The 72,089-nt window shown below is 44.8% G+C and overlaps 1 protein-coding gene across 1 annotated transcript; it reads left to right on the plus strand.

Annotated features, from left to right (window-relative positions):
* Nucleotides 1-17,552: 17,552 nt before the first annotated feature.
* Nucleotides 17,553-24,045, plus strand: CBLN4 (cerebellin 4 precursor). Its single transcript, XM_066387446.1, has 3 exons — nt 17,553-18,043; nt 21,037-21,153; nt 22,801-24,045. The coding sequence occupies exons 1-3, from the start codon at nt 17,753-17,755 to the stop codon at nt 22,996-22,998; spliced, it is 606 nt and encodes a 201-aa protein (XP_066243543.1). The 5' UTR covers nt 17,553-17,752; the 3' UTR covers nt 22,999-24,045.
* The last annotated feature ends 48,044 nt before the right edge of the window (nt 24,046-72,089 follow it).

Raw genomic sequence — 72,089 nt, forward strand, 5'->3', positions numbered from 1 at the left:
ATACATCAAGCTGTGGAGAATTAATATCTTAACAACATGGAATCTTTCAATTCATAAGCATGAAATAATGTCTCCATTTACTTAGCTTTTCTTTAATTTCTTTCATCAGAATTTTGTAGTTTTTTTTTTTTTGGCAGCTAGATCCTGTTTATATGCATATTTGATTACATTTATCTCTAAGGATTTATTTTGGGTGCTATTGTAACTGGTATAGTTTTTGTAATTTTAAATTCCAGTTGTTCATTGCTGGTATATAAGAAAGAAATTGACCTTTGGATATTAACCTTGTATCAGAAATCTTTCTATTTCTATTTCTGTATTTGCTTATTTGTTCCAGGATGGCTTTTCTTTTTGTAATTTTAGTCAATTCTTTCAGATTTTCTACATAAACAAGTCATGTCATTTATGAATAAAGACAGTTTTATTATTTCTCTGTAACCTGTATGCCTTTTATGTCCTTTTCTTGTCTTATTGCACAAGCTAGGACTTCCAGTATGATGTTGAATTGAGAAATTGACTAATTTACCCTCTATCCCTAGTTTACTGAGAGTTTTTTTTTATTACTACAAATGGGTATTATTGTCAGGTGCTTTGTCTGCATAAATTTATATGATTATATAACTTTTCTTCTTTATTCTGTTGATGTTGTAGATTATTATGATTGATTTTCAAATCTTAAACCAGATTTTATATATCTAGAATAAATCCCACTTAGTTGTGGGATTTTTTTATACATTGTTAAAACATGATTTGCTGATATTTGTTAAAGATTTTTGCATATGTTCATGAGATATATTGGTCTACAGTTCTCCTTTCTTATAACTTTATCATCCAGTTATTAGGGTAATTCATTCTCAAAGGATGAGGTAAGAAATGTTTTCTTTGCTTCTCTTTTTTGAAAATAGATTGTAGAAAGCTGATTTCATTTCTTCCTTTAATGTTTGGTGGAATTCACCAATGAGACCATCTGTGCCTGGTGTTGTCTTTTTTAGAAGGTTATTTGTTTTTGATTCAACTATTAGATGAAGACCTATTCAGTTTATCATTTTCTCCTTGTGTAAAGTTGGGTGGTTTCTCCCTTTCAAGGGTATGTTGTTAGCTTCATCTAAGTTATCAAATTTGTGGGAAACTAGTTATTCATAATAGGAAATCAGATTCTTAGCACATTTGATTTTAGATTGATGTTCAAATGGGTTTTGTAGCCTACATGCACACCTTTAAATGTTTACTTCAACTAGTCATCCTGAAAAAGAAAAGGACTTGAATAAATGCTGGTGCAATGATGGAGAATAAAGAAACTACTCAGCAAAGATATCCCAAGTCCAAAGTGGTGTGACTTTGATGAAAGAAATCTCTATGAGGATAAAATTCTATATTGGGAAATTAGTCAGTTTTTGCCCCTCATCTTCTCCGACTCTGTTGTTATCAATTAAGATAAAAGAATTTCCCTTTACTTAGAATAATTTTGAAAGAAAAAGCCACAGGAAAAGTGCCCAGTTAATAACCTCGTTGTTATACAAGCTGTAAATTTAGATTAGCTACTGGTCTGCACTAATACAGAATACCAATGAAAAATGCAAATAGAGCCAAATGCAAAAGCAGAGCATTTAATTTCAAACCCAGCCAGCTTTTGTTTTTTGACATCTTTGTTAGCTGCACTTTGAACTCTGTCTTGTCCATCTTGGGTAACCATTTGTGAAGTTTTCATTTTGGCATAAAATAACTTAGGAAATTATCTACTCACCAAGAAATAGTATGTACCAGGCATTGTAATGTGCACTTTATGTGGGGCCTCATTTAATACACCAACGCTGAGATAGGTTTTATAGTATTATCTATTTTATAAACTGAGAAAATGAGGACCAGGCAGGGTAATTCAATTATTCATGGTCACACAGCTAGCAAACGGTTGAATAGAATAAATTTTAGCCTTCATAGTTGAGACTGCTTACAAAAAGGATTCCAAACAGTCTCCTTTCTGTATCCGCGCTCCTTGAACTGTGACTTTGACATTCCTCTTGTCATGGAGAATCGTCTGTTCTCATGCTGAATCAGGGTTGCTCTGTGACCTGTTTGGCTGATAGACTGTGATGGATGTGACTATCTGCCAGTCAAGCTTCTTCGTCTTCGGATGAGTGGCCCATTTGCCACCGTTCTTGGTGACTCACCTGGAAATCTCTAGTTCCACCCCAGCTACTTCGGGTTCTCCTTGGGAGCAAGAACCTCCTTGAATTTTGCATCCTGGCAGTTTATTTGCCTCATGTTAGCCCCAGCACCAGTCTACAATAATACTTAGCTCATGTTTTTTTTTTTTTTTTTTTTTTTTTTTTTTTTTTTTTTTTTTTTTTTTTTACTATTAACTGACTCAGTCTGTTTCTCAATTCTAAATTTCTAAAACAGAAGAATGGAGGGAGTACAGTGTAGCAGCGACCAGCAGCTAGACACCTGGGTGTCAATCTCAGCTTGCCCACACGCAGATGTTCTGATCTTGGACTTATTCCTTAGCTCTCTGGACCATAGTTAATTTTCTCTAACATGACAGAAATTATCATTCTAATCTTATGGGTTTGCTAAGGAGGGTTAAACAAGGTGATACATGTAACAGGTGTATCACAGAGCCAGACATTGTTAGGTGTTATTTTTATTGTTAATATAACAACAATTACTACTACTATCACTAGTAAATGATTGTTAAATTGTGGGAGGATTTAATGAGATTATGTTAGCCTGGTATTCAGTGGGTACTTGATAAGTGGTCGTTATTATATTAAACATAAAGCCCAACAGAAAGGGTGGCACATTAAGCTTATTGACAACGTTCTCTATTGTACAAGGTCACTGAGTACAGGACATCCACACAGATCTGTGGTATTTCTGCTTCTCTTTCTCTGTCATCATCCCATAGTTGATATTCTCTGACACATTGCTAACATGTCAAACCCTTCACATGTATTACGTCATTTAATCCTCACGCCAATTCTGGAGGTAAGTGCTATGATCATCCCCGTTTTACAGCAGAGGAAACTAAGGTCAAGTTTAAAACACAAATGGTCTTTCTCCAGCGTAATTTCACCTTTACGCTATGCTGCCTTTTTTGTTACCATTGTAAGCTCATCACCGTGGATCCTTTGCTAAGCACTTACCAGAGACAAAGAGAAAAGGAGGCCTTAGCATCATGAAGGCAAGGTGGAAAGAGGTAGGTCCAGAGGGTGACTATGATTTATCCAAATTCTGAATCTCAACAATGGGCAATAAGCCAGTATGGATACAAGACCCTTTCCAAGTTCAAATTTGTTACGAACACTTCAATCTCAGTGCAAACACTCTGTCATTAAGCTTTTTATGTGAATTATTTGACAGTGTGGCCAAGAGAACCCTTGTCCCCTGTCGGTGTGGTTTGCTTTGTTCTGAAGGAACAGTGTGTGATGAGAAAGCCACAGAACTTATTACCAAAAGTAATGAGAAGTAAAAGATAATTATTGATATTAAATCTCTCTGATCCATATTTTATTAGTTGCTAGGTTGTATAAATCAGAGGTGATGTCGCTCATATTTTCAGACCCCAGATTTTGACTTTCAGCCTGAAGAGCTTTCGAATCCTGGCAAAATAGGCACAGTCACTCCATGAGTTGTCTCCATGGTCATGTGTGGATTGCATAGCTTGTTGTGTCTTAATGAAGGGGCAGAAATGTGCTCTGTTAAAATCTCATAGCATATTTGATCTTTGAACTATAAATTGCTGTCATTTCCTAAAATGACTTAGGGAAAGTCACTGTGGGGACAAGATGGCCTCAAGTAACATCTCCAACATTTTTCACCTACCACCACATTTCTGTAATATCCTATTCAGAAGTGAAATCTACCCAATACTTAGGTGTGAAGGGACCCATAGCCTTTAGAGTTGAGTAAATCGAGGCTTAGAAGCGTACAGTGATTTTTTCTGATGTCATACAGTCAGAGAACCTCTGGCATTCATTGATTCATTCACTCATTTACAAATATTATTGTCTTACTGCATATCAGGAACTTGTACTGCGCTTTAGGGGTCAATATGGAACAAAACGGACCCGACCTCTGACTTCATGGAAATTGCTGACTAGTGGAGAAAAATAAAAATAAACAAATAATTGTACTGACATTTCTAACATTTCTGTGATAAATCCTGTGATTACAAAGTACAGTTAACATATATCTTCCTAGAAGTGAAGGGTAAAAAAAGGCATTTGAACTGGATTCTAGAGCTACCCTGCCCAATATGGTAGCCCCTAGTCACATGTGGTCATTTCAATTTAAATTAATTTCAGTTAAATAAACTTTAAAATTCGGTTCCTCAGTTACATTAGCCATATTTCAGGAGCTTCATAGCTACCTGTGGCTACCGGCTACCGTACTGGACAGTGCAGATCTAGAACATTCCTATTGTAATGGAAAGTTCTGTTGGACAGTGGCTCTTGGAAAAATGACTATGATTTAACCAAGTGATGAGGGAGATGATCATTCTAGGATTAGGGATTATTTCATGTGAGGTTCCTTTGGTGAGAAAAGGGGTGTGGTCACTTGGGGACCTGGGAGAAGCTGTTGGATGTCAGCGTGAGGGTGGAGAGGCAGGTGAGAGCCAGAACCCTACAAAGCCTTGCAGGGTAGGGCCGAGCCTTGCTGTTCCTTCTGCGGCTCTAAGCCGAGAAGGTGCATGGAGGTTGTTTCAGTCTTCGGAGGAAGAGAAATGAAGGAGAGACCATAGGAAGTGAAGTCCAGCCCAACATGGCCCCTCTCAGTCAGCACTGACATTCCTGAAGCATGTTCTAGAAGCTAAGTGAACACTCTGGCCCAGTTTGAATCCACTCCATTCCTGGATCCAGTTCTGAATAGTCTGTCATAAAGCTCTTCTCTGCTCATTAATGGGCTGAGTATGCTGCCCACTCTTCTGTTACATCCCTGGCCTTGTATAGAGTTGTGCCCTATGATCCTTCTGCAATGACCTTGACCAGCTTTGCTAACATCAAGTGTACTTTCTAACCCTGGCACGATTCTTCAGAAAACATCTGCCCTGATGTGGCTCGTGGAATCTTCCACTCTCAGTTCTTAAGTCCCTCTCCAAAGATGACTTTTCCTCCTTGCTTATTACCTGTGCATCCCTATCCTGCCTTCATCTTGAGAGTAGAGGTCTGGGCAATATTTAGGTTGGGACTTAACAGACACTTACATTTGGGTAAGAAGAGATCTGGCTTGGGACACTGCTGTCATGCAGAATTATACTTGTGCGCCATGCCATACAACACAACAGGCTAAAGACCAAGACATCAGGGATTTATGGCCAACGTGCCAATTTCCAGAATCTATCTATTCACCTATTCACTCAACAAAAAAAATTATTGAATTCCTACTGTGTGCCAGGTGCTGTGGGGGGTCTAGGAATGATAAATCTGAGCAAGACCCAGATGGTCACAGCTCTCATGGTGTTTGTAAACTATTAGAAAATGACCTCACTGGTTAATGGTAATTGTGACAATTAGCAAGAAAAGCAAACCTAGTAGGTCTGGGAGGTTAGGGCACTCAGGGATGAGGGAGGGGCTCCATGAGGAGGTGGCATTTAAGCGGTCCTGAAGAAGCATGTGAGTGACCCAGAGAAGGGGCGAGGTGGTGGGGAGGAATCTTTTCAGGTGGAGGGAACTGTGTGCACATAGGTCCAAATGGGCACGGTCAAGGTTGGATGTGAAAGGTTGCATAGACTCAGCTGTGTGTCTTGGACGATGTGGAGTGTGCCCTTTCCTGAGGCTGGGGACGGTGAGTGGACATTGCAGGACAGAGGAGGACTTTGGGTTATACCTACCAGCAATGGGAAACTGATGAAACACTTTCATCAGAGGAACGATACAGTCAAACATGAATGTTTAAAAGCCTTCTGGCATCAGTGTGGAGAATGGAAGAGGGGGTACCCTGGATTCAGGGTGACCAGTTAGAAAGCCATCCGTCCCCAGGTGGGCGGCAGAGCTGGTTCCACCTGAGAGATGGTGGTGAATGTGTAGCAGAAGTGGAGGCCCATCTTCTAGAAGAAATTCTAGGGAACCATTAGAGAGGTGCCCACTCCCACTTCCAGACAAAGCAGATGTTCCCTGTTTCTTCCGACTTGTCGTCATAGAATTAGATATGGTGTTGTGGGACTGCAATAGCGATGCTTTATTTATTCCCAAGAGAGTGACAATTTCTGCACTTTCTGACTGAAAGAGAAATAAAGAAAGCGGGGCAGGGGAGTGTTCAAGGTGGCGAAGTGAGTGTTGAAAACTCAGGAAGGGGAATTGGAAAGAGCTTTATGACACTTTCCTCTTCCATGTTTCATCCATCAGACAGGACCCTTCACCCTGAGACCAAAGCAGAAAGACTTCTGAAGCAGATCCTCTTTGTGAAGATATTTTCAACCATTTCCCTTTGGAAAAGCCTCATGTCAGTCTGAAGTTCAGAGGAGGAGGATAGCAGTGGGCTTCGTCCAGGGTGTGTGTGTATGCTTGCATGTGAGCACACGTCTGCACGCTCACACACACACACAGGCTCAACAGTTTATATAGAACCTGGGAATAACTCCTGTGTGTTTATTCTTTTCTGTTTGACATGACAGCGTTTCCATAGCAATGTGAACTTGAGTTTTCGAGAGGCTATTTGGATGGGGCTTTGGCAAACCACGTGGGATCATTACTTGCACACGAGTCTGGCTTTGTCGGCACTGGTTTGTTACAAAGGAAGCTGCAGGGAGTCTGAGGGTTGGTGCACTTTGCAATGATACCTTTCAGCCCCATGTGCGTCTGTGGTGGAAACCACGTTCTCTCTTCCCTTTAGTACTATGGCTCGGCTTCCTCTCCGCGTGGCCCACACTGCCCACGGAACAATCGGAGGTACAGGCAGCAAGGATTTGCTGCTTTGGTCAAAGATTTGGGAACTAAACGTTCTCGCTAGACTTGTCATTGATTACATTTCATCATTTTAATTGTCTTTGGCAAGGGCATTCTTTCCCCCCAGCTCACCTGGGCTGCACTCCTCACCGAGCTGCCCTGAAAAGATCGCTTTGCACCCCCACTCAGCCCTTTCTTGTCACTGCATCGAGTCAGGTTGGCTTCTTTATTAACATATTCTTGTAGACTTAACCAAGACATCTTCTTGGTGAGAACTGGGAATACTAAAAAAAATCAGTAGGCAAACGTTCATGCCATGTTGATTACTAACAGTGCAGAACATTTATTTGGCCCTGTGTCCCTTTACTGTTTTCTACTCAATGCAGAACACAACCCATTGCTCTAGAGAGTTTGGTTGCCAGGGGCAGAAATCCAACTTGATCCACTTTGAATGTGAAAAAGATGTGTGGGCTCTTTTGAGCAAGCGGCGCCCGTGGCCTGTCACCAGGAGCCCAAGTCCCGATGCTTCTGCTCACTATTCCTTGTTATCAGAGTCAAGGCGCTGGGTGGAGCAAGCTTACCTCACGTAGAGAAGAGACATTAGCTTCAGTAGCGGGTGTTCATTCCCACGGCCATCGGCTCCCTCCCAGCAGCCTACGCAGGGGCAATGGCTTCATGCACCCATCTTCTGCTGACATTACTAGGTTCACCTTGTGCAAGGTTGACTAGCAGCTGCTAGAGATAAGGCGTTGGGGGCTCCACCTTTCCACATTTATGGTCCCCGATTGGCCTCAGTATCCATCTGGACTCTTATCAGCATGCCACCAATGCTGACTCTGACTGATTTCAATAGAAAAAGAAGTTATTAAAGTATATTCAGTGGTTCACAGAATATCTTAGAAGGTTGGAGAACTGGGTTAGACGTGATGCTGGCAGGAATGACACCTGGGTTTGGATGGTTCTACAGAACTGGGACCCCCGAGATGGCTGTGGCTTCGAGCACACGCCCCCCAGCCTGGGGTGTGCTGGTTACTGTCCCAGAACCACTGCACCTGGTGCCACTTTTCCAAAAAGGGTCTTCGAGGTTCCTACTCCCTCCCACACACTTCTAATTCAGCATCTGGAGTGGGCGTGTCTGTTTGCAGAGCTTGGTTCACATGCTTGCACCCTAGCTGCAAAGGAAGCTGAAAAATGAGTATCTGGCATTTTCAGCATCTGTGGTCAGAGGCAGTTCTGCTTCATAAGAAAGAAGAGTCCCCAGACATAGGAAGGGATTTCTGATATTGACCAACCAAGAACAACAGCCGGTGTCCACCTCAGCCCCCAAAGGCACTTGAGTCTGCTCTCCTCACCTAGGATACACTAAGACCTAACTAAACATTGGTTCCATGTAGTGTAAGACTAGAAAGTTTTGGAAAAATTATAGGCAGTGGTCTCGAAAAGAAGCAAAGTGGAGGAAACATGAAAGGCAAAAGCGAGAGTGAAACAGCCACAAAAGGGAAAAATTCAAAGTCACTCATGCCTTAAAGAGCTTTGCTCTAAAGCACAGCCCATCTATTTGCTCTTTCATTTGGCTTTTCTTATCTGCTCTGCTTTATAGAGATGCTACAAAGCCCATGCAAAGCCCTGTGAAAAATTTCTTCTTCTTCTTCTTCTTTTTCTGGTCAGGAAATACTGGACCCAGCCCAGAAGTTGTTCAGCTCAGTCAATTGCCAAAGTACCAGCTGCCTAAGCGATGAGTTGGTCTATCCAAGAAGTAGTTATTTAGCCAACAGACAGATGGCCAAGAAAGTCAAGTTAGCTGGTGTATTGTTTTGTCACACGGGAGGCTCAGGGCCAGCTGCAGTAGCCAGAAGCCAGCACTCAGGAGTCCATCCCTTTGGATTTGTTCCTAGAATCCTACAGGTACCCAGTTGGTAAGTAAAGGGCAGAGCCAGGCAGGTTTTGTTTCACTGAGCTCACAACCTCGTGAGGAAGAGGCGTTCTCCTAACCCCAGCGGTAGATAAAGAAGCGGCAGAGCTGGTGGTGTGGCTAAAAGCAAGACACTCGGAACCCAGAGCGCAGAGGGCGAAAACAAGGAACAGCTGTGAGGATGGGTGTCCAGGAAAAGGAAGGGCCACTTATAGCTCTTCTCCCACCAATGTATTAAATTTCTGAGTATAGAAGGCTGGCTTATTACACATCGTAAATAATTAGTGAGCATTAGAGAACATGGAAGTTAATGTTTGAAACAATCCAGCATCGTAATTGGAAATACACTCAGAGGGGGGACCCGAAGCGATAGCCTGTGCCACCCCACTGTATGTGTTACTTCAGCAAACATCTAGCAGGCCTGGACTGTGTGCCAGGAGCCATTCTGGGGAGTGGGCTGTGCTTAGCACAGACCAGCCCACTCCGCCTTCACAGACTCAGAGCACAAGAGGAAAGACACTCTACCAAATGACAAGACCAATGAACGTCAGACTGCCAATTTGGTCAGCACAATAAATGAAAAGCACGTTATGGGAAGGCCATAAAATGACTTAACCGCTTACTTAATTATAAATGTAATATATTTAATATATATTTTGTGTGGACACAGGTAGGTGTTCAGTTGTTCATACGGAAAAAGACATGCAAAAATAAACAAGAATGATACAAGAATAAAGTCTGTTTCCCGTATTCACAAGTCTGAACCTACTTTAGCCCAACCTTGTCCATGTGTATATACACACATATACAACTTTTACATTTTAATATATACAAATATATATTTTAATATATACATATGGGTATATATTTATGTGTATAAATATTTCTATATATACAAATATATGCGTATTTTAATATATTGATATTTACATGTGTGTATATGCACATATATAAAGCTATTTCTGGTCAATAGCTTTTTAAAACATTCTGTGATTTAAAGCCCATCTCTTTCCTCTGCTGTAAGTCTCATCTCCACTTGCCATGTACTGATGTTAGTAATTCCAGGAAAACAGTCAGTTTCTGCTCTGAATTTGCTGTCATCGACTCACAGATTATAGTTCTGAACACACTAGAAGGCCCTTGCGTGCTGTTCTGACCTTTCTCGGGTGGCTTAGGGCAAAGACCTTTGGACACGAAGACATGTCCAGCCAGCATATCAGCCTCGTCACTGGTCAGCAGAGTGCCCTTGGGCAGCAGACTCTCAGACCCTCAACCTTCTCATCTGTGATGTGGGCCTGCCTACACGACTCTCTCTCAGGAGAGTGGGGCCAATGAAATGGGAGATGTGAGCAGCCATCGAGGTGTCCTGAAACAAAAAGAAAAAAACCCAGTGGAGTTGGACTTTATGGAAGGTTAGGGTCTAAAGTTGGTGCACAGGTGCTCCGAGTTGGACTCACCCTGGAAAACCCTCTCAACATTCTCTCTGTGGCATTGACACACGGCCCACGGGGAGCCCACCCCAGCCAGTCCTTCTTTCCCCATAGAAACAGACTGCTGCTGTCTCTTCAGCTGAACATGAGAGGAACTGGCTGGCTGGCGTTTAGTGGCCATGCTGTAGAAAAATCCTTCTCTTTAAACACTAGACTCACACTCCATGATGCAAGATACTTCTCTCTACGAGGGCGCTGTTGCTTTGCACTTTCTGTCTCCCATGTGCCTCAGGCATGCTCATGGCACACGGTGGCCAGGACAGTGACCTTTTGGATTGAAGATGACTCTCTATTTTCCTCCCAAATTGCACACAGAGAAACTCAGGAAAGTCAAAAGTCTCTAAGACCCTCCAGCTGCCAAATAAATAGTGGGACAGTTACCAGCTCCTTAAGAGACCTTTGTCTGCTCTAAGCACCCTCAAGGCTCTAACACCCGTGATATTTTCCTTCCATCCCCACGAGGCTTTCTGGTTAGTCTGTTGCTGTGATGACTGTTTCTGACCAACTGTTCTTGACTTTCTGTATAATTTTCACTTTGAAGAATCTATTTCTGCTAAGTGCTTCTTTCAGACACTCGGGAGTGATGATATCCACTGGTTAAGACAATGGGGAAGAAAGAATTGAAAAGGAAATGAAACTCTTTGTCCGTTCCTTGCAGGAAGCTTACACACCTGCCTGGTGCCACAGCATCATTTAAGAGCGGTAGCCCTGTGGAGTTATCGGGGATGAACTTCCCTTGCCTCATCATTCTAGGACTCATGCAGCGGCGATGGCTTTGCCTTGCAACCTTGGCTCTGATTCTTGTCGCTGCACTAGGTGTCAGGAGCTTGATTCTTTCTCACCCTTGGGCATGCCACGTCCTTCGCCATTATACTGTCTGTGAGGTTAGGTTGTAGCCAGTGTTTGCCAACAGCTGATGGTCCTGCCAGCACCATTCCCCTTTGGGGATAAATCCTGAAAGTTCATGGGAATAATCGCTACCTTTAACTAACGCCTTCTGTGTGCCCCAAACTGTGTGGAGTGTCCTGCTGTCAAACCCCACAGTGAACTATGGGCTGGATAGTGCGGATATTATTTTTATGACTGCAGTTTTCCTGGTCGAAGGAAGGTCTGTCACTTTCCCCATGGTCATAAAGTAGGAGATGGAGCTGATTCTAAATACTCTGTTCATTTATCAGGTCCAGTAGTTTTTTGACTGAGACTTTAGGATTTTCTATATATAATATCATATCATCTGCAAATAATAATAGCTTTACTTCTTCTTTTCCAACTTGAATGCCTTTTATTTCTTCTTCTTGTCTGATTGCTGCGGCTAGGACTTCCAGGACTATGTTGAATAAGAGTGTCCATCAGAGGACGAGTGGATTAAAAAGCTTTGGTACATATATACTATGGAATACTACTCAGCCATAAGAAATGATGACATCGGATCATTTACAATAACATGGATGGACCTTGATAACATTATACGGAGTGAAATAAGTAAATCAGAAAAAACTAAGAACTATATGAACCTATGCATAGATGGGACATAAAAATGAGACTCAGAGACATGGACAAGAATGTGATGGTAACAGGGAGTGGGGTGGAGGGATGGGGAAGGGGCGAGGAAGGAGAGGGAAAGAGTGGGGGGAGGGTAGGGGCACAAAGAAAACCAGATGGAAGGTGACAGAGGACGATTTGACTTTGAGTGAGGGGTATGCAGCACAATCAAAGGTCAAAATGATCTGGAGATGTTTTCTTGGAACATATGTACCCTGATTTATCAATGTCACTGCATTAAAATTAAAAACAAAACAAAACAAAACTTAGTTTTCATAAATAGAAAAAAAGCCAGAAAACAAATGATATCTTGGGGTTTTCGTTGTAGTGGAGGAAACATACAACAAATAAATAAATATATAATATCATTAAAAAAAAATACTCTGTTTTTAACCAAAGGGCTAATCAGCCTGACTGCAGATGGACCCTTGGTGGTTGTGGCCTGCCAGTGGCATTTCCGAAGAACGGTCTGCTTCCGACTCATCTGGGTGCTTGTTAATACAGATTGCTGGATCATGGGCAGAACCATCACCTCAGAGTCTGCACTGATAGTAACCTTCCCAGCATCCTGGCCGGTTGGCTCAGTGGTAGAGCGTCGGCCTGGCGTGCAGAAGTCCCGGGTTCGATTCCCGGCCAGGGCACACAGGAGAAGCGCCCGTTTGCTTCTCCACCCCTCCCCCTCTCCTTCCTCTCTGTCTCTCTCTTCCCCTCCCGCAGCCGAGGCTCCATTGGAGCAAAGATGGCCCGGGCGCTGGGGATGGCTCCTTGGCCTCTGCCCCAGGCGCTAGAGTGGCTCTGGTCGCAACAGAGCGACGCCCTGGAGGGGCAGAGCATCACCCCCTGGTGGGCAGAGCGTCGCCCCCTGGTGGGCGTGCCGGGTGGATCCCGGTCGGGCGCATGTGGGAGTCTGTCTGACTGTCTCTCCCCGTTTCTAGCTTCGGAAAAATACAAAAAAAAAAAAAAAAAAGAAACCTTCCCAGCAGATTCTTACAAGTAGGAGCCACTGGTGAGGACTCTACATGCAGACTGACCCTACCTCCGCAACAGAAACTAACAGCGGCCGGTCACTTACCACGTACCCGAACCGGAGCTAAGGTTTTCTTGGGTGCTCACACGAGCCAAGTTGAATCTAAAATGTAATCAGAAATTTTGATATTACTCACTAGCTTTACCAGTTGCAATGTAATTTTTTCCCCCTTAAATGTACTGTGAGGCTTTGTACGCCCGGGCATCTTTCTAGACTTTGAGTGAATGAGTTTTTAGACTTGGATCAATATAACAAAAGAAAGAAAATTGCTCTTCAACCAATGCCGCTTATGAGAAAGAATGTTAGTTCCTTTTCTCTCCAAACTTTAATTAAGCCTAAATTATAAAAAGACAGTTCAGTGTAGTAGATTCCTACTGAACAGTCTACCCAGTACCTCTTTCCTTTAAAATTTTTTAAAAATGTGAATCACAATGCAATATATAATCGCTGTGACCATTCAAATAGTAAACATCTGAAGCCAAATTGATAGGATTTTCTTTTCCTCTATTCTGTTTCTCTAAAATTGACAATTTGCTGTCTAGCTTTTTATATTTTTTCCTCTGCTAATTCAGACATTTCCATACCTGTACAGACTTCGTTACATACTGTTACAAAACAAATTAACCTGCGTCTTTCCATTTTTTACCTCAGCTCATATTGCTGGTACCACTTTTCTAGGAATTTTCCTCTCCCCAAGGCCTGCTCCTACAACACATCTGATTGCTGGGACTCAGTTGTGTGTGCACTGTGATATTCTTCTCTGGCCGATGGGTAGTCATATCATCATCTCATCCAAGATGGAGCAATGAGCTTCCTCCTTGGGGTGCTGGGGCGTTCTTTGGGTGGATAGATCTAATATGCAAAATTTGGGAGTGTGAGTTGCCATTGTCTAGCTTGTAGGTGTCAGAGAAAGTTAGATTGCGGTAAGCAAAACAATGCGAATGTACCAAGAAGAGAGAGAAAGATCGAGATGGAGAGAAATAGTGATGGAGATGGAGGTGAAGATGGAGATAAATAGATAAACAGATGCTAGATAGAGGAGAAGCAATATCTCCACGAAACTTCATTCCATTTCCAAGGCTGAGTTCTGCTCTTGAACTTCCAATAAATCCCTACACGCCTTCTTGGCCTCCTAATCTTTGTAACTAAGGGTGGACTAAACATTTTAAGCCTACAAATGTTTTCTTGTAAGAATTTTCTCCTATCATACTTACAGTGAGTCAATGGTATATTATTTCCCCTATGAGAAATAAGGGTAAGGCTGTTACTTTCTTCAGTAAACTTTTATTAAAATTTAATTATTTTTATTATTATTATTTTTTTTGTGGATCAACTCTCTACTACATTCTGTTGCTCTCCAAAAGTTGATAACTTACGGAGAATACAATAATAAATCAACAATTTTAGAAAATTGTGTTATATGTTATATAATGACTGGGATAAACACAGGTATTCTGGGAAGGCCCAAAAGAGGCATCAAAATACATCTCCCACTTTAACCCAGGAAGTCCAACTTCTCCCTGTCACCTTATTGGTGATTGAAGGAGATTGTAGATGAACTCTCTCAAATAATTCCTAAATGATAAAATGAATTAAAAGTGATTTTCAAATCACTCCTCTGCTTTTTCTCACAAATACCACCTCCGTGCAAAGCAAGTCAGCCCTCAGCTGTCTCCAGAGGGAATCCCGAGGACTTACTCCACTTTAAGCTGGAACTTCCAGACTCAGATATTGGTTGTGCACAGAGCCCTTTTCTCCTCAAGCTGCTAATCCTCCCTCAAAGAATAGCGTTTGCTAGGGTTGATAATCATCACTCTAGACAGCAGGGGTAATTCAGTGACCCAGTGGACCTTTGTGTGTCTACATGGGAGGCTCACCGCCCTTTCTCTCTTGAGTTGCCACCTTCCGCATGACTGACCTGGGCTGTCTGCTGTGTGATGCGTGGAGTCTTCTTTCACTCAACCACAAGATTATTTTCCGGGCAGAGTCCTCCGAGCTGAATACCTACCTGGTGTGTTTGTCTTTGTTTTCTTAAAGACATTTTTTTTTTTTCATAACAGAAAATCACTCATGGATCCTTACTGTTTTGGATTTGCTTGAAATTAAGGGATGCTCAGACAAGGAGTCATGGAATCTACTGACCACAGGAGAACTGCTTTCTGATACAAGACCAGTTCTTGCAGGAAGGAAGATGCCTGGAGAAGAACAGGGTGTGGAGAGAGTAGATTGGGGTTGGTGGAAGGCGGATTATTGAGTATATAACAATTCTGTAGTCAACAGAGCTTTCCTCCCCAAACTCCTTCCAGCCTGAAATTGGACAGCCCAGGTGTTAGTCACTAATCAGTTGTACTGGGAAAGAAAAGCAGTGCGCTTACCCCTACAAGAGAAAAAGAGGAACCAAGTGATGTCCAGCCCCTGGCCTCAAAAGACATCATCAGATGAGGGGAAATTGTCGCTGCCATCCAGGCAGACTGTGGAAAAAGCCCGAAGAGAGTTACAAAGTGGGGCGAGGGTTCAGGTGAAAGGCTATGCTGACCTCAGGGTGGGGCATTGGTGCCTGGGGGTGGTGGTAGCCATCTTTGGAAGGTACCAGGTCACCCTGTATGGTTTGTAGCTTAACTTAGTGAAACGCATCATCACAACAAATAGCATGGCAGGAACATCTGCCCATTAGAACTGGTACTGGCCCCACGGGAGCAGAGTCTAGAGGCCTCTTTGGCTCCAGGCACCAACTCTTTCATGACAAGATTGTAGAGTGGTGGGTCCCGGAGGGAAATAGCAACCGGTAGGAATATTTCTGATTTTAACAGTTGGACCTGCACTGTGGTACTTATGGCTCAATTCCTGGACTTCCTGAAGGTCCTTATGAGGGACAAGACTGGAGATGTAGGTGTAGTTTCTGTTGGGGGTGTGGGGCTTGAATTCATGCTAATGAGGATGCCGTCCACTAATGGAGGAATGGGGAGCCATTCATGGCTGCCATTGCTCAACCAACATCCCTTCATGAATATTTAGTACATTTCTAGGAGCTCTGAATGGCTGGTGGGGATGCTGTTCAGATTAAAGATGCACTGCCTGCCCTCGGGCAGCTGGAAGTCCAGAAGGAATTGGGGAAGGGAATAACATGACCCAAAGGCATCACAGAACCGAAGGACCGATGAGACCTTAGTGGAGTCCCACTTTCTCCGGAAGGGCGAGGGACTTGGCTAAGTTCACACAGCTGGTCACAGAGGCCAGCCCTTTCTTCCCAGTGGTGGCTGTGGAAGAGGAAGATAAATCATGCCCGAGTCCAAGGTGGCAGTGGGTGGCACGGGCGAGGGGTGGGGGTGGGGACATGGGGGGGGGGGGGAGGAAAGCGCCGTATTCTCAGTAGTGAGGCTGGCTTTTTTTAGGGGTTCGGTTCCGGAAGAATTTTTGCTGACTCAATTCCCTTTTCCCCTCTTTTGATGACGTTGCGTGGAGCGGTTTCGCGATGTGAGTGGGAAGGTGCGCCCCAGAGGCTTTCCGGGCGAATCATCCCGGAGCGGAAGGCATCGAGCACCTCCAACCGTCGGCCCTCGCCGGCTTTGGCGAGGCTTCCCAGAGCTCGCCAGGCTTCAGGGCTCTCTGTGGGGCAGGTGCTGCGGCCGACGCGGTCGGGACTCCCGTGGGTCCCCAGGTCCCGGGAAGAGCGCCGCGCAGGGGCCGCCGCGTGTCCTCCAGTGTTCCGCTGCTGCAACTGGCAGCGTGGCGCTCAGCTCGGAGGGCGGAGGGCCGAGGGCGCTCAGCCGCGCAATCCTGCGCTGGGGAGGGGCGAGGAGAGCCGCAGCCCCCTCGGTCCGCCCCGACCGAGGAGGGGGCGAGCAGGCGCCAAACTGGGGCGCGCGCAGGGCTGTGGGCGCCTCTCCCCGCGCACCCGATCGCCGCGCCGCTCACTCCCGGGGTTGAGCGGTCTCGGACCTTGGCAGCCCAGAGCCGTGTGCACCTGCTTGCTTACAGGTGCGTTAAACGCCAGGTGTGGGAGCTGCTCAGCTCGGGTCACCGGACTGCTTCTCCCTCTTTTCCGGGAGCCCGCGGGTCCGGCTGGAAGCCAACGGCAGCTGGACGCTGCGCTCGTATAAATAGCGCGCGTGTGCCAGCCTCGCTCTCTTCTGGCTGCTCCAGGACAGAGAAAGTTGTGCGTAGGGATTCCGGGCGCGGGGCACAGGCAGAAGAAGACCCCGCCGGTCGAGCCGCCCTGCACCCTGGACCTGATTTCGGCGCCGTGCACCCGGCTAGCTGCTGCCTACCTGCCGACATCCACGCCAAACCAAGCTTTGGGGAATTTTTGACCAAGCGAAAGTAGCAGTCGCCAGAGTCCTGGCCCTGAACACAGCCTCACCTTCTTCTCAGCCCAGGAAACACCTTCTGCGTCTGTAACCTGTCCCTGCCGCAAGCCAGACGCTACAGGAAAACAGGACCGCTCCACACCTACCGCCCCCGTGGCGTCTCTGATCGCCCTTTCGCTTTTCCTGATCCTTGGTTCGCCTGGGGGTGTTTGGGTTTGGCGTGAGCATTTACTGTCATTTCCCCCGTTGAGGAGTGAATGTAAGGTTTGGAGACTTTTAGATGTCTGGGAACAAGGGGGGCGGGTGAAGGAGCCCCAGGCAGGGCTGATTCTCGGGCGGAGGAGGGTGGGGAAGGGGGTTCTGCATGAGCTCCTTAAAGGACAAAGGTAATCGAGTCAGCAAGAGAGCGCGAGGGGAGACTTTGACTCCAAACCACAGAATTGGTGGAAGTGTGAGCGCCGCCGCCGCCGCGGTTCCTGCAGCGCTGTCGATCTAGCCGCTGGCATCTTCGCGAGCTCGGGTTCCCGGGGTAGGAGGCGACGCAGGCGAGCGGAAGCGCCAGCCAGCTGCGGCTGCCCACCCGGCTCGCCATGGGCTCCGAGCGCCGGGCGCTGTCCATGGTGCCGGCCGTGCTGCTGGCTCTCAGCCTGCCGGCGCTGCCCGTCTGGGCGCAGAACGACACGGAGCCCATCGTGCTGGAGGGCAAATGCCTGGTGGTGTGCGACTCGAACCCGGCCACGGACTCCAAAGGCTCCTCGTCCTCGCCTCTGGGGATCTCGGTCCGGGCGGCCAACTCCAAGGTCGCCTTCTCAGCGGTGCGGAGCACCAACCACGAGCCGTCTGAGATGAGCAACAAGACGCGCATCATTTACTTCGATCAGGTCAGACCCCCGAGGGATGCGGAACGGAACGCCGAGGGTGGAGGGCGATTGTCCGGCCGCTCAGACCCGGGGCTGTCTGCTCAGGCTGAGATCGTCTGATTGGCATGTGGGGGATGATTTAGGCACTTTGCCTTTCCAATTTTGTCCGGGACAGAAACTTCCACTGTCTCTCCCACCGCCCCTACCCCCGCCCCATTCCCTCTTGACCTCGGAGAAGGCTGCTGGGTTGGTGGGGGAAAGGTTTGGAACGCACAGCCTGACAGCAAGAGCTCAGGACAAGTTTAACAGCAACAGGTCTGTAAGAGCTGGAGGGACTCTGCTGCCTGGACTTTGCAATCTCTTGGCTAGAGCTTGGCCCCCTGGTTCAGACCCCTTCCTGCAGGTGCCCACCAGGCCATTTCCGTGGTACCCTCTGAATGCGGTATAAATGATTTGTTTCTCCCAGGTGGAGAAGCCCCTCCCCAAAGATTGCTCTCGGGGTCCACACTCTCTGCACAGATCTTGCAGGTGGATGGAGAGGGTGAGCAGTGGCCAGGGTCCGATCTCGCTCACCTACGGCCGCTGGGATCCCCATACACACTGCAGGCACTGCTGCAGGAGAAGCCTTTCTCTGGTGCTTGCAGAAAAGTTGCGGAGGAGGAGGAAAAAGAAACTGCACTCAGCTCGTTGGAAGCGATAGGGAGCCACCCGGCTCCCCCTGCCCCTGGGCCTGTCCTTTCGGAGAAAGAATGGCAAATTACTGGGGAAGTCAGACTTTGGGGTTGAGGATAGAGGATGGCAGAGGAACTGATGAAATTCGTGCCTTTTTTTTTTTTTTTTTTTTAAGAGACCTGGAGCTCAAAGGTTTGGCTGATGAGAAACCCCAGGATATCAGTTTAGCTTTAGCAAGGCGTCACAACTGAAAACTGATTCCGGGGATTTTAATTTCAATCGTAAGAGCACCCAGAGTCTTTTTAATCCCACAGTCACATGTGTAGTCCACAGCTGTATGCAAAGCCACATGTGTAAGAGCACAGGTGAAGAGGTATTACTTGCTGCAGGGTGTGTAACATCCCAGCGAAGGGATGAGGTGACGTTTGTATTCCTTACTTAATATTTCCTAAGCATTGCGCTCTCCAGCTGGCCAAAGACAGAGGATGCCTCTCTGGGGCTTACTATCCGATAGCCACAATTTTTGAGGAATTAAGCAGCCCTTTTGGGAATGCAGTGTTTTCTATCTTGATGGAAATCAAGTCTAGCACCACCCCTGGTCTGTATTTCAGTGCACTAATTAAATGTTGGAATACTGTGGACATTGCACTGTCCTCTGTACGGCGCATTCTTTCCGGTGACCTTTCCATCAATTAGAAGAGGAGAAGGGCTTGTTGTTCTTTTCTGGAGCCATGCATCTTAGAGACAACAAGACACATTGAGTTATAAATCTTAATGTTCCTGGATGCTCTAATTACAACGTCAAGTTAACATCCAGCCTTAATGTGTAGTCTACACTAACCAGCCATTTCTGTTATTACTAACAAATTACACTACTTGTATCTGATTCAGAAAGTCCCCATTAAGTATCTCAAATAATTTTAAATGTGTTTGGGGACAATCTTTGTAAAGCTTCTGCTGGAGATGATTGCGTGACTGGTCATTTGTTGGAAGATCATTGATCATCAGATCAGTGAAAGAATGCTTACTTGGAAGAAGGTGAAGTCTCAGAATAAAATTACACACATACACGTTTTTTAAGTCAGGGCTCGAGCCTGGTATATCTACCTGAGTGTCACTATATTCTAGTGCATTGCTCCGAGGTAATAGAATGTTGGGAATTATGCCAAAGGGTTAGTATTATTGGTGTAAATGTTGTGTTTAAAAAAGATAGTAGCAGATTGATATTGATAAAGAGGAAATATATTTTTATAGAGACATCTGAATTTTTTGAATGTTGCTTATAGATTTATATCTTGAAGAGAAGTGAAAGAAAACCTAGTTATTTTACAACTCCCTCCTCTCTGACTCCCTCTCTCTCTCTCTCTCTCTCGCTCTCTCTCTCCCTCTCTCTCCTTTCTCATAGGAAGGCACTTACCTATGTGACATTTACAAATTTAGCTTAAGAGTTCACTCATTGAAATTCAAGTTAATTTCACAACCAGGAGATCCAGATTGAACACCTCGGAAAACAATACATTGTTGCTTTCTTTGGTAGCAGTATCTGATTTCACTTTTCATTTTTGACCTTTCAACTTCAAATAAAGAGCAGGAGGGTGATGGATAACACTGGGAGGAACAGGGGAGGCCACCTGTGTCATGGCCTGCCCTTATCCACGGTCCCCTCTTTGGCAGCCTGCACAGGCTGAGTCATTGCCAAACCAGGATTAAGGCCTAGATGGCATCAAGATGAAAAAAAAAATGGCCATGGATCTTAGGAGAGGTTTGGCAGAGGCTCAGAGAGGACCGGGACTCCAGATCACTCTGTATGCTAACCGCTCGGTGTCATGGATTATGTCACACGGCGGAGGGAGTGCCCAAGCCTCCGTGTGATGTGTCCAGAAATGACTGCAGAGCCCACAGATGCCGATTGGCTGCCTGGGAAGGGCCACCTCCGGACACTGCAAAGGCTTGTAGAGGGTGGGAATGCAGATACAGGGCAGCTATCTTTTCTCTGACTCTCAAGGTAAAGCTGATAAATCTATAAGCCCTCACATGTCATCTAGATGTTTCCAGAGCCATTGGGCCTTGCTAGAAATTGAGGCATGAATATAAAGCAGTTACTTTATTTTTTTTTCCTGTACTGTTTAAAAGACAGAAGAACCTTCCAACACACAAATCCATTTTCCAGGTCGCTAAAGAGGAAAGGAATAGAGCTCAATGTTTTATTCTTCATGGTATCTTAAACTAGTGGTCGAGGGGGCGGAGAGGGGGAAGAAAGAACAGGGAGGAAGGAAGAAAACTTACACTTAAGGAGAGAATAATATGAAAACTTACTGTTATTTATGATTTTTTATTTGTAGATCCTAGTGAATGTGGGTAATTTTTTCACACTGGAGTCTGTCTTTGTTGCACCAAGAAAAGGAATTTACAGTTTCAGTTTTCATGTAATTAAAGTCTACCAGAGCCAAACAATCCAGGTATGTGTTTTGACCTGTTTCCTCTCTATCCCCAGACAACAGTGTTTATTGACTGTGGGTTATGTATTTATGCATTTATCCAAAGATGTGCTGTCAGTGTAAAGACAAAAACCATTCACAGTAGTAGTTTATTTTGAAAACACTTAATTTCCAATCGTCTTCTTTAAAACATCCATTAAGGTGTCTGACGAGAAGCCTATAGAAAAAAATAAACAATTGAACTCATTACCTGAATAACAACCAGTCATTAAAAAAAAAAAAGGCTTCGTAAAAACTTGGTGACACAAGTCTCTTTATAAGATCTTGATTTCATTTACTGCACATGCAAAATTATTGCAACTTAAAAGGAAGAACTTGTAAGGTTAGCAGAGTTTTGCAAATGCTTACTAAATAAAAACAAATTTGCTATCGTTGTAAAAATTAGGAGGCACAGTTCACCAGTCAGGATACATTTATGAAGAAACAATTATTCAATGTACTTTATAAACAAGAGTGTGCTATGCTTATGTTTTAGTTTATCCTCAGTTACTCTGATGCTAGTGAATTCTTACGAGTTGCAATTCCACAGTTAACAATATATTTTGTGTTGTGCTTTCTAAGGTAATGGGCTTGACCATGCACTCAAAGCAACAACAGGACTAGTTTTTACAACTTTAAATATGTGAATACCTAATAACACCATTATCTGTCTATAGAATTCTGGGATAACTTTTTATCTTATGCTCAACATTTGTATTGTATACTATGTCCATGTAAATGATAGATTCACTCATCTACCATGCTTACGTCTCTTAGTGAATAGATAAATTGATTAGCCTTAGATTTAATTTATTCAGTATTATGTTTAACATAAAAGGAATAAATATCTAGTAAACAAATTTACTACCAGGGAAAAGCTTTTTTCAAGCCCCACCGTTTGGAAGTTTGTATAATGTTTAATACATTATAATCAAAATTGTAGTAAGGAGGAAAGTGAATACATTTTTGAGTTTATAATTTGTTACTAATTTTGAGTTTATTGATTATTAATTCTTTGCTAATTATCCATCATTAACATGATTATTATTTTTAATACACATTTCTTATCAAGGGAAACAGAAAAAGACACCACGACACACAGTCCACATTCCGAGTGAATTTCAACACCACACGTATCACGGCTGCATAGTGACCCTGGAAGAAAGCTGGTAGAACTTTGCTATATCTGGTTTATCAGGGCAAAGGGCACTTGGTCTTTTTTTTTTTTTTAACTAGCACACAGGGAAGTCACAGGCTGGCTTCATTATCAAAAGATTGTTATTGAACTTGAGAGGTAAATCCAGCAGGAAGCTAAATTCATGCGCTGACAGGTAGCCAGTTTTCCCATGGCTCAGTTGCTCTCCTTGGATGGTAATCTTTTGTAAACATTTAAGGATATTTCTATGAAAGAAATTTAGCTTTTTTTTTTTTTTAACAACAACAACAGAACCTCCAGCTTAGAACACATACTAAGTGTAGCCACTGAGGTGGCTGATTTGAAAGGAAGAGGGTATGTTTACTAAACATCAGCTATTTACCCGGTCTACCATCTTAGATGTTATTTCCTATCGCCAATCGATTTTTTTTTTACTTTAAAGAGAACTCAGTGATTTTTTTTTTTCCTCGTAGGTTAACCTGATGTTAAATGGGAAACCAGTCATATCGGCCTTTGCTGGGGACAAAGACGTTACTCGCGAAGCTGCCACTAATGGAGTCTTACTCTACCTAGATAAAGAGGATAAGGTTTACCTAAAACTGGAGAAAGGTAACTTGGTTGGAGGCTGGCAGTATTCCACCTTCTCTGGCTTCCTGGTGTTCCCCCTATAGAAGTTGATTTCTCCGTGGTGTTTTACCCAGGTGAGGGGCGGCTCACCCCTGAGTTACTGGAAGACTGTTTCCTCATCCTCGGATCGATGTCATTTATTGGTTTCTCATGGGTCTGTGTGGATTCTCTTGCAGGATTCTGGGCCTGTCCGAACCAATACTGTTTTACAGATTATTTTTGTGTGTGCGCGTTCTGTATAGTTGGACCGGGACTCACAGCAGACAACACCTATCTATGCGTCATTGTAACCGTTCAAAGCTATCTGCAGATTTATTCTGAATTTAATTTCCTGGAATTACTGAGTTCGTTGCAGATGTGGAATTTTATTTATCCATTTTTGAGAGACTGGCAACCAGGTCTAAGAATGAGAAAGCTTGAGAGTTCTGACTTCAATCAACGGTTAGTGTGATGCTGCCAAAGAACTGTATTCTGTGTTGGTGTATTGATCACGCGTGTTTTTATGCCTTTGGAATTAGTTTGTTCTGTTCTGTGTTAGATACCTGGGGATTGTTTTTCAGTGACTGGCTTTGTGTTTCCTCTACCAATAGGGTAAGGAATGTCTTGCCCACAAATTTACCCTGACTATGAAATCACCAACATGACTTCCCTTAAAAAAAAAAAAAAAAGAATGCCTCATAGTTTTATTTTAATTATATATGTAAAAGAGTCATATTTTCCAAATTATATTTTCTAATAGGAAGAATAGATCATAAATCTGACAAGGAAAATGTTGCTTACCCGAGTTCTACCTGCTCAATCCCCAAACCTTCCCAAAACTGCTCTCCTCCATGGGAAATCTTATACTTTGTTGCTCAACCTTAATTAACATGATTGATAATAGCCACTTTATTCAAAGCCTAAGGGATTTTTTCATCTTAGACATGACCACTTTATTAACCGGAGATGGGATACCCTTATCTTTCATTATAACTATGTTTCAAATCTTCTGTTGTGTTTGAAGTATCTTCTGGTTTTGCCTTAACTCCTTGAATTGTATATATTTATCTGTTTAGCTGATATGAAATCCAAATGTCCCATATCTAAACTTAGTGCAATATCTTATTTTGTCTTTTGTACAGATCATATGAATTCATAAACTTATATATGTCTGTTAGAAAATAAAGGTTAATATATGTTAGTTGAATTGTTTTGTCCTTTTGGTTTGGGAAGTATGTATTCTACCGGGTTTATTTCCTCTTTCTCACCAATCCATTCTCCCTTCCTTTTTTCCTTCCATTCTTCCTCTCATTTCTTTTGTCTAGAGTTTAAGAAAAGCTTTCTGCATTGTTAGGGACTGTCCTCTGAGTTGGCACGAGGAATCTTTCCTGTGTTTAACCTGTCCCAGTCCAGGAGCTGTGAGCAAGCTCTTCTTCCCAAAGGACTTACTGTTCAGATGTTAAGTTAAAGAAATAAGATCCCCTAAAATATCACGAGAGTGCTCTCAGTAAGTGAATGAGTGGTGATGGGAATAAAGACCCATGTTCTCAAACTGAAGGTTTTGGGAAAAAGTCCTCCCTTTTTTTCAACACTAAGAGACAAACAGAAGATTGCAGGCTTCTTTTTAGGAGAAACTGTTATTATAGATGACTTGTCTGGAGGTTTGGCTCAATTTCCTGGTTTGTGGTCAATGGACACAATTTTCGGAGGCCCCCTTTTGTAGCTAGTGACAGCGAGGAAGGTATTACAGGATCCCATGGGAGAAAACATGCAGGCAGGTCTTCAGTATAATTGTGATTAATCACCAACTCAGAATATTCATTCATCACTCCTCCTTCCCCAAGAAAAATTATCTGGCGGTGCTGGCAATGGATCCTCAATGTTTTGCTTGGCAGCCCCCCCCCCCCAAGCTGGCTTTTAGTTAAACATCTTTTCTCATTTGTGATCATGTGGCGTGTGAAAAACAATATTGTTTGGGAGGGTTTCATCTAAATATGAGTGGCATCCTCTGTAAAAGTCCCTTCCCTGGCCCTGGCTGGTTTGCTCAGTGGTAGAGCATCGGCCTGGCGTGCGGGAGTCCCGGGTTCGATTCCCAGCCAGGGCACACAGGAGAAGCGCTCATCTGCTTCTCCACCCCTCCCCCTCTCCTTCCTCTCTGTCTCTCTCTTCCCCTCCCGCAGCCGAGGCTCCATTGGAGCAAAGTTGGCCCGGGCGTTGAGGATGGCTCTATGGCCTCTGCCTCAGGCACTAGAATGGCTCTGGTTGCAACAGAGCAGAGCCCCAGATGGGCAGAGCATCGCCCCCTGGTGGGCATGCCGGGTGGATCCCGGTTGGGCACATGCGGGAGTCTGTCTGACTGCCTCCCTGTTTCCAACTTCAGAAAAATACAAAAAAAAAAAAAAAAGTCCCTGCCCTAATGTAGGCTATCCCATAGTTGTCTGTATTTGGAGTTTGTATCTATACATTGCAGCCAAGTGATGCCTACTTGAATAAGTATACCATCAGTTATTCTTTTGGCAGAATGGCTCAAGAGTGTTGGAATTACCAATAGATGCCTATGTGGGACAAGGAAAGTTTGGTGCTTAACAAAACAGACTGAAGTTTGGTGCTATACAAAACAGATGTAGCTATGTCTTTTATAAAGATGCTTGTGGCCATCCTTGGGGTCTTGCCCTTAATTTTCTTGATTGTTCTGAACATGAAAGAATGTTGGCAAAAGGCTTGACTTTACTTCCTAAGCCCCAATTTATATATTTTGGAGGCAAATACCATTCAAAACCTTCAAGACAAAAATCTATGTGAAAAGGCACAAAGCTGTGGCTGTCACATGTGGGAGGGAGGTATTTACAACAGGGGAGGAGCCCCAGTGGAAGGATGAGATCGTTGATAAAGGAAGTTAGAATGAAAGCCGTTTGTCCATATTCCAAAGTGGTTCTAGGAAGTAAGAGCTACCCAGAACACAGTCACTGGAAAGACAAGATCAAAGTGAGGGGACAGAAGCTACAGGGGACAGAATGATTTATCTAGAAGAGGCGTCCCCAAACTAGGGCCCAAGGGCCTCATGTGGCCCTCTGAGGCCATTTATCCAGCCCCCTACCGCACTTCCAGAAGGGGCACCTCTTTCACTGGTGTCAGTGAGAAGAGCACTGTATGTGGCGGCCCTCCAACGGTCTGAGGGACAGTGAACTGGCCCCCTGTGTAAAAAGTTTGGGGACCCCTGATCTAGAGGAATATGGATTTTAGAGAGATAGAAGATGGAATTCTATGACTTTCATTTATAAGCTCTGTGACCTTGGGCAGATTCCTTTGCCTCTCTGAGCATCAGTTAGTTGTTTCATTTGTAAAGAAGAAATGGTTGTGAGGATTAGATAAGACATGCACAGTGTCTACCACACAGGAGGAACTGCACTGAGGGCCGACTGTTATTACTAAAATTCAAAGCCTAACACAGGGCCATAGGGGATATAAGATGAGCACGAGGAAGGCATGAAGATTGGGCTCGGTAGGAGGCGGGAGGCAGTGGTGTCAGAACGACTTCCGGAGATAGAGCCAGATGCTCCCGTGTATTCCATGACTTGAAAAATAGTTTTCCGAAATTGCTCGGTCCACAAAAATGCTAATTGAATGCGGCATTTGCATTGGCCCTGTCTGCATTCATCAATGCCAGCGCCGTCCCTTGCTCCATGCTCTCATCTCCTTTGACCGTCCCTTGATCTATCGATCAACAAATGTGAGCAGTTTGTCTGTAGCAAGCATTTTCCCCTCGACAGAATCCCGAGAAAACAAAACTGAAGAAAATACTGGGCCCAAACCTAGGATCTCACCAATTCCAACTGTTTCTTTGGGGGGAGGGGAGGGTTCCTTATGTTCCCAGATTCTGCTGGGAACCTGATCATCTCATTAAAATTTAATTTTAATTCTTTATGTTTTTGATTTAGGTTGTGTTCCCTTTCTTTTTGGCTTTTGGTCTTCTTTTGGCCTCTAGATTTAGCAAGTTACTGCTTTAAATCTCAAAATAAACATCTGTGACCAATGCTGATTAAATTAGCCGTGGAACGGCGTCAGGCACTTTGCTAGGGGCTGGGTTCATAGAAGTGGTGACGTCTGCCCTTTTCAGATCTCTCTAAATGTCAGACAGCTAGGATCCGCTCGAGGGTCCACAGAGGTCCAAAAGTGTGGTGCCATCTCTCCTTCTGACTGAGGGTCCTGGGTTTTATCAGTCCACCTTCACCATTTCCACCACCTGCCCCAGACCGACAGTAGTTTATCGGTTATAACAAGGTCCCCAAATTGTTTTGCCTATGACCACAAAGAAGTAATGAAAACAGAAGAAGGGGATAGAGTATGATAGCCGTTCACAGTCAGAGCTGTGGAGCTAAAAGTTCAATTCTTGTCCTATGTGGTCTTTGGCAGGGAGGGGGCTGGGATTAAAGAGGTTCGTTACTGGGTGGTTCACTCTATTTCCTCTAACACAGGCCAACCAAATCTCTTGGAATCAAAATGATGCTTTTCTTCCCCCCCCCCCCCCCAACCTGGACCATTCTATAGAAAACACCTTTTTAAATTTGATCCTGAAGCTCTCCTACATCATCATCTCAAAACAAGGTGCATGGAATCGTCTGGAAATTTGATAAAATGCAGGTTCTAATGGAGCAGGTCGGGGGTGGCACCTGAGTCCCTGCATTTCTTTTTTTTTTTAAATTGATTTTAATTTATTGTGTTTACATAGATTCTAGTGTTGCCCTGAATGCATGCCTCTCCCCCATATTCCCCTCAACATCTCTTTTACCCCCTCCCCCTCCCTTCAGGTTTCTCCCATCCTATCATCTCCTTTCCCTCTGTCCTCTTTTCCTCTGGTCCCTTTGATCCCTCCTCTGTCTCAATTCCGTTCCTCAGTTCACATTGTTCATTGGATTCCTCAAATGAGTGAGGTCATCTGATATTTTTCTCTTTCTGCCTGGCTTATTTCACTTAACATAATAGTTTCCATGTCCATCCATGTTGTCACAAAAGGTAAGATTTCCTTCTTTTTTTATGGCCCTGAGCCCCTGCATGTGTAACGAGCTCTCAGATGTTGCTGATGGTGCCGGCCTGGGAACTGCACACGGAAGAGCGAGATCTTTCATCACACTTAAAGCCTGTCACTCAAAGTGTGATCTGTGGACCAGTGGCGTCCCCATCACAGGGACTTGTTAGAACCCCCACGTGGCTCAGACCTAACGAGTCAGAATCTGCATTTTAACAAGGTCTTTCTGCCTCCCCCGTGGTTCTTAGCGTAGTAAAGTTTACGAAGCTCTGTCTTTAAGTAAAAGCCAAAGACCACCTGCATCAGAACCACCTGTGCCAGGTTTCAGGCAGCTGCAGTTTAAGAGTCTCCCATGATTCTTAAAACCTCAGTCTGTCCTGGTGCAGGGCTCCATCTCTGCAGGGACCCAGGAGAATCGTACACCTGTCGTCCTTCCTGTGTTAAACTCAGTGAGCCCGTGAGCCCGAGGCTTCCCTGTAGGTAAGCAGGAGAGGCTCGTTCTCTGACGGGCAGAGGCTCGAGGGCATGTGGCCAGGCGTTTGAAGAGCAAGGACCCCAGGAAAACTGACCTGGAGGAAAGGCGTGGGAACCCTGGCAGGAAAGCAAAGGTAAGTCACCCACAAAGAGTGGCCGTCTCGGGAAGGAGGAAACCCCCTGGTGGCGTTCCTCACCTTGTCAGTGTGTGCTCTGAAGTAAGGATGTAGTTACAGCTTGCTTTTCCCTGTAATGAAATGATTCTTCCCCAGGGACCGCAATGCTTCCGTCTCAGTACACTTGGCATTTGGCTTCTGAAGACGTTGCTCAACTGAGTGAAGGGTGTGTGTGTGTGTGTGTGTGTGTGCGAGAGAGAGAGAGAGAGAGAGAGAGAGAAGGCTCGATGACACCAGCAATTTCTCGTAGGCCAGTCAGTTTGTTTAAAATTCATCTAGGGGCAGAAGTCTTTCTTAAAAAATTTTTGGTCAAGGCCTTTGCCAGGTGGCTCAGTGGATAGAGCATCGTCCTGGCATGCTGAGGTCATGGGTTCAGTCCCTGGTCAGGGCACATACCAGAAGCAACCAATGAGTACACAATTAAATGGAGCAACTAAGTGGAGTTGATGCTTCTTCCTTTCTCTCTCTCCCTTCCCCCCTCCTCCTTCCTCTCTCTCTTTCTCAAATCAATGGAAAATTTAAAAAAATTATTTTTTGTCCAATTGATGATATTGATGATGAGAAAAGCCATTGTCTTATGTACTGAGCAGAGGAGGCCTTCATTTCTCATAGGGTTCCCTTAAGATGATAAATTCTGACCCTCTGGCTTTCCAGGAACTGGGATTTTTGAGTACACCCTGGAGGGCAGGTCTCACACTGCCCAGGGGGGGGTTGAGGGACTCTGTAAGTAATGCTCTGTGTTGACAGTTTAGGGGGAGAGAAATGGGCTTTCTCTCTTCTGCTCTCTCTCTCTCTCTCTCTTTCCCTCTTTCTTTTTGGGTCATGTGTCAGCCTTGTTGTTAAGATACAGTAAGTGAAAGGAAGGGAATGGAGGGAAGTGAATACAGGGTTAGTGGCTATTTCCCCAATCCTGTTTCTCCTTCGGCACAAGACGAAGAGCTGGCTACCATGACCTCTCCACCCAGTGCTTTCCTTTCATCGCGCTACGGACAGAAGAGGGTGGAAAACCCAGCACAGACAGGGCCCCTTTCACAGTGGGAGCCTGGTGACCTTCACATCCAATGAGGCTGACGATCATGACATTGGAAACCAGCCCCGGTGGGTGTGGACATGACTGATGATGAGGGACAAGGCTATATTGCCCAGGTTAGGGCATCACCGCTCAGGAAGAGAGCTGTTACCATTGGCCAAGGAATTTCAGGAATGCGTAGACACCGGACACTCAGGTCAGAAAATACAATACATCTGGGCCCGAGCGAGACAACATCTCTATTTTATACTCTGTCGCCCCCTGTTTTGACTGGACGCTCATCCTGTCTGACCAATGACAATGGCTGGTCTGCACAGCTCAGCTCTCGGGATGTGGTTGGGGTTCTTTGATCATGTTCTGTGGGTTTCCACAGATGGATGCAGCTCCCTTTGTAAGTTGCGTGGGGCTCTTTTCTGCTACGTCCCTCAGCTATTTAGGGACACCTGAACAGCGACAAGTGTTTCTTTTAAAATAGCTGGGCTTTTGTGTCGAGTCTTGGCATTTTTAACACCACAGCGAAAAAAAAGTGTCATAATTTTTTTCTCTCCTGGTGTAAAAAAAATAGAAAAAATAAATAAATGGAGCAAGGACGAGCATGAGAAGCATTCCATCAAAAGAGTCATGTACAAGGGAAAAAATTCAACAAACAAACCCAGAAAAAACTAATGATTATGTTTTATTGGTATTCGACATGCCAATTACCCAGAAAGGGGTAACATCGATTCTGGTTTCTGTTCAAGAGTTGTTGCTTCCCTTCCTTCTCTCTGAGCATTGAGGTCAGTTCCCTGCAGGTACAAGGGTTCTGTTTCACGCGCAGAGATCTCAGGTCCCTCTCATTAGGGTGACTATGAACCACGGGCGGCGGCGTCAGGAAGTGTACCGGATTGGCCTTCCCTTTCTTGGCTAGCCAGATTCGAAGGAAAAATGCTGCTGACGGAGTCCAGAAACTTCTCTCCAGGGAGACGGCTGCTCCACATTTCAGTAATTCAAGGAAGTTTGTTCTGAGCTTGGAAAGCTTGGGAGGAGGCCACATTAGCTGTCTCCCCCCACCCCCCCCTTCCAGGCGAGAGCCGGGGAATGGGAGGTCCTGGAAGGCTGTGAGATTTAAGGCCCAAATCGGAAGCATCTGGGGTCAGTCTCTGGGGAGATAGGACTTTGCCCGTTCCCTCTCCCGAGAAGATAAGGCAATATTTTATAAGTATCCATAAAGGGAACTGTGGAGTCCATAAGAGCCATTAAAAAGTCCTGTTCTGCAAGATTTCCTTTTCTTTGAATTGGTTGTTAAAAATTAAAGAAAAAGAAAAACAAAACCAAATCTTACTTTATGAATAGAAATTGTCATGATACCATGAGCAGAAAAGTTGGCAAGAATGACAAGGTCATGGTTTTTGGAGAGTTAGAGGCCAAGTCCATTAGGAAAGCAATCAGGCAGCAAGCTTCCCTTGGGGTTTGGGCACGCCCATTCTTTACCCCTTAAACAGTCATCCTCACTGCAGACCCGTGTGCCCCCCCATTCTGTGAACTTTGCGTCTGCTCCTTCGTCTTTTCTACAAGTCCCAAACCTCTTTGCAGACGCTTCTTCACTTTCCGGGGGCGACCCTGCAACGTGGGTAGCAGAGTGCGTGGTGTTAGCGTTTAGAGAAACTAATGACTGGCGGTTTTGAAACAGCAGCCTGCTCTAGGTGACCTCACTGCTGTTCCCCCATAATGTCCCTTTCGAGTTAAGCTGGTTACAGTGAAGAATGACACGGGTGCCAGGGACAATGTGGGGGGTGTGCACTGCACTGTCTCAGGGGTGTGCCCCTTCTATCGGAACTATTCATCTATTGATTACTATAGTATTCTTGCAGAAGGCAGTAAACTGTCACAGTCTAACAAAAATGAACCTATTCTGATGTTCTTTTGACAGAGGGAAGCATCTTTGATAAGGAGCTCTTTTTCCTAGTTTGCACAGAAGTGCCTCAGAGGTCAGCAGTCGGCTCCCCTAAGTCCTGTCCATCTTGTCTTATTTCTAAAGACTTTCTGGTCACAGGAAGGAGGGCGCCAGGCCTACATGCCAGTGGGTCTGTGGGACATGCTTTGGTGGCCATCGCAGCTTACCTAAGTCCGCCTGGAGCTCAGCTCTCTAGTCTGATCCAGCACCTGAGAAGTCCCTACTGACACCGGGAACCAGAGGTGAAGCGGACTCTTTCCTCTCCAGAGGCAGCCTGCTTCTTGTGAGCCAATAAACACGGCTTCCTTAAAAGCTGAGCAAGTTAAATATGAATTCATCCATTTAGGTTTGCGAGGAAAACGACTCTTCGAAGATCTTCTGTAACTCAGCGGCTGTTCTGCCGCTTCCCCACCCCCGACTCTGGACTGGCTGGTGGAAGAGCGCTCCTCAGTGTTCCTTGCTCCTGGCCCCCTCCACCGTGGATTTGGACAGAAGTTCTGGGTCTGATGAATTGTGGGTGGGGGAAAGGCCGGGATGGTCACGGGTTCAAGTAGATTATGGGGAAGTGTCTGAAACTCTCACGGGCTATTTGTTTCCTGCCGTGTATTTCTCTTGAAAGGATGAGCAAAATGTGAGCAGTCTGCTTGAAAGGTGGCGGAGGGGAGGAGAGAGAAGGGGCGTGTCCCCTTCTCGACCAAGCCATGGAGTGGGGGTGGCGAGTGCGGGCAGTCCTGGCCACCTGTCACATGACTGAGCTCCCATTTTTGTGACTTCCTGACCCAGTCCTAAGCGCTGGGACTCGCCACCATGCTGCCTACTGCATGTTGATCCGTCTCTTCTCACTGTTATAGAGTCTGGGCTCCCAGAATGCAAATGATAAGGTTTAAGTCACCTCTGTGAACCTCCTTTCAGAAAATGGTTCCCGTGGTGCAACTAAGGGGACTTCCCTCGTCATCTCGGGGGAGCAGAACTTCTGGAAAAATCAGGCTCGTGTTTCTTTATCTCCCTTGGCAGGGGTTTGGTCTTTTTTCTGTTTCTTGGGTAAAACTGCAGGAGCTCCTCCAAGACCCGCTTCCTACGTGCTCACGGGGAGTTCTTCTGCCCTGTGACTTTGCGGATTCCCAGGCAGGCCACCCCTCCGTGAGCTTGGACAAGGGAACTGTCCTGCCTGCCTTGCCTGCCTAAGGACTTAGAATGCTCTTCAGTTGTTTTTGAACTTTGCTGTGCATGCCCCCCCCCCCACCCCCCCACCCCCCCGCCGGAATACTTGTTAAAAACATTAGAATGTCTTTCTCTAGCACCAGGGTTTCTGATTTCAACAAGCCTGGGGTGGGACCCAGGACATACATATTTTTGATCCACACCACAGGGCATTCCAAGGCTGGTTCTTTCTACACTAACCTTTGAGTATTATTTAGTAAAAACACACACTGGGGCACATGGGGAGACCACATGATGAGGACATGGATGAGTGACGTGCCAATGAGCGGAAGTGATGTGTGTCACTTCCACGAAGAGGCCTGCAGAGCCCATGAACAAGATGCTCTGCTCCCATCTCTTTCCTGTGCTGACCGTGGAAAAACATACAGAAATGTCTTCATCAGCCCCAGAATTGAGTCATGATAAGCAGCATCTCCCTGCTGACCTGCGTTAGGCAGGGAGTGTGAGAGAGAAACACCCGATGTGTGAAGCTTCGAGGTTTACATTTTGTTGTTGTTGCCGTTGTATGCCGTGGATTATGCCAACGAAACACAGCTTACACCAAACGGGAGGATGACATCTTACTTCACCTCCGCTGGCACAAAAGGGTTTGCAGACAAGAAGGGCAGGACTTGGACTCTCACCTTTGTAGGAGGGAGAAGCTAAGGAGCAAATGTGAGCTGATCCCCCCACCACACACAATTTTCTCGAGGCATGAAAATCATTTCCACGAGGCAGTGCCACCAAACCCCTCCAAAACACTCCCCAGAGAGCGTTCAGGACAGGCAGGTGATGGGCTGGGACTGCCGCACCTCTCATTTCCCCCTCTAATTTCTGTGATTATCAGAACGATGAGGTAGGGCCAGTTCATCAATATTCCTCTTGGAAGGTTGACCTGGGGCTCTGTGCACGTCTCTGCGGCCATGCTGGGCTAAGTGATAAATGCCCAAATCATGCTTCACGTGATGCGGCTCAGATGTCGGTGGCTTATTTAATCAGCTCACCAGCTTGGAATCTCGTCATCTCAGGTTTCTTTAATTTATCCTCTTATTTATGTAGCAGACAGTTAAAGGACCCGGGGAGGGGGACGGATGAACATGACAAGGGCTGTGTGACTGTGGGAATGCCCTGTTTAGTTGGTGGGTGGGGGGCGGGCAGCAGGAAAGTTGTTGAATGAAAATCTGCCCCAGGAGTGTTTCCCCGGGAGTGGCCAGTGCCGGCACTCTCCTCCTCTGAGTACCAGGCCTTTCTTCCAAAATGAAAGATGCCCACTTTCTAATCGACAGGGTGAGAACCCAGGGGACCCATTTTCTCCCTTGAGCTTTCTCATCCAACATCGGAGGTAAACCAGATCGGTCTGCTGGACTGTCTTCTTCTCCCTTCCCGTGTGCAGGCATGGGCCAGCAGCTGTGGGTAGGTACTGATGAACAGAACAGAGCTTGTTAACATTGATCTATTCTTGTTAAAACTCAGATTCCAACCCTGTTGGTCTAGGGTGGGGCCTGAGAGTTCACATGATGAATAAGATCGTCTAACAGAAACTGATCGTGCTGACTGACCTTGAGTCCAAGAAGCTGGTGGAGAGAGAGGCCCTGCCCTGATGGAGTTGACCGTCCTGATGAGGGGACAGAGCGAAGCCAGAAAGCTGGGGACAGAACCACAGGCGCTGAAGGGGAAGGGGAAGTGGACATGAGGCTGGGCATGTCTGCATGTTGCCCTAAAGCACCAAGTTTAAAAAGGGTCTCTCTAACGGTAACATCACAGCGCAGGCTCTCGGGGTGGATGCTGAGACAGAGTCTGGGGTATAAAATACTTAATGACAGATCAGCGTATGGAAAGGCAGGAAGAAAAGCAGGAATGGGCAGAACCCTCTCTTTCATTCAACAAATATGGTTCTTGTTTCCCTACGCACTGGGGGCTGGGAAGACAGAGATGGACGGGGCCTGGGTAGCTGCTGCCCAGAGAGAAGAGCCTGGCAGATGTGACAGCCCCGTGTCCAGGTACTCAGATGGGGTCAAGAGGAGTGGCACTGGGGAAAATCCCACCAAGAAGCAGTGTGTTCCTGTGCGCGTGTTTGTGTGTATATGTGTGTGCAAATAAGTAACTGGAAAAGTTATTTGGGCTGGAAAATGGTTTCTCAAGCGCTCGAAAGGGCCCAAGATGAAACCGTGCGGATTGGAAAGGTCCGTGGAAGGTGAGTCTGGACCAGCCCCAACCTCTGCTCAGAATTCGTGGCTGTTATTTCCTGGACCATGGTTGGCAAGTGAGGTCATGCGATTCCTCAGTCCGCTTCTGCTGCCTCAAGCGTTTGTCCGAGCCAGGGTCGACTTTTACCTCTCCTCTCCAGAACACCGAAGTCATGCATTTTTAATTGGAGCTTTCTAGCCAAAGAGCAAACTGGCTGCCTCCCAGCTGACGGGTGAAGATGTCGAGAGAGAGAAAACCTCACCTTCTGTCCTGCTGGCAGCGAATGAAAACAAACCAGTTCCCCTCTCCCAGCTGCTTCCTCTCCTCCACGGGCAGGTGGACTCTATTTAAAGCGCTGGCTCCTTCTCAGGTCTGAAGCCAAGGGGGAGAAAGTTACCGGCCTGGGCTTTGTCTTTCCCTGGCCGGGAATGCATCTAGAACTTATAGCTCCTCCATTCCCCATTTCCCACCTCCGGTTCCTGGCAAATTCAGCTTCAGATTTTGCTATTTTGTTGTGATTGTGTGTGAGTGTATGTTGGGGAGGGGTATTCAGGCTCCCACAAAGCAACATTTGAAACCACCGCTGAGAACTTTTATTTCTAATTCTTTCAAGTCATCTTTAAAAGAAAATAAAGGCTGCAACCTACACAGCACCCCCACAGGGACGGTCTTTCTCTGGCTCAGTTTGGTAATTCAATTGTGATCCGTAAAGTTGTGCAGTCCGTAGCAAAAGAGAGAGAGGCGAGAATAAAAGCAAAAAGGAGGGAGAGAAGAGCCTGCCAGCAACTGTCATCTATCTTGTGAAAAGTAAAAAGTGCCTACCCGCGCCCAGATAGTAAATCCTACCTGCTTTATTAAATAAATGTAGTATTTCACTCGGGGAAGGAGACCTTTGGAATATCTGGAAAATCTTGCTGGCTTTGAAATGGAATAAAGATTGATTTATGGGGAGGTCCTTTCGTGTGCGTGTTTTTCTTCCCTCTGACATAGAAAAAAACAGTAACCAAGACACAAGATTCATTTTTAAAAGACCCAAAGAAAGGTCTGGGTGTGGGGAAGTTGGTTATTTTATTTATATTACTTTAAAAGAGAAGGATTGCGTGTTTTCTTGGCTAGCCGGAAGTTTGTATGGTAAGGACATTGCAGGGCTACTTCAAGGAATAATGCGAATGTATGTCAAGGGCCTGGCCTGGAGCCTGTAGGTGTTCACAGTAGGTGAACATAGTAGGTGTTCAAAACGAGTAGGTGTTAGTAGGTTGTCTAATTAAGGATTTGCGTCCATATTTTGACTTCATTTGTTTTGTTATGTAACTGGCCTTGAACTGAGGGTAATTTAAGACTGCCCTGTTAGTCAGGATCAAACTGGTTTAATTAAAAAATAAAAAGCTCAGCTCAAGAAACTAAAAAGTAAATGGAGTGGTTGGCTTCAGGTATGGCTGGATCTAGGTTCTTAAACAATAGCAACCAGATTCTTTCTTCATCTCTTGTGTCTAATTGCGTGTCATTGGTTTTATTCCACTAAGGCTCCCTCTTGTGGTGACCCCAAACACTTCCAGGCTCCATCTTCATCTTCCTTCCTTCTTTGGCACTGAACCAGCCCCTCAAGGGTCCCAGATGGAATAGGGCCCTTAAGACCTCATTTGACCTTCATTATCTTTCTAAAGACTCTATTTTCAAATAAAGGCACATTGAGGGTTAGGCTTCAACATAAGAATTTGGGGAGGGGCATAATTCTGTCCATAGCAGCTGGGAGACCCTGTGATCTATTTCGGTGGGGATATATCATATTAGAATGTCGGGGTCATAATATGTGGCTTTCGTGATATAGCACCGAGAACTCCATTTCCTTCAAAGTGTGGCCCACGGAGCTCTGATGCCCTCAGGACAGAGCAAGACCAACATGGTCCAGGCAGGTGACATGCATCTAGGCAGATAGGACAAAGGTGGACGTTTATACTTTCTCACCCCTGTGAGAGGCATGGCGACTGAGAAATATTTCTCACTATAGTAAAAACAGCAGAGCGAGCACAGCGATGAGTGGAAGCAGACCTTTGGCTTTGGTTAGTGAAGGAGAGATATTAAGGAGGGGTGTGGTACGGACTGGGGCACACTGGGCCTTCATGTCATCTAAGTGGAGTAGCCTCCTTATAGGACTTTCTGTCGTCAGATACTCTAATTTGCGTTCCAGAAATACTGGAACTCTGGATTTAATTTTTTTGGTAAAAACTTTTGATTTGTAAAATATTAATAATGCTTAAAATTTTTTTAAAATTCTCATAAACCACATGAAACACACCTGTGAGGCTGCCATTTTGAGATTTCTGGGCCACAAGCTTCTTAAAGAGGTCTGTGGCCCTGGTCAGTTGGCTCAGTGGTAGAGCACTGGACTGGCATGTGGAAGTCCTGGGTTTGATTCCTGGTCAGGGCACACAGAAGAAGTGACCATCTGCTTTTCCACCCCCCTTTTCCTCTCTCTCTCTCTCTCTCTCTCTCTCTCCTTCCCTATTCTGCAGCCATGGCTCAATTGGTTCAAGCTCATAGAACCTGGTGCCCTCAGGCACTTAAAATAGCTTGGTTGCCAGCATGGCACCAGATGGGCAGAGCATTGGCCCCAGACAGGGGTTGGCGGGTGGATCTTGGTTGGGGCACATGTGGGCATCTGTCTCTCTGTATCTCTTCCTCTCACTTGGAAAAGAAGAAGAAGAAAAAAAGATAAGAGTTCTGTGGCCACATAAATTAGGGGCTCAACTGATGCTGCAGCCAGCCTTGCAGATTCTCAAAATTCACTAGCCCCTAAAATGATCTGGGGAACATTGAATAAATACAGCTTTAGTTCGATGTAAGGTTGCATATCTGAGACCTTTTTAACCATAGATTCCTCCTGGGCCTCAGGATCCTGGGATCCTCCTCAGGATCCTGTGGGGCAACTGTTGTGATCAGAGTGTCTACTGGTTGTCCCAGCATCAGGCTCTAGAGAGGGTACCATTCAAAATTGGCCTCCTCTCCAGGTAAGACTCCCCTCCATCCTACTAGATGTTAATGAATCCCTTTGGCCTTAACCTTGTCCTGAGGGTGTTATTGGGACATGGCGTTATGGTGCATACCAAAGGGTGTCAGATGTTCTGCACAGGTTGGGAGGGTTTGGAAGGCCAGCTGCTTTCAGTGGAGCAAGCTGTCTCTGGTTGTGGACTGGACAGTCAGCTGGTACCCACCGGCGGTGTAGGTGAGAAATTGCCTCTGGTGGGATGCTCAGCTGGCCGGCTACCATCACGCCCCTCCATGGGCATCTTGGGCATTTCCTAGGTGGGGTTCAATCCTTAGTCCTGGCATTCGGGTCTTCGCCACATCCCCTTCCCCCCTCTGTCTGCTTGTGTCACCTCCTGTATCCCTCCACATTGAAGAGCTGCACGTCTATCTTAGGACCTGGAGGAGCCTGTGGCATGTGGCTGGGTTCCCAGGGTGCACGCAAAGGAGGTGCTCCCAGAGCTGACCCTGAACTTGCGCAGCCTGAGAGGCAGTCTGTGCCCAGTCCTCCTCCAGTCTGCACCCCAAATGCCTTGTTTGCCTCATCTCACCGGGACCCTGTGTCTTTCTTTCCCTTCATAATTGTGTTACACAGCTGATCAGGAAGGGCTTTGATTTCCCATCAGACCCGGACTTCAAATCATTAGTAATAGCTTTTTCTGGAGGGCAGGTAGAGTTCAGTCTTAAGAAACACCGCGGCCTGTTACCTCTTCCTCTTCAGTCTTCGTTCTGTCCCAGGAAAGAAAAACACTGGAACCCAAAAGAGTTCAATGAAGTTAAAGACAGAAAAATGTTTTCTCTAAGTCACAACCCATTGTGGCTTTCTCTGCTCCTATCCTGTGTGTGAGTCGCCAGTGAAAGGGTTAAGAACACCGGAGGTGGAGCCACGCCCAGGATTTGGATCTCAACCCAGCCATTTATTAGCAATATGACTTTGACAAATTCACGGAAACCCCAAATGTCAGTTCCTCTGTCTGTTAACTGGCTATGTGTCTACTTCATTGGAGTTGTCGAGGGGGATCAGCTGAACTCATGTGATGTTCACAAAACACATCAGGTAACATGGTATGTTGTTGACCATGAAGTCCCCATAAACGATTGCCTAACACAGGGGCCTTACAGGGAAGGCTCTGCTCTATACATCTGACCCAAATGTATAGCTGACAGTCTGGTGGAGGAAACAGAGGATCAAATTAGCAACAACAGAGCTGGACAAGTGTCCTGTCAAGGGAATTACAAGTGTCCAGGTGGTAAAAGGTAGGAGTCTGCAATCTAGTGGGGAGTCAGGGACAGCTTCCTGGAGGAGGTGGTGTTTACTCTGCTGCCTCAGCCAGGAGTGGCAGGATTGGGGTGTGAGGTGGGAGGTTGGAATAGTCCAGGCAGAGGGCAGACACTCTAGGGAGCAGGACCTGCTTCGTTATTGTGGTTGTTACAATGTGTAGGGACTTTTAATTCTGTTTCACTTTGAGTAAAACTGCTCATCACCCTGTGATTTCCAGGTGTATCATCTGTTAGGGCCTTTCAGTAGCACTATTTGGCATGAGGTGTTAGAGCAATGGAGTGACATTAGCATATCTAAGAGAAATTCCTTTGGGAGAGAGTTTGGAAAGTCATTAATATAACAGGGAGGAAGTGAAAGACATTTCTGAGCAATTTCCAATTTCAGATTCCCATATCTGCTCGCAGGATTTTGACCTTTCTGTTATATTTATTTAAAAAATTAAATTTTCAACTGAATTTAGTCCTTCACAATGGGGAACTCTATTATTGCTGACCTGAGTCAAAACATAATTCTGTCTTCGGTCCCTTGTTCTCTGGAAGTTTATGCGATAGCAATGCAGAGTCTGCTTCTGCAGCTGCTTTAGGGAATCCACAGATGTGCCCCGTCAGCCCCAGACCCCCCAGACCCCATGAAATTGGTGCTTCTCCCACTTTGAAATAACGATGATGCCAGGAGGAGCATTTTGGAAGTCTCCCCCACTGACCGTGGTTAAGGCTGCGTGGGCAGGCACAGACAAGCCAGAGTGCCATCGAAGGTCCACAGTTAATTTTAGTGTCCCAGAAGCAGGAGCAGCTGGTTTTCTGGGCTCCCAAGCTAGGTGACAGCCTGGCCTGGAATTCAGAAAGCAAACTACCCATAGTTTGATGCCCAGGAGGTGATGCCATCGCAGGGGGATTAGGATGTGGAGCATGGTCAGAGGAGGGGTAGTTCATTTGTTTCTTCATGTATGTGAGATGCCCCAGAACAGGCAAATCCACAGAGACAGAAAGCAGGGAATGGCTGTCAGGGGCAGGGACAGAGGGAAGGGCGTGAGCCTGTTTAACAGGTGTGGGGTTTCCTTTTGGGGAGATGAAAATGTTTGGGAACTAGAGAACCGTGATGGTCGCACAGCACTGTGAACGTACTAAATACCACCGAATCTCATACTTTCACATGGTTCATTTTATGTTATGTAATTTTACCTCAATTCAAGAAATCTAAGTAAATCATTGTGCCAAAACATAAGACAGAGGGGTCCGGGGAGGCTATGGCACGGGGTGTGGCCAGGGAAAGCATCAGGGTACATTGTCACGGGAGAAAAACAATGGGAGAACTCTGTGCTAGTGCGTTTCCACTTGGAAATGGGATAGTTATTTGCATACAAATGGAAGGTTTCTGGATGAATGGAATGGGCACAACAGTGCTTATTGGTGGGGGGGGGGGGGGAGGAGCTAGGGATCTGATCTGGGGTCAGAGGAGGAAAATTTACTTTTTATTTCTGTAGGATCTCTATTTTATTTTTAGAGAATTGTTTATTATAAATAAATATTAAACACCCACAAAAATAACAGAGTATTGTGAGTCCTGATGTCACGATTGCTCAGCTTTGGAAATCTTCATTCATCCACACCCTTGTTTCATCTGTCTTTGCTAAATCTCCACCCCCACCTCACATGTTGAAGCAAATCCTATTTTATTTGTACCTATTCTAGTATGTCTCTCTGAGAGGTAAGGATTGGTTTTAAAAGCATAATAGTGTGGTTAACAATGATAATTTTACTTTTATTGCATATATAGTAGCAATTTTAATAATTGATTGAAATTTACTTTCTAATGCTGTTGTTAAAAGGAAGGTGGGGTCCCTTCTGGTTCTTTGGCTCTTTTTTTCTGAATGTAGTTGGCTAAGGCATCAAACACAGTCACACACCTGCTCATGTCTGACTGCACGCCTCAGTGCTGTAGTGGAGAACATAGGATTTGGTGTCAGATAATGCTGGGTTCAGATCTCACCCTCTTGTTCTCTCTATGACCTTGGACGAAAGCCTTATCCTGCGTGAGCTGCATTTTCCTCACGTAAAATTAGCCTAATAAGTACCTAGCTCATTGTGAGAATGAAATAAAATCTTGCAAGAAAGGAGCATAGCCCTTAGCATGGTGGTGAAAAATAACGCACACTCGATCAAGATCTACTTCCTTTTATAACTGGCTGTCCTGCACCATTTTGGTTGCAAGTTTAGATTCTGGAGCCCATATCCTTAGCCACTAGCTGGGTAACTTTTTGTTAAGAGATTGAATGGTGAATATAATGTGTTCAGCTCAAATTATGGTAGGTATAATGATCACTATATACTTACTACGGAACAGTTTTGCATCAGAAAGTGTAGATGGACCCCCGTTGAGGATGGAAGAGCATAAAGTTTCCCAAAGTTGTTGAGGTTCAATTCCCACAAATAGCATTGTCAGATTGAAATATAAGGATACACAGTCCCCCTTGACTGGAATTCACGCTTGAACCTGGAGCGATAGAAGAGGAAAGAAGGTCGACCTGACGCCTGTAGCATCCTACCCAGCTCCCCTTCCCTTGGGGGCGAGGGTCAGCCCGGGCAGTGAATGAACGGAAGGACCTTTTTTTTTTGTGGCTTTGATGTACAAAGGATGGAGGGAGGCTATGAGGGCTGGAAGTTCTGGAACTGCCTTGAGCAGCAAACTTCAGGAAAAGTTTTTTTTAATCTTTTTCCTTCAGGCATCATTCCTTCTATGTCTAAACATGGGGATTACTTTTCAATTGAAGGGTAATAATGTTACCCATTAGAGGGATGTCATTAGTGACAAGATGTGTGGAAGCACCAGCACTGATGTGGGGGTGCTCATGCAGAAAACAATTAGTCGCTGTTGTTACAACTGTCATTGTGATGGTGGTGATATGTGCATGGATAACTGACAGGAGGCAGAGGGCGATAAGCATCCAATGAAAACACACATGAGAAGGGGCGGGACTTTACCGAAGAAAGGGTTTACTGCCATGTTGAATCTGAATGGCAAAGGTCTTGAGGAAAGGAAATAAAAAACGATTCTAAAAGGAGTTGGAGTTTCAAATGGCTCTTGAATGATGGGAAGTATTTGGACATGTGACAATGAGACGTTGGAAGAAACCAGTGTGGACGGAATATTGTGGGGGTGTGTGAAAGAGTGTAAATTCCACGTAGAGGGGATTGTAAGAATCCAAGTGGGAATTACGGCGCATGGCTGAGCCACAGAGGGCCTTGAATGTAAGGCTGAGGACTGTAGGATTTCAGCTCTGGGTCTGTGATTCATACACTTCTGTCCTGACACACCTGATGGATGGCATTCATATCTGCACCCCTTTCTGTGGGAGGGGCCAGGGTTTTGCATGATCCAATGTAATTTCATGCCTTCTTCTTCCATTCAAGGGAACATATCAGAAGGCAAGTGAGAGAAAATGACATTTTTATAGGGATGGATTCTATGTGATTCATTTTGAGCAAATTAATCATTCCCAAATTTTGGGATTTTAATGATCACTTAGAGGCAATCGATTATACAGTGAGTAAGAAGATGATCTCAGGGGCCTGAAGGCGTGGGTCTGATTCCCAATTCCTCTATTTACTATGTGGATGGTGTTGGGCATATATTATCACTTAATACTTCTTTTAGTCTATCTCCTCATCTGTCAAATGGGGAGAAGATACTAATTATATCACAGGGCTGTCGGGACGATAAAATGAGGGATTGCACGTGACATGCTTGGCACAGAGTGAGAGCTACAAAAGTGGGAGGCACAGGTGATGAACGCCCTTGCTCGTAGCTGAAGGATTTGGGGCAGGATGACTGCAAGTGAACGGTGCAGAATGTGTAAGCAGCTCAGAACTGATTAAGAGCATGGGCTCTGGAGTCAGCAGGGTTTGAACCCTGAACTTATCACTCAGAGGCTATGGGGCTCTGTGCAAGTAGAATAAAATCTCTAACTCTCAGTTCCCTTCCTTTTCTATAAAATGGATACAATAACAATAGCACCCGCTTGGCAGACTGGTTGTGAGGGTTTGGCAAGATGATGCATGGGAAGCAGCCATCCTAGTCCCCAGGGAGTATGTTCATGACCCATTGCTGTGTAACAACTTACCACAATGTTGCAGCTTAAAAGAACACACAGTGGATATCTCACAGTTTCTGTAGATTCCACCTAGCTTCAAAATGGTGGGGATCTTTGTCTGTCTTCCTTAGCATTATGAATAATACCTGACACTCCAGAAACACTGGTTGAATTAATTAATTAATTAATTAAAAATAAAAAGCAACAAAAACCAAGCTAAATGTCAGCTCTTGGGTTTATAGCCTTATTTCTTATTTCGTTTAGTTATGACTTGTAGTTTGGTTGCTCAGCTCCTGAGATTTAGTTCACCAGGACCCTGGGAGTTATTTGCAGCATTACAGTTCTTATCCCACTTCAGTTTCATTTAGAGATATGAAAGTGAGCTGCTGCTATACCCAACCCCCCATTCTTCTTTTGAGACCTCTCGTTTCTTGCATCAGATTTCATGGAAACCCTATCAATGGGATGAAAATGTTTCCAGGTTATATGATGATGGCATGAGCAACACAAGAGCCCCACACCTCTGTGTAACTAGGATAAATCTTAAATTCTATCACAGGGGTGCATGTGGAAAATCCTTTCTTCTCTGGGGCTCCCTGGGGGCTCCTTAAATACAAGTTTGCCAGGAACATCCTGGCTTGAGAATAGGTATTTCCCAAGCAGCATTTGGAGACTGGTGTGGTTGACTTTTCCAAATCATCAGTACTCTCAAAACAAAACAAAACAAAAAATCTCCCCAATATATACCCCCATAACTCAAAAACATTGGTACGTAAAGACACATGCAGCCCCATGTTCATTGTAGCATTGTTCACAGTGGCCAAAACATGGAAACAACCAAAAAGCCCTCAATAGAAGATTGGATAAAAAAGATGTGGTACATATATACCATGGAATACTACTCAGCCATAAGAAACGATGACATTGGATCATTTACAACAACATGGATGGACCTTGATAACATTATACTGAGTGAAATAAGTAAATTAGAAAAAACTAAGAACTATATGATTCCATACATAGGTGGGACATAAAAATGAGACTCAGAGACATGGACAAGAGTGTGATGGTTGGGGGGGGGGGATTGGGAGGAGAGGGAGGGGGCGGGGGAGGGGAGGGGCACAAAGAAAACCAGATAGAACAGTGGTAGTCAACCTGGTCCCTAACGCCCATTAGTGGGCGTTCCAGCTTTCATGGTAGTTAGTAGCAGAGCAACCAAAGTATAAATAAAAAGATAGCTTTAACTATAGTAAGTTGTTTTATAAAGATTTATTCTGACAAACTGAGCAAAAATCTGACATAAAGTACTTGGTAAGTAATCATTATTATATGCTTTAACTTGTTATAACTCTGCTTTATGAATTTTATAAAGTAAAGTTACTTCCCTACTTTATAAATCACCATTACCGTGGAACCGGTGGGAGGTTAGAAAATTTTACTACTAACAGTGATACAGAAGTGGGCGGTAGGTATAAAAAGGTTGACTATCCCTGAGATAGAAGGCGACAGAAGACAATTTGACTTTGGGTGATGGGTATGCAACATAATCAAATGTCAAAATAACCTGGAGATGTTTTCTCTGAACATATGTACCCTGATTTTTCAATGTCACCCCATGAAAATTAAAAAGAAAAATCTCCCCAAATCTTTACACAACATCTTCAGCTTGGCATTAACTTTTTTTTGTGCATAAGTTATCACAATGCACGTGTTTAAATGTCCACTGGTGTTGGGGCCCTGGATGCCCTGTTAAGTATTGAGAATCAACCTCCCGAGACCGATACAACTATAAAGACTGAAATTCAGTGCCGGCCCAGAATGGCGCTACCAAAACGGAAAGGTCATTCATTCCCCAGTCTGTCCCCTTCCTGTCACTGTCAACTTGCCTCCCCATGAAAAAAGGCATAATTCTCCAGTCCAGCTGGTTGGAGAATTACGATTACCTAACAAAGTCAGATCTGGAGCCCAGGTGGCCTCAATGCCCCTAAACCGGTCACCTGGGCGTCTTTTAAGGAGTTGGCACTAATTTAATTGACTGCTTTGTGCAACCCCAGGGAAGGGGGTGAGAAATCCATTCAAATCCTCACCGTTAAATAAAATCCTCCAGCAAATTACTGGCAGCTGAGTGTCTGCAGAACCAAGATCATTGGTCAAGACCTCACTCCAAGTAGTTGCCCCCCAGCCCCTTGATAAAACGAGCCCCTCTGCCACTTCCCCGTCGTGCAGGCCAGTCCTCATGTGTGGCCATAAAATGCTCCCGGTGATTTTTACAGGTTTTATTTCAAACCTGCGTTTTGCTGTGATCAGATCTGTAGCGCTCATATGTGGCTGCCTGTCTGGGACTCAATCAATGCCATCGATTTCACTTTAAACGTGAAGATTGCACAGTTCGGCTTTAATTGTGGATCTGGTTGCCGGGGCTGTCTCTTGGAGGCAGGTCGTGCTGTTTTTCTCCTAATAAATCACCTTTTACTGATGAACATTGGCTGGGTTGGGCCTTTCTTTGTTAGCAAGGGAAAAAGTGCAGAGAGCAGTTGACCGAGGGAGGCACTTCTGCCGGGCGTCGGTGTCTATGTTAGTGTTCTATTATGTCTTAATAAGGGAGTTAAAGGGAAGGTTAAGCTAAAGGGCCCTGGGGCATAATTTTAAAAGGGTGCAACCATGTTCAAGGTTGTTATATAAAACCACCTGTCTTAAGGGCGGAGGCGTTCTGTGGTTATTAATGTTTTCAGCTCATGAATAGAGAACCCTTACCCCCTTTCCTCATAATTTATCAATCCGTTGTCTTATTGGGATCTGTGCATTCACTGATTTACCGATGCACTGATCTAAGGCCAGAACCAAGGGAGTGTGGAGACGGGCTTCGAGCCTTGTTAGCTGAGTGACCTTAGTCAAGTCCTCGGAAGTGTGTTCCTTGGTTATCCATTGAGAACAACAGTAACTATGTCACAGGGCTTTACCAGGTTTCACTAAATAATGCACATAAAAGCCTTAGGGTGATGACCGGCTGACAGGGAGGACTCAATCAACAGTCACTCTTGTTATTTGGTGTCAGTGGAAAGGGGGAGCAGTGACCTGTGTCACTTCCATCCCCAGGTAGCCGTGCTCTGGTGAAGAGGAGTGCAGGCAGAGGGAATGTTGTTGAGGGAGCACCAGGTATCCCAGGAGAGGGGCAGAGCTTGGGATGACAGGGATGCAAGCGGGAAGGATGCCTGATGACAGACGTAGGCAGAGGGGGAGGTTGGGCTCGGGCACTGAGGGCTGTGCCCGTGTGTGGAGCCCAGGAGGACGGTTTCATTCTGAGGCACCCACCTGGGACCTTCAGTGAGGAGGGATCACTTTTGTTACCCGAGAAGGTCACTCAGCAACAAGGGGACTGGAAGAAAGTTAGGCTTTACCAGTGGTCGGCAAATGTTTTCTGTAAAGGGTCAGATAGTAAATATCTTAGGCTTTGTGGGCCAACTGGCCTCTGCCTCAACTAGGGGTACCTGTGCCATCACAGCCTAACAGCAGCCACAGACGATGGTAAATGAACCAGTGTGCTGGCCTCAATAACAATCTAGTCACCAAAACAGGCAGTGGGCTGGATTTGGTCAGTGCACTGTAGTTTGGGGACCCCTGGTATTCCAATAGAATATTTAAGCATGATGACTCATTATGACAATTAGATTGGTCTGAACTAAACAAAAATAGAGAACAAAAGATGTAAAGTTATTCTTTATCCTTTCCTCTTACCCAAAGATGCATTCATAAACTAAATCTTGGAATCTCTCAACTCTGAATGAAATAATACTATTTGTCAGGGCTGGCCCTTGACAGAATTGCCAGGAATTGGAATCATCTGTCCCTTTTCTTTCTCTGCTCCTTCCCTTCTGATCCCTAAGTCTTCAATGCTCTCAAATTGCCCCTGCCTCGAGGTGGCTGACTTGCCCAGAATAGAGGATCTATGAGTTTTTATATAGGAGAGACTTAGGAGAAAGAGGTCACCTTCAAAAAGGCTGAGGTGACTTGTCTGGAAGTTCTATCCATATATATATATAGCAAGCATATAATTTTATTTATAAGTTTGAGGAGGCTTTAAAGGCCCAATGGAGAAGCCCCTGCAGGTCATATGTCAGCTGATAAAGGAATATTAATGATATGGCAGGTGTCACGGAGTTTAAAGGAGCTGAGACCCCCCCCCACACACACACAACCCACACCATTTAAAAGTGAACAAGTGGCCTGCCACATTGGAAGACACGAGACTCCTGGGTCAGAGGCAAAGGAAAGTTTTACTCCCAGCAATGGCAGAGACCAGAATATCAGCATCTGTCCCGACTCTCTGAGCTCAAATTCCTGCAGGGTCACACAAAGAGGGCCAGCTGAGGCCTGCATGTCACAGGGTTGTGGGTAGTGTTATGAGGGAGAAACCTCCAATTCAGAGAAGCCCAAATTTTTATAATGGGCAATATCTGTGCTTTGCCCCAGAAGGAGACATTAGCTTCATTATTTTGAACCATAAACAAACTGCTCTGCAACAAAACCCCATCTCTGTCTTCCAAGGCTGTTTGCTATACACGACGCTTGAAGGTATCACCTGTTACAAAGGCAGTCAGTGCCCCTGCTCACGAGACATGAAGAAATGCAAGAGTTTCTCAACAGCAGGCTTCATATTTTGCACTTAAATTAAGATGGAAATAGGAAGCTCAAGAACCATCATGGTGCTGGGATGGTGGCATATTCAGCAGCAGTGAGCAAGTTGGCAACATGGTTCTTTGAAGAAAAAGTTGCTCCCTGGAGCCCTGTCATGAGCCCCTCACTTCACTTTGTGCGCTCTGACTTATAGCTGACTGTCCGGAGTCTCTGTCTGCCTGTGTTGGCGGTTAGAATGATTTCTATCGCGTTAAGGGCTGTTTTCACACATCCAAAGTTTGGAGAGAGACCTTTGTGGTAAACACACTTGATAAATGATCCCCAAACATGCCAAAGAGGTTCAAGCAAGAATGAATCACTTTTGAGGCATGCAGCTCTAAAATGTTTCAGCAAAATAGCCTTTCTTTTCAGACCTGGTGTGAAGCCATTACAGACTCGTCATGAGTTACCGGGACCTTTGACTGGATCTAAGGTAGTCATGTTGTTTGTCGCACACTCACTGTGATTTCTACAGGTCCAGTGACACGGGCTGTCTGTTTTCTCGGGGGGGCCGTGAACAAACCCTGATTTCTGGGAGAGCATAAAAGATACAGCTCAATGAAAATGGAAAACTAAGATGCTCTTCAAGTCAAGAGGATGCACTCTTGAAATTTTAACAGATTCCTGAGTTGGAAATAAGCTAGGTTTGGAAGAGTTGAAGGCATAAAATGAACTTAGTTATTTTTATATCTATTAAGCCCTTCCTTACTCTTTTCTTGACAGTGTACTCTCTGCTTTGATTGCGCAAGTTCCTCTAAACCTCATAAAAACCTTGTCGGGGTGTTGCTAGTAATAGTCAGATCTCACAGGTGGGAAAATGGGGTCTCAAGAGGTCCCTACCTGACCACATTTCCCCAGCTAGTTATTGGCAGAGGCCAGATTTTTACCACCTCGGCTGCCTCCAGAGTTATGCTGCTTCCCTCTAATCCACAGTTTCACTTGAGCACAAGAGCATGACGTGTGAAGAATGTACCAGTCGTCCTTTATCTCCCTGGAACAGTAGTAAAAGAAGTACATCTCATTGTGATAGACCCCAACGCTGTTCTGGGTTATCCAAACTGTCCTGGCTATGCTGGCTGAAGGTCTATACTTTCTTCTTGAGATTCTTGCTTTAAAACCTTAATAAAATTAAAAAATGGAACTGCCCCATGACTCCAACAATTCCACTTCTAGGTATTGATCCAAAGTAACAAACCTGGCCCTGGCCGGTTGGCTCAGCGGTAGAGCGTCGGCCTGGTGTGCGGGGGACCTGGGTTTGATTCCCGGCCAGGGCACACAGGAGAAGCGCCCATTTGCTTCTCCACCCCCCCCCCCCCCCCTTCCTCTCTGTCTCTCTCTTCCCCTCCCGCAGCCAAGGCTCCATTGGAGCAAAGATGGCCCGGGTGCTGGGGATGACTCCTTGGCCTCTGCCTCAGGCGCTAGAGTGGCTCTGGTCGCGGCAGAGCGATGCCCCGGAGGGGCAGAGCATCGCCCCCTGGTGGGCAGAGCGTCGCCCCGGGTGGGCGTGCCGGGTGGATCCCGGTCGGGCGCATGCGGGAGTCTGTCTGACTGTCTCTCCCCATTTCCAGCTTCAGAAAAATAAAAAATAAAAAAAAAGAAAATTAAACAAAGAAACAAACCCAAGACAATAATTAGAAAGAATATATGCACCCCTAAATTCACAGCAGCGTTATTGACACTAGCCGAGCTATGGAAGCAACCCAGGTGCCTATCAATAGACAAGTGGATGAAGAACTGCGGTACATTTACACGATGGAATATTATCCAGCCATAAAAGAGACTGAAATCTTACCATTTACGACAGTATGGATGGACCTAGAGGGTTTTACACTCAGGGAAATTAGTCCATCAGAGAAAGACAAACACCATATGATTTCACTTATATGCAAAATCTAAAGAACAGAATAAACAAATAAAACCAAAAACAGATTCATAGATACTATGTACAGTGCCAGGTAGGTGCTTGGGATTGAAAGGGGCAGCACTTTGTGGGGTATATGGTGTCTGACCACTGAGCTGTACACGTGAAATCAGTACAAAATAGTATTGACTGTCAAGTGTAATTAAAAGATTAAAGAATAAATGAAAAATTAAAAGAAAAAATAAAATGTAGCGTATTAATAGAAAACGTGAGGTATAGTAAAGACTAACGGATAGGAGGTGATTTCCATTGAACATGTAGTTTGTTATTCATAGATCCTCTACTGTGTTTCCAGGGAAAGGCACAAGTCAGGCAGGAGGAACAGGTTAGGATTAGCTAGTCTGAATACTCTGAGTTGTCTCTGGAGGCACGGGGCTGTCCTTAGTGGTCTAGTGCCTGGCCTGGAGTGATTCAGGCAGCTGATAGTGGCCTGGGATATGAAAGCCTGAATAGGGAGAGGGCTGGTTTGGATTTGAAAAGCGCCCCAGTGAGTGGATGAAAAGGAAGGAAGTCTGGGGGGTAGGGGCGTTGGCTGGGTGACTCAGGTACAGCTTACGTTTGTCCAGAACAAAGGATATCCAACATTTGCATGTAGCCCAGAGATGTTCAAGCATCAAGTCCGCAGAAGCTAGAGATGTGGTTTAATCCAACCTATAAGAAGAGCTGTGTAGTCAGGCAGGCAAGAGAGAGGACTGGGGTAGAGAATGGGAAACGGGAATGTAGAAGAACATGGTTATGGATTTGGCTTTCTACTTGGTGTATCTGCAGGATTGTAGGCAAATCCTTTTATTTTGCTTTGCCAAGACTCAGTGTCTCCATCTGTAAAGTTGGGACATTTCACTATTTCTCAAGATGCGGGACACATCACTAGTGTTCTATTAGATGACTTTGGGCAGGAAAGAGATGCGGCATCAAATTAAATCACAAAGGATTATTGACTTTAAAATTTCTTCCCAGCTTCCTGGCCACCCCCTCCTCTCCCCCCCCCCCTCAAAAAAAGAAAGTCTCAATGTGATGCTATGTTGTTTAACAGCTCTTTAATTTTTGTTAATTTTCATTTCAACAAAAAAATAGATCTCAGCCCTCGTCACTTTGACAGGCATATCAACCTTGTTCTTGGTTACAAACAACAGAAGTCATTTAAGAAAATAAATTGGGTAGCCCCCAGAAGGCAAGAGCACAAGACCAGGAAACCTTAATTACTGACATGATAATGGCTTGGACCCCAACCCCGTGCGCCTTCAACAGGGACATTATTTCCTCCTGCTACCTGCTCAATAAGTGGATTTACAATTGCAGAATTCTGGCAAGGAGGGAAAACAGCAGTCACCCAGTCTTCCTGTGTTTTTGCATTCGATTTTGATATTTCAGACGGTAAAAGGCTTTTTGGGGGGATATTACATGTGATAGCAGTAATTTTATTGAAGCAACTGTGTTGACATTCACTTGAGTTTTTTTCTCATTATCAGATTCTATTGCAAACTAGTGTTCTGTAAATCCAAATGGATTGCCAGGGTGCTGGAGATTTCTTCTAAAACATTCTGTGTTTGGTCTACACTGAAAAATAGCTTGCATAAGTTAAGTCTTGGTTGCCATCTAGAATGTTTTTAAATGGTCTTTATGTGAAAATTTATGTTGTGATTTTAAACCTTCAAGGAGCTTTATTTATTTTTCTGAGTCAGTTAGCTGTACTTAAAAAAAGTATTTTGTATCTGTTTTTGCAACTTCATCCAAATAAAATGTATTGAAAGAAAGAAAGAAACAAACAAACAAATGACTAACAGGATGAATAGATGGTTTGGTACAAGGCAGAGCTCAGATACATGGAAATCCATAGCATCAGAAGAGACATCTCCAAACTCAATGTATTAGTTCCTGTGGCTACTGTAACAAAGTACCATAAACTTAATGGCTTCAAACACAAGAAATGTGTTGTCTAGTAGCTGTGGAGGCCAGAAATCTGATCAGTGTGCCAGCAGGGTCGCGCTCCCTCCAAGGCCCCGAGGTTGGAGTCCTTTCCCCCTCTGTCCCCGCTTCTTAGGACTACCTGATTTGGAAGATGTGTCACTTCAATCTCTGCCTCTGTCTTCATATCACCTTCTCTGTGTGTCTCTGTGTCTTCTCTTATAAGGACACACTCATCATTGGACTTAGAGCCCCCCCCCAAATCCAGGATTTCATCTCAAGATCCTTAATTAATTACCTCTTCAAGGTCATATTTTCAAGTAATGACATGTGCTGAGGTTTTGAGTAGACATGAATTTGGGGGGATACTTTTCAACCCACTGGTCAACCCACTGTATCAGCAAGTAAAGCAAGTCTGGGAAATTAGTAAAAGAATGCGATGAGAATGGGCTGCCTGGGTCCTACAGGTGATGTTTGCCAGGACAACATGCACCCCTGTTCGGGTCACTCAGTGTGAATTCATTGTGACCATTTCTTTGTCCTGGACTCTTTCCTTTTAAGTTTGAAAGTCATGAGCCAGGGCATCTGATTGGCTAAGTCCCAGTCATTTGCTAGGAGATGAGGAGAGATCTCTATCTTTCTTCAGCATCCATTTTGGAAGTCAGGACCCTACAGTTCGAACTTTCCCATAAAGGATGGAGTTTGAGAGGCTGGTTGTACAAAAAATGACAAAAGTGTCTAGAGCAGTGGTAGTCAACCTGGTCCCTATCGCCCACTAGTGGGTATTCCAGCTTTCATGGTGGGTGGTAGTGGAGCAACCAAAGTATAAATAAAAAGATAAATTTAACTATAGTAAGTTGTTTTATAAAGATTTATTCTGACAAACTGAGCGAAAATCTGACAAAGTACTTGGTAAGTAATTATTATTATATGCTTTAATTTGCTGTAACTCTGCTTTATAAATTTTATAAAGTAAAGTTACTTCCCTACTTTATAAATCACCATTATTGTGGAACCGGTGGGCGATTAGAAAATTTTACTACTAACAGAGATACAAAAGTGGGCGGGAGGTATAAAAAGGTTGACTATCCTTGGTCTAGTACATCCGCTAGTAGTCTACTAGATTTAATACCTTTCCCCCTGTGAACTCCATTTTACCATTGTATTCTATCTATAACACGCTATGCTATTTTTCACTTATAGTAGTACTATGTTGTAGATTACATTTATTTAGGCAAAAGGACACTTGATTTACAAAGAGATAAGAAATTAATAACAGTATGCAGGTTCTATATCGCAATGGATGGATGTGCAGTGGTATCCAGGTGGGTTAAGAATCAAAAATACATGAGGCAAATGTCCAAAATTCAGGTTGGCCTGGAGCATGGCCCAAACATGCCCATCCCCTATGGTTCTTTGCATTCATAGCTATTTGTTTAGCAAGACTTAGATATCATGAGCCTTGGGGTGATACAGTTATAATCCGACATCGCAAAGAACTGAGAACAGACAGTTCAGAAGCCTCAGAGGTTTCAGCAAAGGTTTTGGGTGAGTTGTTCAGCCCGGGCTGTTTGAACAAATACCAGGCGTTCTGTTTGGACATGGCTGCTGTAGCCCCAGGAACCTCCTGGGCATTTTCCACTGATTGACCTGCTGTTACTTTATATTGAGCAGACGGAGAAAGAAATTCATCAGTCTGGCCCTCAAACCCGTCTCTCCTCCTGACTTCCCAGACGGGCACTCAGCCTGCTGATCCTGCAACCTTGGAGGAGAATTTCCGACTTGCTCACCTCCATCCTTTCCTGAATGTATCCAGTCCCTATGTGTATTGAATCCGCCCCCCCCCCACCCCCACGGGTGTCTGGTATCTTCCCTTTCCTTCCCACAGTTCCCATCACTCTCTGGGCTTCTGCCAGCTCTCGTCCTCTCGTTTGGGTTGGCAGCTCTCTCTTCACACTGCCCCAGTGTTCAGCTTCGGTTTAGTTTCAGCTGTCTCTCACCTCTTCATCATCGTTAGAGCCAAGAGATGGTGTGGGTGAAATTTAGCCCCTTCAGTAACTTCCAACAGTTCCGCAAGCCTGAATGAGGAAGTGACCTGAGTCACAAGGGCGTGCTTGTCACGCAGACCTCACTGACACCCAGTTCTCTTGTACAACCTTCCCAATGGCCGCTCTCCCAGATTTCCTGTGTGGAAATTTGGGAGCCATCCCTGCTCCTCACTGTCCTTTGAGCACACCAATTTTAGGGCTTGCTTTCTCGGTCTAAATTCTCTCCCTCTCTTCACTTGGAATGCCCCATCAGTTTCTTGATCTAGACCAGGGGTCCCCAAACTTTTTATACAGGGGGCCAGTTCAGTGTCCCTCAGACCATTGGAGGGTCGGACTATAAAAAAAACTATGAACAAATCCCTATGCACACTGTACATATCTTATTTTAAAGTAAAAACACACAAAATGGGAACAAATACAATATTTAAAATAAAGAACAAGTAATTTTTTTTTAATTTTTTAAAAGGTATTTCGTTGCTCTGATAACTTTTATTTTATTTTATTTTATTTTTTTTGTATTTTTCTGACGCTGGAAACGGGGAGAGACAGTCAGACAGACTCCTGCATGCGCCCGACCAGGATCCACCCGGCACGCCCACCAGGGGCTACGCTCTGCCCACCAGGGGGCGATGCTTTGCCCCTCCGGGGCATCGCTCTGCCGCGACCAGAGCCACTCTAGCACCTGGGGCAGAGGCCAAGGAGCCATCCCCAGCGCCCAGGCCGTCTTTGCTCCAATGGAGCCTTGGCTGCGGGAGGGGAAGAGAGAGACAGAGAGGAAGGAGGGGGTGGGGGGTGGAGAAGCAAATGGGCGCCTCTCCTATGTGCCCTGGCCGGGAATCGAACCCGGGTCCCCCGCACACCAGGCCAATGCTCTACCGCTGAGCCAACTGGCCAGGGCCAAGAACAAGTAAATTTAAACCAACAAACTGACCAGTATTTCAATGGGAACTATGCTCCTCTCACTGACCACTAATGAAAGAGATGCCCCTTCCGGAAGTGTGGCAGGGGCCGGATAAATGGCCTCAGGGCCACCTGCAGCCCACGGGCCGTAGTTTGGGGACCCCTGATCTAGACCCTTGTCAATCACGTGAAGGTCTAGTATGGGAAGAACTGCCACAGTGAGTGCAGAACAGACCGGACACGTTTGATCTTTGCTCCCTCGTTCATTTGTTCTGGCAGGGTATTTTTAAGATAGGAAAATTAAGTGGCTAAACATTTGCATTTCTCACTTGTTTGCTTTCCCCATCCCTTCCAAGTTGATTTGTATTAGGATACATCTGTTAAGCAAACATGCCCAAGGCTTTGGACCAGGTTCAGCCTTTGGTAAACAAGGTGGGGAAGGTGAGAACATCTGTTTGCCTCCAGCTGGTATGATTTCTGAGGTTTAGTGCTGAGGTGGGTGGGGGTAGGGGGCAGCTGTCTTGCAAAGCCCCCATTTGTCCCTGCTGTGGAAAAATGCTAATAATCCCAAAATGACTAGAGCAGGCAAGGACAAGGCAGGACAGGAGAACCGACCCTTAGGACAAAGGGCAGAGATGGTGGCAGCTTGTTTCTCAGGAAGAAGTTTCCTTCCCACTCTTCAGCTTCAGGAAAAGACAGCAAGCCAGGGACTGGATTGGGAAAGGGAGGAACACGCACGCGTGCACTTGACAGTTCGGAAATTTAGAAGTTCATGGTGACAGTGTCCCATTCCAGTTCTCAGGTGACCTGGGAAATTGCCAGCGCTTCTTGGTATGGGTGACACTAGAGAAATTATAAACTGTCCTGCTATTTGGCAGACCACTGGGTTCTTTATTTTTCACAATACTCCAGGAGCATAAGGCCATAGCTTTAGGTGGTTTTGAGTAGTTTTAACTAATCTGACCTGTCTGAGGCTGGTATAAATTCAACCTCCTCCATAAAACTGCTTCTGAATACCCCAGAGCTCATCATTTCTCACTTCTCCAACTTCTGTAACTTTACCTTTCTTATTCATAAACAAACTATTTATTTGGCCTGCCCTGCCAGAAGTCATCTGGTCAACTCAACATGATCCAGAGTGCACATTTTAATGTGGAAATTAAATACTCCAACATCTGCTGGCTTCTGTTGTTAGTTTTATCTCTTCACGCTGTAGATTCCGTCTATACCATACTTAAGGACAAAGATTACGGAGTTTAATTTCATGCCTTTTATAAAGTACTTTCCTCCCACTCCCCCATCAAAGTGTTGAAACACATAGCATAGAACGCCGTGTGTTTCTGACTCATTTATTCTGCAAATAATTGTGGCGTCTCAACCGTGTGTCAGGCCTTGAGCCTGGCAACGGGTCTGCATCCAAAAGGAGACCAAGGAGATTCCTGTTCTCATGGAGGAGACAGAAAAAGAGCAAGTACACATATTGAAGTTCGCGGTGGGTGCTAGGAAGGGCTACAGTGGCTGGTCAAGGAAGGCTCTGTGTGGAGGGGAGAGCGATGCCAAGACCCGAAGGACTACAGGAGCCGGAGAGGCAGAAATCCAAGGGAAAGGAAATGTGGTAGGAAAGAGGTTGTTTTCTAGAACATTCTTTTTAAAAAAATGTTTATTTTATTATTTTTAGAGAGAGAGAAAGAGAGAAACAGGAACATCAATCTGTTTCTGTATGCGCCCTGATTGGGGATTGAACTGGCAACCTCTGCATATCAGGATGGTGCTGCAACCAACTGAGCTATCCGGCCAGGACTTTCTAGAACATATTTCTGAAGGCCTATGTGATTAAAGTATGCTGATGATGGGGAAAGGGTATCTGGTAAGTCTTTGGGAGTTACACAACCTTTACTGCTGCTGACGGTGATGAAGAGCTGGGTTTTAATCTAATGTAGTGGAAAGCCATTGATGGGGATTGGAGCAGAGGAGTGACATGGTGGAAAATGATGAGGTGGGGGACTGGTGAGGAAGGGACTGCCGCCGGGCTGGGTTAGAGGCGATGGTGGCTCAGGTCAGGCTGGTCAGAGTGCAGATGGAGAGAAGTGGGAGGGTTTGAGAGAGATTTTGGAGGTCAAAGCAGCAGAGCCTGGGAGTGTGGGGAATGGGCAGGGGACAATGCAGGCACAGAGGTGATTCCCACACTGCTGCCTTTTGGATGTCAGGTCATGACTGAGGTGGGAGAAACTGCAGGAGAGGTGTAGGAGAGAAGAATCAGTTTTCATTTGGGACGTGCTAGGTTTGAGATGCAGGTGAGTCATTAGAGAATGAAGACGTCAAAGGGGATGTCAGTTATATGAATCTTGATGAAAAGATCTGGATTAAAGAAATAAGCCTGGGTAGCCTAAGGGTGGTATCTAATGGCATGAGAACGGGCCAAGGCAGCCAAGGGGGTAGAATGAACAGCCATGTGGGTTTGAAGCCACCAAAACTGTCTGTAAACTGGCCCATGCGCTTCAGGCTCCAGACGCGGGGTTTGTGAGCACTGGGGCTCACGTGGTACACAGCAGGGATTATGAGGCAGACTATTGCCGCTGGAGGCAGCTGAAAGCATGCTGATTGGGGTAAGACGGGGGAACCTGCAATTGTCCGCATGGGGCGAGTCCAGCACAATCCGATTTTGGATGTGATGTTCTATGTCATTGGGGTACATCTCCATTAATGTCACACTTCAGGGACTTTCTGCAGACTATGGGTTTAAAGTGGGTTGAGGTATTAGATGAAAAACAACAACAGAACTCATCAGTGTCATTGTGAAATATTGTTTTTGGGAAGAGAAAAGAAAGTGATGATAATTTCCCAACAATATGCAACGATTGGGCCAAACCCGTTTTTCATGTGGCGAGATCATTCAAATGAGTGATGATATTTTGAGGAAAGATAATTATGCTGCGTATATAGGACACAGCCAGTTAAAAGAAAAAAAAAAAAAATTTAAGTAAAAAAAAAAAATTCAATCAATCGGCTTGTTTCTCACCCTTTTGTTCCATACCTTGGTAGGTGGTTGAGTGTGTCTTTCCCCTACTTTCTTGTTTATTTTAGCACTGTGTAGGTCAAGCAGGTTACTTTTAGCTTGAAGCAACCCGAGGTTGCTTTCAATTGCTTCAAGTGTTTCCTTATCATCAATTTTTCATTGCGTTAAGTAATTCATGACCAAATTTTTATTGTTAAAAATTAAAAGATAGAAAATATGGCTAGGGTTTTTTTTTTAAACTTCCCCCCTCAATTCAGTACTAATCCCATGGTTTTTGTGTGTGTCCTTGGGAACCCCTTTAAGGTGCATTTGCATTTCCGTGTGTATTCTCTGGAGGCGTGTATCCTTTGGAAATGTATACTGCTTAAGTCTTTTACACATAAAATTGTTACTTTTTTTTTTCCTGTGCAAAGGTCTGTCTTATAGATCTTGCTGTGTCAGGGCATTCTGAGTTGGATAAGATTTTTTAAATTGGTAGATGGGATTCTGTGTGGAGGGGATGTGCTCTATTCTGCCATGCTTCCCTATTTGCAGCTCTTGAGGTTGGTTCTGATTTTTGCCAATACAAACAGGCTGCCCGGAACCTCCCCTGACAAGCCTCGTGTGTTCCGTGAATCTTCCAGGAAGAACTGTCCAGTCAATATTCTTTTCTTGGAGGAGTTTGATTTGTGCCCACAAATGGAAACTTAACAAGCATTTGTGAAACATTTCCTTTGTCCTGGGCTTGGTGTTGGATGGACTTGTATCCATCATCTCATTTAAACCTTCAGGAACTAGTGAGGGAGTCTGTTTCTATGCTTATGTTAGGGGTGAGGGACAGGAGATTCCTAAAGGAGAAACAATCATCTCAAGAGAAAATGGTGAGCAGATGTTGCACAGTGCTTGAAGCAAGGTGACCAGAACGGACCCACTGTATCATGTCACCTCCATGCATGTGCCTGTGACAACCTCTTTTAGTTAATGAGAAGGGAGATCTTGGAAGTCATCTCTCCTAGATTCTGAATTCAATTCTTGCTCTTCTCTGCAGGGCACAACATGAGACCATGTCGTGTCACTTAATCTCTTCCAACTTGGGCTTCCTTGTCTGGAAAGCAGAGCTTCAAATAATACATCGGCCACAGGGTGTGTGACTTGTGGGTTACTCTGCAGATCCAACATGCGTGAGCTTTGCGAGGTAAGAATTGCTAAATATTCAAAACTTTATACTGTAACTGTGTGAAAATTAGCAAAGTACCTGTCCTCAGGAAGATTCAGTTCTGTACTAGCTCTGGCTAACCACCATCGCCAGGACACAGTGACGCCCAGGTCATCAGGGGACCAACTAAAAGGTCCTTTAATCCCCACCCCTTTTCTTACAGAATACATACCGGTTTAAATAAACATCTCTTGATGTTTTTATTAGTCAAAAGAGGTGATCTACATTAGGAACATTTGTTTTATTGTGAATCACATCAGAAAACAGGACGTGGATCCCCTTTCCACAGACCTCTGGTAATTTGGGAAATAAACATGACTTGAGAGTTGGGTAAGTATTAGAGCCTTCAGTACAGTAAGAAGTAAATTGTTCAATGTCTTCTGTGTATCACAAACTATACATATATGTTAAAGCTTTACTTGAAGTACTAGAACTCTTTCGGCTGCAAGTTCTGAAAGTGTTACCTAAACTTTCATGAGCAAAAGAGGTAATTTATTGGCTCATGAAACATTCAGTGCCAGTACCTTCTAGCTTCAGGCAGAGTCACATCCAGGAGCTCAAACAGGGTCACAAGGACCCAATCCTCCTCCCTTCGGGGTTCTCATCTGTGGTCCTCTATTTGGTTCCCTTCTTAGTTGGGTTCACCTTTCGTGGTGGTGACACGGCTGCCGGCTGCTGTCAGCTGATGTCCTATTCTCTTGGTAATTCAAATAGAGTAAAATAAAGTAACTTAAGGTGGGCCCTACTTGGATTGACTGGTTTGGATTGGGTAAAGCATCCATCCGGAAACTGATTACCGTATTTCCCTATGTTTAAGACACACCTTTTAAAAAATATTTGGGGTCTAAAAACTGGGTGCATCTTATACAGTGGTTGTAGATTTTTTACTTGCATTTCCCACTTTTTTGCTCTTGTTTTTGCGCTCATTGTTGAAGATAGTGATGAGACACAGGTGAGGGCAAGCTAATGGATAGGAATTTTGACAGGGATGAGGAGTTGATAAATTTTATGATGAATAAAACTTGAGTTCAATAACTTTATGTAATACATTTTTTTCCCCAAATTTTGGGCCCCAACATTAAGGTGTGTCTTATACATGGGGTGTCTTATACATGGGGAAATATGGTATCTGTAGCCAGGAGATGAATTGTTTTCATGGGCCAACCCTAGGTCAAAGCTGTGTCCTCGAAGTGAGAGACAGAGAGACAGTCCCCACTCAAGTTACTTGGACCGTGAGAAGAGAAGCCAGTTCTACAGGAGAAAAGCAGGGCAAGCAGGCATTTCATCTGGGACTTCTCCCCAGAGATGTGCTCCTTCCAGGGCTGGGAAGCTGTGAGATGCTGCTGGTTAAAAACAAAGGCTTGGATGGAGTGCATGGGTCTGAAAGCCTGCTTTCCTTAGTTACTAACTCAGTCACCTTGGGCATGTCATTCAGCTCCCTGTGATCAGTGACCTCACCTCTACAGTGGGGATGCTAATAGAAATGACTTCAGAGGGCTGTTGTAAAGATGGAGATAATGCATGAAAACATCTAGACACTTGTTCAGTGCTCTTTACCTTTTTGCTGGGTTTGCAAAAATCCTGGCTGCCTCATGTACATGAAGTATCACATTCGGTTCTCACAGTAATTTCGTGGTGTAGCACTGAATGTTCTTGGTGAGACGAAGAGGTGGTCGCTTTGAGTGCTTAACTCTCTCGCTAAAGGCCACCCAGCTAAAAATTGGACAAGCTGGGTTTTGATCCTGGATTTGACTGTCTCCTTAACCATGTCACTCTAAGTATCCTGTTCTTGCATTCCTGCTGCACCCTCCTTCCTCAGCTTCCCCCCACTCCCCCAGGACCGAGGGTGATCCGTGCTAGCAGCTAGTAATCCGATCCCATTAGCAATGCTCCTGCCTGCTTTCTCTGAATGGCTGGTTGGCTCACAGTCACATTAAGGGAAATCTTTACTAAACCAATCCATGGAGTCTTCAAAACTATTGGTCTTTCCAACTTCCCATCAAGTGGCTTGCGCTCAAGGGTGAAGCAAGGGTCATACATCACAGGGAAGGTTCCCCTGACACTTCTCCACAGCTGGAACATGGACGCAGAGTGGTTTACTTTGTTGAACAACACAATTAGTGAAAATCAAAACGTCTACAGAGGCACTCGCTGTAGTAAATTATTAGGTAATTAACCTTAATGCTCCCTGCCCTGAATCACCAACTCTCTTTTGCTGTGGAGCCGTGGAAAGGACTTTTCAGGCGTCCTAATATATGATTGCAGCATGGTTTACTGTGAGGCACAACCAATTTTTTTTTTTTGTATTTTTGTATTTTTCTGAAGCTGGAAATGGGGAGAGACAGACAGACTCCCGCATGCGCCTGACCGGGATCCACCCGGCGCGCCCACCAGGGGCAACGCTCTGCCCACCAGGGAGCGATGCTCTGCCCCTCTGGGGTGTCACTCTGCTGTGACCAGAGCCACTCTAGTGCCTGGGGCAGAGGCCAAGGAGCCATCCCCAGCGCCTGGGCCTTCTTTGCTCCAATGGATCCTCTGCTGCGGGAGGGGAAGAGAGAGACAGAGAGGAAGGGGGGGGGCGTGGAGAAGCAAATGGGTGCTTCTCCTATGTACCCTGGCCGGGAATCAAACCCGAGTCCCCCGCACGCCAGGCCGACGCTCTACCGCTAAGCCAACCGGCCAGGGCGGCACAACCGAATTTGAACACAGTGGAAGGGCTTCAGGATAGAACAGATTCCAAAGAGGGAAGGGGAAGAATTTTCCATCAAAAGTCTGTATTTACAGACTTCCCATATAAAGCCTAAATGGAGAAAATGGGAAGCAGTTCTTTTTAAGCAATCTCTAACCTACACTGTCTTTCTACAGCAAGTTTAAGCCCTTATCACATCATGCTTGGGCTCGTTTAATAGAGAACATCTAAAATGGTCTCCTTCTGTCTCTGTCTCTCCTCTCCAATCCGTTGTACCAGATGAATCTTTCTGAAGCACAGGACTTATAACAGCACCTAATTCATAAGCCTTCAGTGGCTCCACCTTGCTAATCAACAACATCCAAACACCTTGTGTAAGGTTCTGATTCTTCCTCAATCTAGCTTTCAAACCATCTCTGTGTTAGGGCTCAACAGGAGGCCTTCGGGAACCTGCACACCCCTCCTGGGATTTCTCCCCAGAGATGTGCTCCTTCCAGGGCTGGGAAGCTGTGAGATGCTGCTGGTTAAAAACAAAGGCTTGGATGGAGTGCATGGGTCTGAAAGCCTGCTTTCCTTAGTTACTAACTCAGTCACCTTGGGCATGTCATTCAGCTCCCTGTGATCAGTGACCTCACCTCTACAGTGGGGATGCTAATAGAAATGACTTCAGAGGGCTGTTGTAAAGATGGAGACAATGCATGAAAATATCTAGACCCACTTGTTCAGTGCTCTTTGCCTTTTAGAAAATCACTGATACTCACATTCTGATCTCGCCGTTGTGTATCATGTCGTTAGAACCACAACCCCCTGGAGTGGCAGCTTCCAGGAGCTATGCCAGGGTTGGGTGCTGGGATCCTGGGAGTGGTGCAGGGTGGGCAGAGAGATAGGGGGTATGAGCTAGTTCATGGGATGAGTGAGAGGTACTCGCTCACTGCAAGAGGCTTGGAAAGAGTGAGTGACCAGGAGGAGGAGGAGCTTGGAGAGACTCCTAGAAGGTTGGGCAGAGAGGCACGGGCTCATTACAGGGCAGCTCTGCCTTTGACTACTGACAGCCAGGCTGCCGCTAATGGGGCTGGACAGGATGGGCTGGTGTCATCAACACCCATCCAATGCATTTTAAGAAGTGATTTGAATTGTTTAAGAAAGACATATGTTCTCCATACAAATAAAGCATTTCCTACCAGGCTGAAGTCTTCTTTGGTTCACTGTCCTCTTCCTCAGAGGTAGCTTCTGTTCTTAATACACTTCTGGACGTCACCTGTTTGTGTATCTGTGCACATCCACAGCTATTATATAGAATTTAAATTTTTTTGTTTATATTCATGGCATCATGCCATGTATATTGTCCTGAAACTTATCTTTTTCCATTCAGTAATAGGCCTAGGGGAACTAGTAGCTAATAAGTTATTTCTTCTCTATGGCCTAATATCATATAGACCTATTATTATATATCTTGCATTTCTTTAAATAGCTACAGAACATTCTATACTGTGATCAAGCCACAGTTTATTCAGCTGTTGCTGTGCTAACAGGTATCAGGGTTGATCTGTGCCCTTTTTTTTGTATCTTGGCACCTAAGCCAACACATTCATTTTGATTCCTACCAAATCCATTTGTTGAGTAAGTACAGTGCTTACTGAACGCCTGTTACATGCCAAGCACTAAGGTAGCTATTGGGGTAGTCTTGTGGTGCGGTCCTGCGATATCTCCTGGTGCGGTTTCTGTGATGTGGTTCTATGCTGTGTTGTCTTATGATGCGGTCTCCGTGATGTGGTCCCGCGTCGTCACGCCATGCAGTCTTATGATGCAGTCTCTGTGACGTGGTCCCGCGCCGTCTCGCCATGCAGTCTTATGATGCGGTCTCCGTGATGTGGTCCCGTGCCATCTCGCCATGCAGTCTTATGATGTAGTCCTACGCTGTCTCCTGATTCCGGGCAGTGAGTGCCCCTCTCAGTTAGCCGTGGGATCGCAAGGGCAAAGCACCAGCACCATGTTATTTGCATATTGGTGATTTGCATTTTCGAAACCCCTCATGTCCAGAAAACGCCCATCTGTGTCTCTTGCTTCTGGTGAGAAGAAGAGGAAGGCCATTACTCTTGAGATGAAACTGAAGATCATTGCCAACCTGCACATAATGTAAGTGTTCTGAGCATGTTTAAGGTAGGCTCGGCTAAGCTGTGATTTTCATGTAGTAAGTGCATTTTAGACTTGTATTTTCAACCTTCTTGGAACACAGCAGCATGTGTAGTGGTCAAGGTTTTTCTAGGCAGTCCTTTATGATACAGACGAAGGGATATGGGAATTCTGAAATAGTTCTCTTCCCCTCAAGAGTTCTTTCTTTTTTTAAGTGCTAGGTCTTCCTAACCTTAATACAGGTGTGTGTTTGTGAGAAAGGGATCATGAAACACGAGGGTGAGAGATGGTACATGGCTGGTTGTTGGGTTTGCAGATTAACTGTACCTTAGACTTGCACACATAATCTGATTCTATTGTACTTCATAGAAAATGTTCACAGGAGCCAAGGGAAAATTTAGAAACTTAAAGGGCCACCCCATTCATTCTCAGCTATTCCAAGCGATGCTTCCTGAAAGCAGAGATCTTTTAGTATTCTTTTGACTGTGAGTCTTTCAAAACTGGGACTTTTGATTGTTGTTGCCAATAACAAAATTAATTTTCTGATGCCCAGAGATACAGCTTTTCCTCATGTCAATTTTTTTTACACAGTGTTCTTTGACTTTGAAATTACTATAATTCATTCAACCGATAGAAAATAAGGTAAAAATTGGGTTTTTATTTCAGAATGATTTGAGCTCAATTAACTTATCTTTTCTTAAGAAATCAATGGCCGCAAAGAAAAGACTTATTCTTGTTTCAAGACGTATGGTGAAAAAGCGAGGTTTTCTGTAAACAAGTGATTTGTGGGCATCAATAATTTGCACTTCAAGAGAAAACCAGAAAACCAAGAAGGGGAAATGTTTGTTGGGGTGTGTCACCCCGACAAATGGTTCTCAGAGTTTCCAAGGAAAGGCTGAAGGAAGAAGGCGAATGATGACAGTGGCTTGTCTGTGAAGTTACAACAGGTCTGGAACAGGCTGATTTGTCCAGTGAATCACGTGCAGGCATTCAGTTTCAAGGTCATTACACATGGCTAGACTCATTGTGTCTTAGGTAACTCCTGTTTTCTTTGGAATATTATGTGGTTGTGAGTATGCATAGAAGGGGCATGGTGTGCAAACATCTAGATGGGATAAAATTGCCATGATTGCCATGAAGGTGTGCTCAATCAGGAAAGTCACAACTGGGTATAAAGGCTTCCCTGCCACACTAGGTCAGGTAGTGCCAAGAGCCATCCCGACACGTTTCTAAGCTCTGTTTTCATGGAGAGGGGCCCTCCTCATCCTAGCACAAACCCAGTCCTTTGAATGTTTTTAACAAACAAAAGCAAAATAGCAGAAAAGCTGAAATCAGAGGTTTACCAGGGAACTCACTGAAAAGGAGAAAGCATGTTGGTCACACTTATCTCTTATTTGAATGAGAAAGCTACTGAGTCTTGCCTTTTGTAGCTAAGCCAGCAGTTAAAGTAAGTTTTCAAGCTCAGAGAGGACATGAGATTTGCATGGAGTTTCCCTAATCAGAGCAAGGATACAATGTGGCTATCAGAAAAATGGAATTCGGTCCAGCCCTGTTAAATATTTATGGATTATCTCTGCTATGGCAAACCTGCTCTGGGCACTCTGACCCACTTTGTCTTATTTCATTTTCACTGAGAGTCACCTCCTTGACTTCAAATTGCTAATAGCACCATTTTTTTTCCCCTGAATAACTGACTCTCTCAGAGTCTAATTTCCTATTCACTTATTTCGAGCAAAGGGAATAGAAAATAAATTTTCTAACACTTTCTTCTACCTCAATGTATTTATTTTGCCACTGAATATGAATGATTTTGGAAAAATGAAGATACAAAAGGATGTGGAAAACAGGAACCTACAGCAACATGAATCACATCTTATAAATGCCAATTATTGTGCCACACTTTAAAATTGTATAAAAGTTGTTTATTTTTACTATCTCAATCAGTGCACAATGCGTATCTCTGTGAGCACCTCTTTGTCAACACATTTGATTGAGTATTGCTCTAGGACCCTGGTCAGCGAACTGCGGCTCGTGAGCCACATGCGGCTCTTTGGCCCCTTGAGTGTGGCTCTTCCACAAAATACCACGTGCGGGCACTACCTCAATAAGGAATGTATCTACCTATATAGTTTAAGTTTAAAAAATTTGGCTCTCAAAAGAAATTTCAATCGTTGTACTGTTGATATTTGGCTCTGTTGACTAACGAGTTTGCCGACCACTGCTCTAGGGCAAAAATCAAGTAATACCTTTGCTGGGATATAGAATATGTAATTTTAAAATTATTTATTTTTATTTATTTATTTTTTTGTATTTTTTCGAAGTGAGAAGCAAAGGGGAGACAGACAGACAGAATCTTGCATGCACCTGACTGGGATCCACCTGGCATGCCCACCAGGGAGCAATGCTTGGCCCCTCTGGGGCATTGCTCCACTGCAACCAGGGCCATTCTAGCACCTGAGGCAGAGGGCATAGAGCCATCCTCAGCACCTGGGCCAACTCTGCTCCAGTGGAGCCTTGGCTGCTAGAGGGGAAGAGAGAGAGAGAGAAAGGAGAAAGGGAAGGGTGGAGAAGCAGATGGGTGCTTCTCCTGTGTGCCCCAGCCAGGAATCAAACCTGGGACTTCCACACACCAGGCCAACGCTCTACCGCTGAGCCATCTGGCCAGGGTGTACATTTAAAATTTTAAGAGACACTGTCACAATGCCCTCCGGTGTCATCAGCAGTCTGTGAAAGAACAGGCATGCCCCAGTCTCACCAGTGCTTTGTATTTCAAACATTAATGTCTTTTGCCAACTTGTTGGGGGTTGTTGCCATATGCTTGTTGTGGGATGGGTCAAGGAATGTGGTTAAGGTGATGTAGCCTCACACACAACATTCAAATTTTTAAAGGCAGAACAAACTCATGCATTATACACCTTAAAATGCATCCATGTAATTAATGTTCAGTGTTGACCCTCATGGTGTGGTGGTGACCATCTGAGCTATCAGCACCAAGATAGGGAGGGAGAAGTCAAGGGCAGGCTAAGGTCAGGAACCAGAGAGTCCTTGGGATGTTGGCTAGAATCTTGTACATAGATTGAAACTGGAATCAAGATCCTGTTGAGATGTGCTACGAAGTCCATAGCAGAAATGATGCTAACCTGGAAAGCCAAATGAGGAAATAAGAGTCCAAAAGCAATCACCAAATCACTAGCCACAGAAGTAAGAAGTTAAAAAAGGTGCAAGAGGGTTCAGACAAATTTGAGTATGCAGTACAAGGCTCCGCTGATGCGGCCAGGAGGGGAGAGCAGGAGCAGAACCATCCTGTGAGAGTCTGAAGTCTTCTTTCTGGGGAATGCCCTCCCTGGCCTTCCAAACACAGATGTCTGCACTGAGCAAACAGTAGTCTTAGTTTCTTCTAAGGTCTCTTTATCCCCTTTATAGACCTGAAACTAATTTATAATTACACATTTATAACTTCTCTTTCTAGTCTCATATGTGCAGTGTAGAGGTTGGCAAGCTTTTTTTGTAAAGAGCCAGCTAGTATGTATTTTAGGCTTTGTGAGCCCAACAGTCTATCTCAAATAGTCAGCTTTGCCATCAGAATGAGACAGCAGTCGCCTGACCAGGCAGCGGAGCAGTGGATAGAGCATTGGACTGGGACGCAGAGGACCCAAGTTTGAGACTCCAAGGTCACCAGCTTGAGTGCAGGCTCATCTGGTTTGAGCAAGGTTCACCAGCTTGAGCCCAAGGTTGCTGGCTCGAGCAAGAGGTCACTCGGTCTGTTGGAGCCCCCCAGTCAAGGCATATGTAAGAAAGCAATCAATGAACAACTAAGGTGTCGCAGCAAAGAATTGATGCTTCTCATCTCTCTCCCTTCCTGTCTGTCCCTATCTGTCCCTCTTTCTGACTCTTTCTGTCTCTGTCTCACACACACACACACACACACACACACACACACACACACACACACAATGAGACAACAGTCACAGACAATACATAAATAAATGAGTGTGGCTATATTTTAATAAAGCTTTATTTCAAATAGCAGGTGGTGGGCCAGATTCAGAGCATGGGCTATGGTTTTCTGACCCCTGGCCTAGTTTGTTAAATGGAGATAATAATAGTATAAATCTCCTGTGGGGATTTAAGGACTGAGTAAGAACATTCAGGAAAACTACTTAGTTCAGGGCTTGGCTTATAGCTTTGATTTTTCTGTGTTCTCAATTTAAATGTTTAACAAATATCAATTAATTTTGTTATGATCACTGTAATTATTTTTATAAGCCTGTTTAATATATACGCTGATGAAAATGTTGGTTGAGTCAGGGTCCTTGTCATGAATGCTAATTGGGTAGGTCACTCATTCTTATTGAATTCTACATACTTAGAATTTCCCCCCTGAGGTGCCCAAGTGATTTTAATCAAGACTGAACATATTCCTTAAACAAAAGAAGTATGAAAGAACTAAGTTTGCTAATTGTTCTTGGTTGAGGACATCGCCTGGCATTTGATCTTTGACAGGCCCGGTGTCTTCAATGGATTTCAAATTCAAATGGAGAGCTCAGTGATCTCACAGAAGCATAATAAAGACATCACTTGCCCGGAACCCACAAGGTTAGAGCGTCCTCAAACTCATTAAAAGCTATTTGACCAGAGTGCTCCTCTTCAAAGTAAATGAATATTCTGATGTGTGTGGCCGTTTGAACCCAACTATTTTGTAAGTGGCAGCTTGATTCGCTGTTTTGATAAATCTGATGATGTGTGTTTGAACGTTAGTAAAGATTAGCAGGCATTCCAACTTGTTTGTACAGTCTCCTCTAAATTGGAGGAGTTATCCTCTCATTAATACCGTTGTTTGCTGTTTGGGCTAAGGCATGTAGTGAGTGTATTGTAATTAGGATAAAACCGGAAACAAATGAACAGATTAGTTAATTGTCACAAGGAAATTTGCTCCAGAGGCATTTTACACCATGTCAAATGGGTGACTGCTTATGTGTAATTACATTTGAGTCTGATAATTTATTATGGCAAATATTTTTTTTTCTCCTCTTCTCTTTTTCCCATTTAAAAAAATATTTTAATGTTTAATTTTATTGATATTTTAGAGAGAGGAAAGGAGAGAGCAGCAGAGAGAGAGACAGGAACATCTGTTCCTGTATGTGCCCTGACTGGGGATCAAACCGGCAACCTCTGCACCCTGGGTCAACGTCTAACCAACTGAGCTATCTAGCCAGGGTATTATGGCAGATCTTTTTTTTTTTGTATTTTTCTGAAGCTGGAAACGGGGAGAGACAGTCAGACAGACTCCTGCATGCGTCCGACTGGGATCCACCTGGCACGCCCACCAGGGGCTACGCTCTGCCCACCAGGGGGCGATGTTCTGCCCCTCCGGGGCGTCGCTCTGCCGAGACCAGAGCCACTCTAGCGCCTGGGGCAGAGGCCAAGGAGCCATCCCCAGCACCCGGGCCATCTTTGCTCCAATGAATCCTTGGCTGCGGGAGAGGAAGAGAGAGACAGAGAGGAAGGAGGGGGGAGGGTGGAGAAGCAAATGGGCGCTTCTCCTATGTGCCCTGGCTGGGAATTGAACCCAGGTCCCCCGCACGCCAGGCCGACGCTCTACTGCTGAGCCAACCGGCCAGGGCATTATGGCAGATCTTTATTTGCACTACTTAGTATCTTCTGAGACTGCAGTAGAATGTCGTGTCATTGGCCCTGAAGAAGCGGGGAGGGTTAGAATCACAAGAAGGGATATAAACCTTCTGTTGAAAAGCAATGTCAAAACATTTCACATTTCTGGAGTTCTGGAGACCCCCATGGAGGGCTTCCGGGCAGGCAGACCCAGAATGAGCTACTTTGGCATGGGGATTGTTTAAAGCGAAGGCGAACAAGGCCAGGCAAACTCAGGAGGAGATTTTTACCTCCTCCTAAACAGCCTGAAAGAATTTAGATAGAGAAGAGAGCTATTACTCAAAATACCTTTTTCTATTTTTTTTTTTTTTTTACCTGAAAGTCTTATCTGCATGGCAGGATAAACACATTTGTTTATCAAAACACGTGCTGTTTTCATCTTTCTGTGAATTTCATTCCTCCCCTTTGGATCCCAGACCCCTACCCCCTTCTCCTTAGCTCAGGATGGTGTATGAGTATTAATTATCTGACTGCTGGGGAGTCTCTCATGTTTTTGTGGGGCTTCTGTAGGTGTGAAATTAAATTTGTTTTTCTTCTGTTAATCTGTCCTTATGTCAATTTCATTTTTTTAGGTCAGCCAAAGAACCTTACATGGGCGGAGAGGAACTTTATCCCTCCCAGTGTCGTTTTTATAATTCCTGACTGACAATTAGCTATCATGGTAATGGTAAAGGCTTTGGGAATTGAGAGATGTAGGATCGTTAATTCACTGAGTGACTTTGGGCCTCAAATAAATGAGTGATTAGAGTAACCAATCTGTCTGGGTTTGTCCAGGTCTGTCCCAGTATTAACACTAAAAGTGCCATGTCCTGGGAATCACCTCAGTCCTAGGCAGGCTAGGACAGTTGGTCACCCTATCTCAAAATGAGGCTACATAGCATTGTTAAAAGGATGAGGGATAGCTGTGACTCAGTTAGGGTCCAGCTTGGTTAAGTTGGATAAGTTATTTAACCTCGCTGAATTTCTCTATAAAATGAGACATTAAAATCTACTTTGTACTCTATACAAGTAGGGTATGTGTGACATAGGTGATCAGCGTACATGACATACAGCTAGCAGAAATAACCAGCAGCTGTTTTGTTGCCAATAAAAGATAAAAAGAACACATTGTGAGCCCTGAGAAAGGAGATTAGACTGAGCTAGGCGAGGGTGTGTGTGTGTATATTTGTGTGTATATATTTTTTAATGAATTCATATATTCAACAAATATTTATGTCTGAAATAGTGCTTTTCTTCTTGAAGCATATAGTCTCCCGAGGAAGACCGATGATATCAAAAAGTCACACAAATAAGATCGAGAATGACAACCATGACAAGGCAACAGAGGGGAATGGTGTGACACTATGAGAGCACTTAGTGGGAAGCATCGACCTGCTTAGGGGTGGTCAGAAATGGTTTTGCTAAGGAGCTGAGGGGTTAGCTGGGCCAAAAGAGAAAGGAAGACCCTGCCCAGCAAGGAAAAGAGTATCTGTGCTGGTCAGGAGCTGATGAGACAGAAGAAATAAAAGAATGTCAGAGATATCAGGAGACAGAAGCAGATGGAAGGTGCAGGGGGAAGGAGTCAGGGCTGAACTGTGTTGGCCTTTCAGACCCCGGGGAGGAGGGCTTTGTACCAGCTGTAACAGCAGTCGGAGGGCCTTTCTGTAGAGCGTGGTAAAGAGAAAAAAGAATGTAATTGAGTGTAATCAAGACTCTAGATTGAAGTGCCAGGCTTCAGAGAGTGAGGGAGAGAGGAACAGGCTAAATGTCACCATGAGGAGGCAGTCAGCCAAATCCAGAATGTGGGACATTCGGCAGGACAAATGAACTGGGCTGGCTTTCTACCAAATCAATAATAACTCACAAGATAAAAGGTAGTGGGAAAAAACTGATATAGGATAGAAGGGCCTATTATAACAACTAAATGCAGTGCACGGACTATGTTATTCAAACAAACCAACTGTACAAAGGCATCTTTGAGTCAACTGTGGTAATATGAATATGGCCTCATTGATGATATTAAGAAATTGTTAATATTGGTAGGTATGTAAATGACATGGTGGTTATGTTTTTATAATCCCTTATTAGAGATCCATGGTGAAGTATTATGAGAAATGACATGACATTCAGGATTTGCTTTAAAATTCTCAGGCTAAAAAGTTATGCGGAGGATTGGGGATATAAACAAATTAAACTCAGTAAAGGGTTATCATTTTTAAAGCTGATGATAGATTTATGGCAGTTCATTATACAGGGTGGGGCAAAAGTAAGTTTACAGTTGTGAGTACAGGGTACACAGAGCTTATTCTTATATTATTATTTATTAATTATTGTATTATTTACTAATTATTGTATTATTTTCCATGTGAACAATTATAAACCTACTTTGTTCCACTCCAGTATTATTTTCTCTACCATGTATGTTTGAATGTCACCATAGTAAAAAGTTAAGGTTAAAGGTGGTGATAGATGGTAACTTGATTAGATATACATTTAAAAATATTTTTCTGGCCCATAAAGAATATGTTGGTTGAAAAGCACAGATTTGATTCAATGACAAGATGACTCATTCTAGGGTAAGGAATAGCTGAACAGAGATAGAAA

This window comes from Saccopteryx leptura, chromosome 5 (genome assembly GCF_036850995.1).
Source record: "Saccopteryx leptura isolate mSacLep1 chromosome 5, mSacLep1_pri_phased_curated, whole genome shotgun sequence".
NCBI lineage: Eukaryota > Metazoa > Chordata > Mammalia > Chiroptera > Emballonuridae > Saccopteryx > Saccopteryx leptura.

Excerpts from the sequence above, each read along its gene's own strand:
- CBLN4 (XM_066387446.1), top strand. The coding sequence starts at position 17,753 with ATGGGCTCCGAGCGCCGGGCGCTGTCCATGGTGCCGGCCGTGCTGCTG. Across the intron at positions 18,044-21,036 it reads GCATCATTTACTTCGATCAG|ATCCTAGTGAATGTGGGTAA; the intron begins GTCAGACCCCCG and ends TTTTATTTGTAG. Across the intron at positions 21,154-22,800 it reads ACCAGAGCCAAACAATCCAG|GTTAACCTGATGTTAAATGG; the intron begins GTATGTGTTTTG and ends TTTTCCTCGTAG.